The 72,089-nt window shown below is 51.0% G+C and overlaps 1 protein-coding gene and 1 pseudogene across 1 annotated transcript; both read right to left on the reverse strand.

Moving 5' to 3' along the window:
- Nucleotides 1-26,193: 26,193 nt before the first annotated feature.
- LOC109944641 (uncharacterized) lies at nt 26,194-27,131 on the reverse strand (annotated as a pseudogene).
- Nucleotides 27,132-36,927: 9,796 nt separating this feature from the next.
- Nucleotides 36,928-39,391, reverse strand: csu861 (GDSL esterase/lipase LTL1). The gene is made up of 3 exons (NM_001147823.1): nt 38,710-39,391; nt 37,541-37,793; nt 36,928-37,443 (listed from the first exon to the last, which is right to left on the reverse strand). Exons 1-3 carry the CDS (start codon nt 39,331-39,333, stop codon nt 37,211-37,213), a joined length of 1,110 nt encoding a protein of 369 aa, NP_001141295.1. The 5' UTR covers nt 39,334-39,391; the 3' UTR covers nt 36,928-37,210.
- Between the last annotated feature and the right edge of the window lie 32,698 nt (nt 39,392-72,089).

Raw genomic sequence — 72,089 nt, forward strand, 5'->3', positions numbered from 1 at the left:
GCAGACCATCGAGAGCAGACAGGGCTGGAGAAGGAACACCACTACTTTCCCCGCTGGCAATGTAGCGTCGGCTGTTCTTCCAAGTTAGAGGGATTTCATCCTCCTCTTCCTCATCCTCATCAACAACGCGGACAGTACACCCATTGGGGTCAGCTCTGGCCAGATCACACCCATTGGGTTCAATATCATCTAGGTCACACCCATTGGGTTCCACAGCAGTCGGGTACTCGGGTCACACCCATTGGGGTCAGCTTCAGAAAATGCAGGCACCGACACTTCCTCAGCAGCAAGAAAAGAAGGACCAGTATCCTGATCCAAGCTAGACACTCGATGAAGACGTCTCTTCTTCTTTTTCTTCCCCTCAGTAGGAGAAGTAGGCTGATTGGCTCAGCGAGAACGCTTCAGGCGAACACTGTCAAACTTATGAATATCCAAAGCTTTGCTAGCCTCTGGGATGGGCGCTACCACCAGTGTTTCAGCAGGGGCTGCATCAGAAGAATCTTCAGCTAACATATTCAGCATGACACTTATCTCTGCATCACTCGGATTCAAAGGCCCCTCAAAATGAACCTGCCTCTCGTCGTCAGGAATTTCTTCAAGTGAGGCAACCGAAGCACTAATTTCTTCGGGAGAGGGTCGCACTCTAAGGCCCAAACCGCTATCACTAGCAGGAGGATTTGACACAAAACTGGTAAAGGCCTTGGAAGGAGGCAGATTCTAGGCCGAATATGCGATAGGAGCGCCGATGTTCGACACCTTACCTCTGAGTATCATCTCGAGCCGACTCACTAAGTCCACAGCAGGAATTCTTCTGTTGATTACCCGAGTTGAATCAGCGAGGCCTCGATACAGATAGGCCGGATATGCTCTGTCTTTTAGCGGCTGAATATTCTTGAAAACAAAGTTAGCGACCACAGCTTCCATAGTCAGACCCCTTTCTTTCAACAATCCAACTTCAGCAAGCAGAGCCCCTGCCTCAGCCACCTCCTGGTCTGTGGGGGATTCGGTCCAGCTCGTAGTGCGAACATCTGGCTGCCTTCCTGACCGTGGGGGGAGAGAATTCCCATGATTCTCCACGATGAACCATTCTAGGCGCCATCCCTTGATGCTGTCCTTGAGTGGGATGTCGAGGTAGTCAGTCTTTCTCCCACAGCGCATCTCCAAACTCGCGCCCCCACCAGCTGGTGCTGCCCTCCAGCCATCCTAGGCCGACAGTGGTACAAATACTTCCAAAGGCCAAAGTGAGGCAAAACACCAAGGAAGGCTTCACATAAATGAACAAAAATGGAGACTTGCAGAATGGAATTGGGATTCAGATGGGTCAGATTCAAGTGATAGAAATCAAGGAGACCGCGGAAGAAAGGAGAAATGGGAAGAGCAAGACCGTGGATAAGAAAAGGAACGTAAATGACAGATTCGTGGGTGTCTTTTGTCGGAACAATGACCCCACGACAGATCCGCCAGGAACAGAGCTCCTTCGGAGGAAGAACTCCGATGGATACGAGATGAAGAAGGTCGGATTCAGAAACAACAGACATATGATTACTTGCGAAGGGCAACTGACTGTTGGGATCGATGGGGGGAATGAATGCGATAGACGAACTTGAAGCTTTCCGCTTGGGCGCCATCTCAACCATGCTGAGGAGCGGAGCGGAAGCAGTATTGCAGGAAAGCAGAGAAGGCCTGGATGCGGAAAAGCAAAAACTAGGGCACGGAATGCGGAGGCGTGCTACAGTGCAGTACATATGGGGTTTTCCGAGGCCAGATGCCAAATCTAAAAAGCGCCCAGTCATCACCCAGCTGATATTTCTAAAACGCTAGCGTGCCACGTCATCACCCGGCCGTTATTTCTGAAAGGGAAATGTGCCCTTGGGCCATTTCTAAGTATTTTGGTGATTGATTGCCAATACAAGTGCTTTTGTGTTAATCTATGCAAAGTGGTGGACAAAGTGCAAATCATGTCAAAAGGTATGTTTCTAGACTTAGCACATTGTTTTATGGACTAATGTATTGTGTCTAAGTGCTGGAAACAGGAAAAATCAAGTTAGAGAAGAGATGGCTTTGTTCAGCCAAAGTCTGCTCAGTCTGGGTGCACCGGACAGTGTCCGGTGCGCCAGACTGGCTCTGGCGAACTTGCTGCTCTCGGGAGTTCGACGGTGGTGTACAGCTATAATTCACCGGACTGTCCGGTGGTGCACCGGACTGTCCGGTGAGCCGTTCACAGGCGAGCTCGTCGCTCTCGGGAGATGATTAACGGCGTACGGCTAAAATTCACCGGACTGTCCGGTGGCGCACCGGACTATCCGGTGAGCCAACGGTTGATCGGGCCAACGGTCGGCCGCGTGATCTGCGCGGGACACTTGGCCGAGCCAACGGCTAGAAGGAAGCACCGGACTGTCCGGTGTGCATCGGACAGTGTCCGGTGCGCCAACGGCTCTCAAACCCCAACGGTCGGCTTCGCCAAATAAGGAAGGATATCTGCACCGGACAGTGTCCAGTGGTGCACCGGACTGTCCGGTGCGCCAGGCGACAGAAGGCAAGATCAGCCTTCCTGGAATGCTCTCAACGGCTCCTAGCTGCCTTGGGGCTATAAAAGGGACCCCTAGGCGCATGGAGGAATACATCAAGTATACTCAAAGCATTCCTAAGCACCAAGACTTCGATTCCACGCATTTGTTTCTTCGTGATAGCATCTAGAGCTCTAGTTGAGTTGTGAACTCGTCGGGTTTTGTTGCGAGCTCTTGTTGCGACTTGTGTGCGTGTTGACACTCTGATTTTTGTGTCTTTTGTGCGTTGCTCATCCCTCCCTTACTCCGTGCTTCTTTGTGAACTTCAAGTGTAAGGGCGAGAGGCTCCAAGTTGTGGAGATTCCTCGCAAACTGGATATAGTAAAGCAAGCAAAACACCGTGGTATTCAAGTGGGTCTTTGGACCGCTTGAGAGGGGTTGATTGCAACCCTCGTCCGTTGGGACGCCACAACGTGGAGTAGGCAAGCGTTGGTCTTGACCGAACCACGGGATAAACCACTGTGCCATCTCTGTGATTGATCTCTTGTGGTTATTGTGTTTTGTTGAGACTCCTCTCTAGCCACTTAGCGATTATTGTGCTAACGCTTAACCAAGTTTTTGTGGCTTAAGTTTCAAGTTTTACAGGATCACCTATTCACCCCCCCCTCTAGGTGCTCTCAATTGGTATCAGAGTCGTTCTCTTCACGAAGGGACTAATCGCCCGAAGAGATGAATCCTAAGGGGAAGGGAATTGTGATCAACGATAAGGAGAAGGAGTCCTTCGTCAACGAGCCGAAGGATGACAAGCCTACCAACTCGGGCTTGGGCCACAAATGCAAAGATGGGAAGAAGAAGAAGACAAGACGCATCAAGGAGATCGTCTACTACGACGACAGCGATGAGTCCACTTCTTCCCAAAAGGATGACTACGACTACGAGAAACAAAAGACGGTTAATTCGAACTTTTATTTCGATTACTCTCGTATTCCTCAGAGTTCAAATGCTCATTTGCTTTCCATCCCTCTTGGCAAACCTCCACACTTTGATGGGGAGGACTACGGATTTTGGAGTCACAAAATGCGTAGTCACTTGTTCTCTCTCCATCCAAGCATTTGGGAGATTGTTGAGAATGGGATGAAATTTGATAGCTCGGATAGTCCTATATTTATTAATGAACAGATTCATAAAAATGCACAAGCTACTACTGTGTTGTTAGCCTCTTTGTGCAGGGACGAGTACCATAAGGTGAGCGGCTTGGACAATGCCAAGCAGATCTAGGACAACCTCAAGATCTCTCATGAGGGGAATGACGTCACCTTGCTCACCAAGATGGAGTTGGTGGAGGGCGAGCTTGGAAGATTCGCGATGATAAGGGGCGAGGAGCCAACCCAAACATACAACCGGCTCAAGACCCTTATCAACAAAATAAGGAGCTATGGAAGCACGCGATGGATGGACCACGACGTTGTTCGCCTGATGCTAAGGTCCTTTATTGTACTTGATCCACATTTGGTGAACAATATTCATGAAAATCCTAGGTACACCAAGATGTCACCCGAAGAAGTCCTTGGGAAGTTCGTGAGCGGGCGAATGATGATCAAGGAGGCGAGATACGTGGACGACGCGTTGAACGGTCCAATCCATGAGCCTCAACCCATTGCTCTCAAGGCAACGAGGAGCAAGGAGGCGCTACCTAGCAAGGTGGCGCAAGTTGAGGCGGCCGAGCTCAATGATGAAGAGATGGCCCTCATCATCAAGCACTTCAAGACGGCGCTAAAGGGTCACAAGGGACAGCCAAGCAAGACCAAGACAAAGGGGAAGCGCTCATGCTTCAAATGTGGTAAGATTGGTCATTTTATTGCTAACTGTCCCGATAATGAAAGTGCCCAGGAAAAAGGGAACAAAAAGGAAAAGAAGAAGAATTACAAGAAGGCCAAGGGCGAGGCACATATCGGAAAGGAGTGGGATTCGGATTGCTCCTCCTCCGACTCCGACAATGAAGGACTCGCCGCCACCGCCTTCAACAAGTCATCCCTCTTCCCCAACGAGCGTCACACATGCCTCATGGCGAAGGAGAAGAAGGTATGTACTCGAGACAGTACTACTTATGATTCTTCTAGTGATGATGAGTCTAGTGATGAAGAAATAGATTACTCTAGTTTGTTCAAGGGATTGGATAGAACTAAAATAGATAAAATTAATGAATTGATTGATGCCTTGAATGAAAAAGATAGACTTTTAGAGAAACAAGAGGACCTTTTATATGAAGAGCATGATAAATTTGTTAGTACACAAAATTCACTTGCTTTAGAAGTTAAACGAAATGAAATGCTTTCTTGTGAACTATCTACTTGCCATGAGACAATTTATAGCTTAAGGAGAATTAACAATGATTTAAATGCTAAACTAGAAGTAGCAAATAAAACTAACTCTTGTATAGAACATGTTATGATTTGCACTAGGTGTAAAGATTTTGACATTGATGCTTGTAGTGAACACCTAGCTTGCATTTCTAAATTAAATGATGAATTGGCTAGTCTTAATGCCCAACTTAAGACTAGCAAGAGTGAATTTGACAAACTAAAATTTGCAAGGGATGCCTACACGATTGGTAGACACCCCTCAATTAAGGATGGTCTTGGCTTCAAGAGGGAAGTCAAGAACTTAACAAGCCATAAGGCTTCCATCTCCACCAAGGAGAAAGGGAAGGCCCCTATGGCTAGTAGTGTGCAAAAGAACCATGCTTTCATGTATCATGATAGGAGACAGTCTAGAAATGCTTATAGGAGTTGTAATGCTTATGATGCTTTTGATTCCCATGCCATGTTTGCTTCTAGTTCTTCCTATATGCATGGTAGAGATATGTCTAGGAGAAATGTTATTCATCATATGCCTAGGAGAAATGTTGTTAATGTTCCTAGGAAAGTTAATGAACCTTCTACAATATATCATGCTTGCAATGCTTCATTTGCCATTTATAGAAAGAATAAGAAGGTGATTGCTAGGAAGTTAGGGGCAAGATGCAAGGGAGACAAAACTTGCATTTGGGTCCCTAAGACAATTATGACTAACCTTGTAGGACCCAACAAGAGTTGGGTACCTAAGACCCAAGCCTAAATTTGCCTTGCAGGTTTATGCATCCGGGGATTCAAGCTGGATTATCGACAGCGGATGCACAAACCATATGACGGGGGAGAAGAAGATGTTCACCTCCTACGTCAAAAACAAGGATTCCCAAGATTCAATAATATTCGGTGATGGGAACCAATGCAAGGTAAAAGGGTTAGGTAAAATTGCTATTTCATCCGAGCACTCTATATCTAATGTGTTTTTAGTTGAGTCTCTTGGATATAATTTGTTATCTGTTAGTCAATTATGCAATATGGGATATAATTGTCTATTCACAAATGTAGATGTGTCTGTCTTTAGAAGGTGTGATGGTTCACTAGCTTTTAAGGGTGTACTAGACAGCAAACTTTATTTGGTTGATTTTGCAAAAGAAGAGGCCGGTCTAGATGCATGCTTAATTGCTAAGACCTGCATGGGCTGGCTGTGGCATCGCCGCTTAGCACATGTGGGGATGAAGAACCTCCACAAGCTTCTAAAGGGAGAACACATGATAAGTCTAACTAATGTGCATTTCGAAAAAGATAGACCTTGTGTAGCGTGTCAAGCAGGGAAACAGGTGGGAAGCTCTCATCACACCAAAAATGTGATGACCACATCAAGACCTTTGGAGATGCTTCATATGGACCTCTTCGGACCCGTCGCCTATCTAAGCATAGGAGGAAGTAAGTATGGTCTTGTTATAGTTGATGATTTTTCCCGCTTCACTTGGGTATTCTTTTTGCAGGACAAATCTGAAACCCAAGGGACCCTCAAGCGCTTCCTCAGGAGAGCTCAAAATGAGTTTGAGCTCAAGGTGAAGAAGATAAGGAGCGACAACGGGTCCGAGTTCAAGAACCTTCAAGTGGAGGAGTTCCTTGAGGAGGAGGGGATCAAGCACAAGTTCTCCGCTCCCTACACACCACAACAAAATGGTGTGGTAGAGAGGAAGAACAGGACGCTCATCGATATGGCGAGGACTATGCTTGGAGAGTTCAAGACCCCCGAGCGCTTTTGGTCGAAAGCCGTGAACACGGCTTGCCACGCCATCAACCGGGTCTACCTTCACCGCCTCCTCAAGAAGACTTCGTATGAGCTGCTAACTGGTAACAAACCCAATGTGTCTTATTTTCGTGTATTTGAGAGCAAGTGTTATATTCTTGTGAAGAAAGGTAGAACTTCTAAATTTGCTCCCAAAGCAGTAGAAGGGTTTTTATTAGGTTATGATTCAAATACAAAGGCGTATAGGGTCTTCAACAAATCATCAGGTTTGGTTGAAGTCTCTAGCGACGTTGTATTTGATGAGACTAATGGCTCTCCAAGAGAGCAAGTTGTTGATCTTGATGATGTAGATGAAGAAGACGTTCCAACGGCAGCAATACGCACCATGGCGATTGGAGATGTGCGGCCTCAGGAACAATTGGAGCAAGATCAACCATCTTCCTCAACAATGGTGCATCCCCCAACCCAAGATGACGAACAGGTACCTCAAGTGGAGGCGCATGATCAAGGGGGAGCACAGGATGTTCAAGTTGAAGAGGAAGAAGCACCTCAGGCACCTCCAACCCAAGTTCGAGCGACGATTCAAAGGGATCATCCCGTCGACCAAATATTGGGAGATATTAGCAAGGGAGTAACAACTCGTTCTAGATTAGTTAATTTTTGTGAGCATTACTCCTTTGTCTCTTCTATTGAGCCTTTCAGGGTAGAAGAGGCCTTGCTAGATCCGGACTGGGTGTTGGCCATGCAGGAAGAACTCAACAACTTCAAGCGTAATGAAGTTTGGACACTGGTGCCTCGTCCCAAGCAAAACGTTGTGGGAACCAAGTGGGTGTTCCGCAACAAACAGGACGAGCATGGGGTGGTGACGAGGAACAAGGCTCGACTTGTGGCAAAAGGTTATGCCCAAGTCGCAGGTTTGGACTTTGAGGAGACTTTCGCTCCTGTGGCTAGGCTAGAATCAATTCGTATTTTGCTAGCATATGCCGCTCACCATTCTTTCAGGTTGTTCCAAATGGATGTGAAGAGCGCTTTCCTCAACGGGCCAATCAAGGAGGAGGTGTATGTGGAGCAACCCCTGGCTTCGAGGATGAACGGTACCCCGACCACGTGTGTAAGCTCTCTAAGGCGCTCTATGGACTTAAGCAAGCCCCAAGATCATGGTATGAATGCCTTAGAGACTTTTTAATTGCTAATGCTTTCAAGGTTGGGAAATCCGATCCAACTCTTTTCACTAAGACTTGCGATGGCGATCTTTTTGTATGCCAAATTTATGTCGATGACATAATATTTGGTTCTACTAATCAAAAGTCTTGTGAAGAGTTTAGCAGGGTGATGACGCAGAAATTCGAGATGTCGATGATGGGCGAGTTGAACTACTTCCTTGGGTTTCAAGTGAAGCAACTCAAGGACGACACCTTCATCTCCCAAACGAAGTACATGCAAGACTTGCTAAAGCGGTTTGGGATGAAGGACGCCAAGCCCGCAAAGACGCCGATGGGAACTGACGGACACACCGACCTCAACAAAGGAGGTAAGTCCGTTGATCAAAAAGCATACCGGTCAATGATAGGTTATTTGCTTTATTTATGTGCTGGTAGACCGGATATTATGCTTAGCGTATGCATGTGTGCTAGATTTCAATCCGATCCAAGGGAGTGTCACTTAGTGGCCGTGAAGCGAATTCTTAGATATTTAGTCGCTACGCCTTGCTTCGGGATCTGGTATCCAAAGGGGTCTAACTTTGACTTAATTGGATATTCAGACTCCGACTATGCTGGATGTAAGGTCGATAGGAAGAGTACATCGGGGACGTGCCAATTCTTAGGAAGGTCCCTGGTGTCGTGGAACTCTAAGAAACAAACTTCCGTTGCCCTATCCACCGCTGAGGCCGAGTACGTTGCTGCAGGACAGTGTTGCACGGAACTACTTTGGATGAGGCAAACCCTCCGGGACTTTGGCTACAATCTGAGCAAAGTCTCACTCCTATGTGATAATGAGAGTGCTATCCGAATAGCGGAAAATCCTGTTGAGCATAGCCGCACAAAGCACATTGACATCCGACATCACTTTTTGAGAGACCACCAGCAAAAGGGAGATATCGAAGTGTTTCATGTTTGCACCGAGAACCAGCTAGCCGATATCTTTACCAAGCCTTTAGATGAGAAGACCTTTTGCAGGCTGCGTAGTGAGCTAAATATCCTAGATTCGCGGAACTTGGATTGATTTATAGCATACATGTATTTATGCCTTTGATCATGTTCCTTATGCATATTGTTGCTTACTGTGGTGCTCAAGTTGTATAATCACTCCCCGGACCTCACAAGTCCTTTTGCAAGTGATGCACATATTTAGGGGGAGTTGTGCTACAACTTGACCCTTTGAGACTAACCGTGTGCTTGAGTTTGCTTAATTTAGTCTCAAAGGAGGTTTGAAAGGGAAAAGGTGGACTTGGACCATGAAAGACTTCCACTGCACTCCGATGAGAGGGTAACTTATTCCAAGTTCATATCATGTACTCCTATTTGCCTTTGTATTCTTATGTGAAGATTTTGGTGAGGCAATGGGGTTAAAGGGCCAAGATTGATCCCGTTTTGGTGCTTGATGCCAAAGGGGGAGAAAATAAGGCCAAAGCAATGAATGGATCAGCTACCACTTGAGAAATTTTGAAAATAGTAGAATAGAGCTTTTGGTTTGTCAAAACTCTTTTATTGTCTCTTTTGTCAAAAGTTGGCCTTTTGTGGGGAGAAGTGTTGATTATGGGAAAAAGGGGGAGTTTTTGAAATCCTTGATCAATTTCTTTTGGAATACCTCTCTTTATGTCTCTACAAGAGAATTTGACTTAGAGATAGGAAATTGAGTTTGATTTGCAAAAACAAACCAAGTGGTGGCAAAGAGTGATCCATATATGCCAAAATTGAATCAAAACAATTTTGAGTTTTCATTTGCATTGATATTGCACTTGTTCTAGTTGCTTTATGTTGTGTTGGCATAAATCACCAAAAAGGGGGAGATTGAAAGGGAAATGTGCCCTTGGGCCATTTCTAAGTATTTTGGTGATTGATTGCCAATACAAGTGCTTTTGTGTTAATCTATGCAAAGTGGTGGACAAAGTGCAAATCATGTCAAAAGGTATGTTTCTAGACTTAGCACATTGTTTTATGGACTAATGTATTGTATCTAAGTGCTGGAAACAGGAAAAATCAAGTTAGAGAAGAGATGGCTTTGTTCAGCCAAAGTCTGCTCAGTCTGGGTGCACCGGACTGTCTGGTGCGCCAGACTGGCTCTGGCGAACTTGCTGCTCTCGGGAGTTCGACGGCAGTGTACGACTATAATTCACCGGAACATCCGGTGGTGCACCGGACTGTCCGGTGAGCCGTTCACAGGCGAACTCGTCGCTCTCGGGAGATGATTAACGGCGTACGGCTAAAATTCACCGGACTGTCCGATGGCGCACCGGACTGTCCGGTGAGCCAACGGTCGATCGGGCGATCTGCGCGGGACACGTGGCCGAGCCAACGGCTAGAAGGAAGCACCGGATTGTCCGGTGTGCACCGGACAGTGTCCGGTGCGCCAATGGCTCTCAAACCCCAACGGTCGGCTTCGCCAAATAAGGAAGGATATCCGCACCGGACAGTGTCCGGTGGTGCACCGGACTGTCCGGTGCGCCAGGCGATAGAAGGCAAGATCAGCCTTCCTGGAATGCTCTCAATGGCTCCTAGCTGCCTTGGGGCTATAAAAGGGACCCCTAGGCGCATGGAGGAATACATCAAGTATACTCAAAGCATTCCTAAGCACCAAGACTTCGATTCCACACATTTGTTTCTTCGTGATAGCATCTAGAGCTCTAGTTGAGTTGTGAACTCATCGGGTTTTGTTGCGAGCTCTTGTTGCGACTTGTGTGCGTGTTGACACTCTGATTTTTGTGTCTTGTGTGCGTTGCTCATCCCTCCCTTACTCCGTGCTTCTGTGTGAACTTCAAGTGTAAGGGAGAAGGCTCCAAGTTGTGGAGATTCCTCGCAAATGGGATATAGTAAAGCAAGCAAAACACCGTGGTATTCAAGTGGGTCTTTGGACCGCTTGAGAGGGGTTGATTGCAACCCTCGTCCGTTGGGACGCCACAACGTGGACTAGGCAAGCGTTGGTCTTGGCCGAACCACGGGATAAACCACTGTGCCATCTCTGTGATTGATCTCTTGTGGTTATTGTGTTTTGTTGAGACTCCTCTCTAGCCACTTAGCGATTATTGTGCTAACGCTTAACCAAGTTTTTGTGGCTTAAGTTTCAAGTTTTACAGGATCACCTATTCACCCCCCCCTCTAGGTGCTCTCAATTTCTAAAACGACTGGCATGCCACGTCATCACCCGGCCGTTATTTCTAAAGTGCAGGCGTGCCACATCATCACTCGGCCGTTATTTCCAAAGTGGCTGACGCGGTCTATTTTAACTCAGCGGTTATTTCTAAAAACGCTGACGTTACCAGACTCCACTCGACCACTGTTTCTAAAGCGGCCGGTGTGGCCCATTATCACTCGGTTGTTACCTCTAAAACGCCGACGATGCCATCGATTACTCGGCTGTTACCTCTAAAACGCCGACGTCGCCATCAGTCACTCGATTGTTATTCCTAAAGCGGTGACGTGGCTCCAAGGGATTCGACTGTTACCTCTAAAACACCGACATCACCAGTAACCGCTCGGTCGTTATTTCTAAAACATCGACGTGGCTGCTATCGCTCAGCCATTACTTCAAAAAGCGCCAACATCGCCAATAATAACTCGGCCGCTACCCACAAAGCACTGACGTCGCAAATAAAGCAGTCTGAAACGTGACCCGATAACTCCAAGTTTCTACTCAAGCGTTGCAGACAGAAAACATCATTGGCGGTAAATATAAAAACGATCGACGACTGACCAGAAGGCAAAATAATGCACACAGAAGTGGGGTGAAATCATTCTTCATAAGGGAAGCATTACTGAACTTACAAATCAACTCATTATGAGCTGATGCCTTCCCTACTACTACATTACATTTCACTAACTATACTACTAGCTACTACTACATTATTCCGCTAATACTACTTCTACTACTAATCTATACTAATAATTAAAACCAGTGGCATCTAGCCACTGGCCTTGTTGCTGCCCATGCTGAATGTTCTTGAAAACCAAGTCAGCGACCACAGCTTCCGCAGTCAGACCCCTTTTGTAATACCCAATTTCTATGCAAAATAATAATAATAATAGAGTTCATGTTTGTACATAATTGTGCCCCTCCTTTTTTACCATAAGCAAAGTAAATATAGAAATGCATGTCATGCTGATTTTCTTATGTGGTGCATCTTAATGGAAACTTATGTATTCAAATCCACTTAAATACAAAATTAAAGTAAGAAATTGGAAAGGATTATGAATTAGAAAGAAAATTCGAATTAAGTTAAATATTCCCTAACTATAGAAAGAAGAGTAAAAAATGTAAACAGTAGAACAATTTATTCACTTTAGGACTGTGTTTGGAATCTGAAGTTCAAAACATGAATTTAGATTTTGTTTGAATATTTGAAATTGGGAAAAAGGAAATAGAAAGAAGTGAACAGGAAATTACAAAAGAATAAAACAAAAGGGACTTTACCACGTCACTTGGGCTGAATGCTCACTGCAGGCCCAGCTAACTTCACCATCCAACCGAATCTGGTGCACGCGTGGGCCCACTCCTTTGTTTGGGCACCGACCAAGGGGCCCGCGATACTGTTGCTCTTCTCACCGAGCTCCCACGTCCGCCTCGCAACCACCTCCGTGACCTCCGACCGACCATGCAGGACCTACGCGGCGACCGTATCCCAAGCCGCAAAAGCGCAGCTCGCCAACGCCGTTCAATAGATCGCTACCTTCGCGGCGTCGGCAACAAACCCAGAGCAACCCCCCTTCCCAGAGCTAGTCAGGAGCCGCAACCACCGCTGCCTAGCTTCTCGCGTGCGCCGTGGCATGCGGTTGTTTCAACAACCAGGGCCTGGACTGACTACCTAGCCAGGGGGCTCTCCTCAAGTAGTGGACACGAGATCTTGCCCCTTCCTCACTCCCACCGCGCATTGCTAACACCGACCGCAAATCTAGTTGAGTGAGCACCGTCATGTGCAGCGGCCGTCTAGAAAAGAGTGTGCGAGCTCGGAGGGCCGGTGTGAGTGCGTCCTGGTGCCTCGACGCGCGTGGCGGCTGTGGTGTTCCCCGTACGGTGGGCGTTGTCCCCTGCAGCACCACGCTGGGCACCAGAACCTCGCCATCGATACTCGAAGAAGCACTGTCGCGCGGACATCTTCTCGGACCAGCCGTGTTCTTCCCCAAACGCCGGTAAGGACATGCCTCTGTAGTTCGCCATAGTCTGCGCAGGATTTATCCATGCTCCAATCGGTAACCGTGACTGTTGTCGCCTGCTCGCTGGGGGCGACGAATCAGTGGCCGTCGTTGGGCACGTCATGGCCAGGGCTTGTCGGGCATGCTCTCAGCTGGAGGTAGGAGATGGTACCTGGATCATTGGATCCTAGTTGGGCGATCGGGATTAGTGTTGAGGCGGAGATGGATTTCTTTGAATCTGAACCGTTAGTCTGGGAGCAGACGGATGGATTTGGCCCTGCGTTCCAACCCACGGATCTGCTATGGGCCATAGGATTCCGATCCAAGGATTCCTGTAGAATACCGGTTTATTTTATGTAAAATCAAATCTGGACGCTTGTTGTTTAATCGGGCGGCCGAGATTGGCCTGTACCCCTTCGCCGAGCTTGTTTTGTAAAAGAACCCCTGACATTATTGGTTATTAACCCGCAGTCCATCCTGTTGTTGACTGGGTCTTAGTACATTTTACGCCAGGGCCCCTACGCTCTTTACTAATTGTGCGCGCAATCCAGAGAGGGTGAAAACCAGAGAAATAGTATTGGAAATTGATTTTTTTAATACAAACATAATCCAAAAAACTTGTATAATTCATAATAAATTCATTTTAACTCCAAATTGAGTCATTCTAGAGACATTAATTTTGTTTTAATAATGTTTATCACTTGGTAAATTTGTTTAGCCATGAAACTTGAACTGAAATTATTCACATGAGTTATGTTATTCCAAGTATTTAATAACTTCGGAAATTCTCAACTTAATAACCGTAGATCCAAATTTAGTGGTTATTGTTCCTATGATCTCGTTACGCAGCGTAGAATAATATCATGTAGTCTGTTCTATTGTTTGGTGTGATGTTAATTTTTGCTATACTATGTATGTATTGTGTTGATGCGAATAGACGAGCAAGCTACTGGGGATCCTGAGGTTCAGCCGGTAGAGACTGCTGAGCAGGAGCTCGTTGAAGGCAAGTTGTGCCCTTGATCACTTCTTTTACCTATTCATGTTCTTATTAATCATAATGATCTGCATAGGTTAATTTTGATGGAACCCAATAGGTTACCCTAGATTTTGACTATCTTTATACCTTGTTTCACCACTGGTTCTACTACTAAACTTTTGGGTAGTACATGCTATTGCTTTATGTGGCTTTGGGTATAGAGATATTCATCACTCATTTTTATACTTGTTATTATATGTTCATTATTTTCTGTTCATGATAAGATCATTATGTTATTGGGAACATGGAGAACCACCCGGGAAAACAGTGCTACCACAAGGGTTTAATGGGACGCCCTTGGCTGATTAACTAGGAAAGCTAGTGGATGGCTACCTTACCCGAAAGGGGCAAGGGCAGTAGGGGAGTGGTCAGTGTAGGGAGGTCCTTGGGTTGATTTTGCTGCGATGGCGGTCAGGCGAGGGATTCCTGCACTGGAGCTTCCTATAAACTGTAGCGGGTAGTCTGAAGCTAGTGGAACTTTGTAAAGCCTCGTAGTGGTACCCTGCCTCGCTTTCTTGGTAGAGGTGTATGGGGTCTGATCAACTCCGTGGCAAATGGGTAACACGACTTGTGGGTAAAGATGCGCAACCTCTGCAGAGTGTAAAACTGGTATACTAGCCATGCTCACAGTCATAAGCGGCTCGGACACTCACATGATTAATTTATGGAACTTAAACTTAATTTGCCATTTCATTGCATTTGGGATTATTTTTATTATTACTTTTCTTTATTATTACTATGGTTTGGTATTTACTTACACTTAGTAACTGCTAATAAAATTTTGACCAACATATAAAAGCAATGCTCAGCTTCAACCTTTATCTTATTGATCAGCCTTACACTTCACATGAACTCCCACCTTTGGTGAGTTCATGCCACATTATTCCCCACAACATGTTGAGCGATGAACATGTGTGAGCTCACTCTTGCTGTCTCACACCCCCCCACAAGAGAAGAACAGGTGGTCGAAGAGGAGCCGCCTAACTCTGAGGCTTTCGACTTGATCTAGGTGGCGTCTCCCAGTCAGCTTTCTGGCGCCAAGGATAGATTTTAGTTCCTGCTTTATTCATCTTTTGTTTTTCTAAGTCTTCCGCTATGTAATAAATACTCTGAATTTGTTGTGACATTTATCTCTATACACTCTGTTATTATATATGTTGTCTTCTTTGGCGCATGTATGAGATGCACCCGGTTTTGTTCCTTAAAACCGGGTGTGACACCTTTCTTTCAACAATCCAACTTCAGCAAGCAGAGCCCCTGCCTCAGCCACCTCCTGGTCCGTGGGGGATTCGGTCCAGCTCGAAGTGTGAACATCTGGCTGCCTCCCTGACCGTGGGGGGAGAGAATTCCCATGATTCTCCACGATGAACCATTTTAGGCGCCATCCCTTGATGCTGTCCTTGAGTGGGATGTCGAGGTAGTCAGTCTTTCTCCCACGGCACATCTCTAAGCTCGTGCCCCCACCAGCTGGTGCTGCCCTCCGGCCATCCCAGGCCGACAGTGGTACAAATACTTCCAAAGGCCAAAGTGAGGCAAAACACCAAGGAAGGATTCACATAAATGAACAAAAACAGAGACTTGCAGAATGGAATTGGGATTCAGATGGGTCAGATTCAAGTGATAGAAATCAAGGAGACCGCGGAAGAAAGGAGAAATGGGAAGAGCAAGACTGTGGATAAGAAAAGGAACATAAATGACAGATTCGTGGGTGTCTTCTGTCGGAACAATGACCCCACGGCAGATCCGCCAGGAACAGAGCTCCTTCGGAGGAAGAACTCCGATGGATACGAGATGAAGAAGGTCGGATTCAGAGACAACAGACATATGGTTACCTGCGAAGGGCAACTGACTGTTGGGATCGATGGGGGGAATGACTGCGGCGGACGAACTTGAAGCTTTCCGCTTGGGCGCCATCTCAACCTTGCTGACGAGCGGAGCGGAAGCAGTATAGCAGGAAAACGGAGAAGGCCTGGATGCGGAAAAGCAAAAACTAGGGCACGGAATGCGGAGGTGTGCTACAGTGCAGTACATATGGGGTTTTCCCAAACCAGGCGCCACTTCCTAAACGTTGGCATGCCATGTCATCACCCGGCCATTATTTCTAAAACGCGGGCGTGCCACATCATCACTCGACCGTTATTTCCAAAGCGGCCGACGCGGTCCATTTTAACTCAGCGGTTATTTCTAAAAACGATGACGTTACCAGACTTCACCCCGCCGCTGTTTCCAAAGCGGCCGGCGTGGCCCGTTATCACTCGGTTGTTACCTCTAAAACGCCGACGTTGCCATCGATCACTCGACTGTTACCTCTAAAACACCGACATCGCCATCCGTCACTCGGTTGTTATTCCTAAAGCGGTGACGTGGCTCCAAGGGATTCAGCTGTTACCTCTAAAACGCCGACATCACCAGTAACCGCTCGGTCGTTATTTCTAAAACACCAATGTGGCCGCTATCGCTCAGCCATTACTTCAAGAAGCGCTAACATCGCCAATAATAACTCGGTCGCTACCACCAAAGCACTGACGTCGCAAATAAAGCAGTCTGAAGCGTGACCCGATGACTCCAAGTTGCTACTCAAGCGTTGCAGACAGAAAACATCATTGGCGGTAAATATAAAAACGATCGACGACTGACCAGAAGGCAAAATAATGCACACATAAGTGGAGCAAAATCATTCTTCATAAGGGAAGCACTACTGAACTTACAAATCAACTCATTATGAGCTGATGTCTTTCCTGCTACTAAATTACATTTCACTAACTATACTACTAGCTACTACTACATTATTCCGCTAATACTACTTCTACTACTAATCTATACTAATAATTAAAATCAGTGGCATCTAGCCACTGGCCTTGTTGCTGCCCCTGCTGCTGCCCTTGCTGTCGTCACCGCCGTCGCCGCTGCCACCCTTGCCGCCGCCGTCACCGTCGCCTTCGCCGCCGTCACCGCTGCCGTCACCGTCGCCTCCGTCGCCGTCGCCGCCATCGCCGTCGCTGCCGCCCTCCTCAGACGAGTCCGAGGAGTTCCCCTTGTCCGAGGAGTACTCCGACTCATCCGAGCCCTCGAGCCCGGCGCGCTCGACGGCCCGGATGTAGGTCCATACCTCCGCGACGATCCCCTGGGAGTCGTCTAAATCATCAGACGACGCCGGGGGAGAGGCAGGAGCCGAAGAGCCCTCGGACTCGGAGGAGAACTCCTCCTCCGAGTACTCCGAGTCGCCGAAGTCCTCCGAGGGAGGAGTCGGCTCGCGCTTGCGCTTGTCGCCAGAGTGATGTGAAGAACTACCACCTTTCTTGCTCTTGCCCATGGTGGAGGAAAAAGGAAAGAGAAGAGAGCGAACAACAAGCAGCAGTAAGAGATGTGAAAATGCCGGAGAAGCAAGAACACTATTTATAGAAGAAGAAGGCAACCGCTCACCTCCTACCACGGCCACTGAACAGTCGCAAAAATTCAATATGCAATTCAAACCGTCTAGAGACACGTCAGGCGGCTGACGTCGTTTCACGTAACACGACACCCATTGGGACTCCAGTCAACTGCGCGGGCGATATGATTACGTCCGCGGTCACATCAAGTTACTACTCAGAAGCAGTTTGCTAAACGCTCAGCGTACCAAGCCGTCCCTTGCCTACACCCATTGGGGGGACGCCTAGGAATTATCAGTATATTTTCAAAACTATCACATCCAAACAGTATATGCAATGAATACTTCAAGACAGAAGAAAGATATCAGCAAGGATCAAAGGAAAGCCAAATATAGCCGATGAGGTACAAGTCTAATCGACAGAAGCATCAAAGCGCGAAGTGACATGAAGACTAGTCAAAGGCCATCTATCGAACGTCCAATCAGTAGCAGATCAAATAAATTGCAAGACCCAGCAATATATGGGCAGATCGCATACTCGGCCTCAAAGACAAGAACGTATGCTAACCTCTAAAGCATAGTGATTAACATGTTGATCTCTAAAGACATTCGACAAAAGGAAAGGATGATTCCCGGAAAAAGGCATGAAATGAAGACCTTCGAGTGGATTATTTTCAAAAATCCACTCGAAGCTCGGGGGCTACACCCATTGGGTGCACCTTCGGTGCACCCAATAAATCATCATCCCCGAAGAAGCAAAATGCTGACCTCTAAAGCATAAGGCAAAATTAAGACAAGGCTGACCTCTGAAAAAGCACAAGTGGAAGATAAAAGTGATTTCTGATAATACTTGAAATGAAGACCTTCGAGTGGATTGTCTGCGAAAATCCACTCGAAGCTCGAGGGCTACACCCATTGGGTGCACCTTCGGTGCACCCAATGAAGTTCGAAGTTCTATAGTACAAAATGCTGACCTCCAAAGCATAAGCCTGAGATGGAACACCAAAACTCGAGGAATAATATCAGAAGAAGACAATAAAAAAATGTTTTTACCAGATCCCTCAGAGTTCAGAAGTAGTGACCTGGCAGGCTTATTTCCAAAGCATTCCTTGTTAAAATCAAGGACTACAAGCTGGACCTAGGATCTTTGGGTCGTTTACCTCAAAATCAACCCAAAGATCGGGGGCTTGTGGGGGACAGATATCCCCCGGGTCCACCAGAAGGATAAAAGACCTCATGAAAGGCCCAAGGGCCCCCATAATTTATAAGGTCATCCCCTCGTGGGCCTGGGGAGGAACGACCAGTGAAGCGGATTGACACAAGGCCGGATTGGCGCAAGCCCAGACGGCCCAACGAATTCGAGCAGTAATCACAACAGTGACCCGACCTTCCCGCGCGGGAGCCCCGTACGACGGAACCAAGCGAGGATGGGTCGGCTGAATTATAGGATGATAAACTCAGTTGGTTCACTATTTCTTAAGCATACGTTGTAATCATATCTGCATGTAACGCCCCACGGTCGAGTATGTAAGGCCTAGGGGGCACCCCTTCAGATCGATCCCTCGTGACTTAGCCACCAACACCGGCTCTCTACGTTTCCAACACTAGAGAACCTCCTTGTAACCCACTGCATAGAGTGCTCACGCCAGGACGTAGGGTGTTACGCATCTCAAAGCGTCCCAAACCTGTACAGAACTGTCCACAGTCTCTCGTGCATTTAGCACGAACCATCGAGCTACAGTCGATAACACCGTCCTACTCCAAAAAGCACCTTGATGGGCAACCCCGGGTGCGCGGTCGGACTCGAAACACCGACAGCTGGCGCGCCAGGTAGGGGGTGTGTCATCGATCCAAGCTAGCTCAATGGCCGTCACCTTCCAGCACAAGATCATCCTCCACCCCAGATCCACGTTCTGCTTCAGAACTATCTCATCTGTAGCGAATGAGGAGGGAACTCTGCATCGCATCGTGGATCCGCCGGGGAGAAAGTTTTCCTCAAAGATCTCCGAGAAAATCAGGGCAAAGCAGGGAAAAGTGCAACCTCCAGTGCTCCGAGAAAAGATCACTTTCAACAAGCTAGGAGCTGAGGGTCCGTCAGCCCGGAGAACTCCGTTGTCCACCTCTCCAACGGAAGAATGGACACGGATTACAAGGAAAAAGGAAGCAAATGAGGCAAAGGATCGTCAATCTGGTCTCTCTATGCCTCCGTCCTCAAAGGAGGGCAGAAAGAAGATCGCCATGACAACTGTTCCATTCTACCCCGACGTCCTCTTCATCGGGAGAGTAGAATCGCCCCCCATCTCCGACGACGAACCGACTGCACCTGGAGAGGAACCTCCTCAGCGGGAATCCCGCCGACAAAGGAACCGACGCCGAAATATCCGGCGACATCACGAGGCTAGAGAACGGGACCCAGCGCAACCCGTATCGCGAGACGAGGTCTCGGAGATGGGAGAAACTCTGGAAGAACGTGTCTTCAGGGAAAGAAGGAATTCTCGACGACGCGATCGTCGCCGGGCTCAAGAACAGGCCGAGCAGGAAACAAGGCAACGTCGGGAAAATCCACTCTTCGGACGCATCCTGAACCCCGATTTCGCCCGAGCTATGAACACGCCGAGTGAAGTCGTTGGAGTATTGGCTCGGATAGCTGATGGCCTCCCCTGGACTCCCGACGCCGAGGGCTATCGGCGGCTGTTCACTCAAGCAGCCAATCATCTTCTACCCCTCGCTCACCCGTCGAACGATCTACGACACGCCATCAACAGTCGGCGGGATGCACGAAGCTCCATCAACGCTTCACGCGAACGACGACATGAGAATGAGATCCATCGCCGAGAAGAGTACGACCGGGATCACGACATCCCAGCACGGAGTCAGGCTACCAGGACCGAGTCGGCCACGGCTTCAACTGGTGGCACCACCCGGGGACGGTCGAGGCACCACGACAACCGCTCCCCTCCCCGGGACAGACAACATCATCGACGACAGGAGGACATGTGTGGAGTATCGGCACTTACTCCGTGCCTTAGGGCCATTCAATGGCCCCCTAACTTCAAGGTGTCCAACGTCGACAAATATGAACCTAAGCAGGATCTGGGAGGCTGGCTGGCCGTCTACACCACCACTGCCCGAGCTGCTGGGGCGACTGAGGACGTAATGACCGCGTATTTGCCTATCGTCCTCGGACAAGACGCGCTGCAATGGCTGCGACACCTACCCCGACACTGCATCGACGACTGGAGCGACTTCAGTCGACGCTTCACCGCTAACTTTCAGTCTCTCTCCGACAAACCGGTGCAGCCATGGGACCTCAAATCCATCAAGCGCCGAGGGGACGAAACTCTTCGGTCATACCTCAAAAGGTTCCAGACCATGAGAAATCGTATCCCCGAGGTCGCAGAGGCAGCAGTGATCGAGGATTTCTATAGAGGATCCAATGACTCGGCCTTCGTCCGAACCATACTACAGAAGGCGCCGACTACCTCCGAGCAGCTGTTCCGGGAGGCTGACCTCTACATCACCGCCGACGAACGAGCTCAGGACCTCATCAGAGGAGCGAAGCCTGCGCCAGCGGCGCCGCGACGCGACACGAACCAGCAACCCGACAAGCGCTGGGAGAAGAGGCCTCGTGAAGAGGTCCACGCCACCGGACCGCCCGCCTCTCGCGCCCGAGGAGGACCTCACGGAGGCGAACGCACGCTGGACGACATCCTCGACGCCCAGTGCCCGTACCACAAGGACATGCGCCACACCCTCCGGAACTATAGGGATTTCAAGCACTCCGTTGGGCACGGCCGACCCTTCCAACCTCTACCTCCTCCCCCGCCGCGAGGAGGACCGGGAGAACCGCAACATCCCCAGCAGCAGGAGGAGGGAAGAGGAGGAGCCTTCCCACGCGTCGATAGAGAAGTCAACGTCATCTTCAACGGACACGGGTCACAAGAAAGCAAGAGACAACAAAAGCTCAACGATCGTCAGATATTGGTGGCAGCCACCGGTCCTCCCGCCCCATACCGATGGTCTGAGCACCCGATCACCTTCACCCGGGCAGATCAGTGGCTCAACTTCGATCACCTAGGCAAATACCCGCTCCTCGTCGATCCGGTGATCCAAGAGAGCAGGGTAAAGAAGGTACTAGTGGACGGGGGAAGCAGCATCAACGTCACCTTCCCTCGGACGCTCCAAGGCTTGGGAGTTCCCATCAAAGAGCTCCACGAGTCGGACACACCCTTCTTTGGCATCGTGCCGACTGAAGGAGAGTACCCGCTGGGCCACATCTACATGCCGGTCACCTTTGGAACTCCGGAAAACTACAGAACCGAGTTCCGGAGGTTCGAGGTGGCAAACTTTGACTGCGGATACAACGCCATCATCGGGAGACCCGGATTGGCGAAGTTCATGGCTATTCCACATTATACATACATGATATTGAAGATGCCAGGACCACAAGGGATCATAACTGTGCGCGCTGACTTCCAAGGCGCCGCAGAATGTTTCCGAGTGGCCATTCAGGTGGCCCTCACCTCCAAACCATCGGCGATTTCTTCTGCACAGGCGAACTCAAAGCCTGAGGAAGATCTCGCAGTACCCGCGAACGAAGCTCAAGCCGTGACCTCTATGCGGCCGACTGAAGAAACCAAAAGGATCAACCTCGGGTTCGTTGATGAACGCAAAACCACCATCATCAGCTCCAGCCTGGATGACAAATAGGAAGGCGCGCTCGTCCAGTTTCTGCAAGATAACCGAGACATATTCGCATGGCAACCTGCGGATATGTCGGGAGTCCCAAGAGAGCTGGCCGAGCACAAATTGAAGGTCTACCCCCAGGCGAGGCCAATACGACAAAAATTACGTCACTTTACGCCCGACAAGAGAGAAGCCATCCGTGCTGATCTGGCTCGCTTGGTCGCGGTCGGATTCATTAGAGAGGTGTTACATCTTGAGTGGTTAGCCAACCCTATTCTTGTACTAAAAAAGAATAAAGTGGATTGGCGCATGTGCGTTGACTATACAGATCTCAACAAACACTGTTCGAAGGATCCCTTCGGACTTCCTAGAATCGACCAGGTGGTGGACTCAACCGCCGGATGCTCTATGCTGTCTTTCTTGGATTGCTACTCTGGGTATCATCAAATTAGTTTGGCAAAAGAAGACGAGGAAAAAACAGCATTTATCTACCCGTTTGGAGCCTTCTGCTATACCTCCATGTCGTTCGGCCTCAAAAACGCTGGAGCAACTTATCAAAGGGCTATTCAGACATGCTTAGCCGATCACTGGGGCAAGCGTGTGGAAGCTTATGTGGATGACGTGGTGATCAAGACAGAGGATTTAGAAAATTTCATTGAAGATTTACAGCTGGTCTTCAACAGTCTACGACGATAAAGATGGAAGCTTAATCCCGAAAAGTGTGTTTTTGGAGTGCCAGCAGGAAAGTTGCTCGGGTTTATTGTCAGCCATCGAGGAATTGAAGCCAATCCAGAAAAGATCGAGGCTATCATGAGGATGGAAGCACCACGATCACAGAAGAAAGTTCAAAGACTCACCGGATGTATGGCAGCCCTAAGCAGATTCATATCAAGGCTGGGAGAAAAAGGCTTACCATTCTATAAGTTACTCAAGAAGGTGGACAAATTCTAGTGGACTTTAGAAGCACAGGAAGCTCTAGATGCGTTGAAAAAGTTCTTGACAACACCACCGGTGCTGAAACCGCCGCACCGAGCCACGCCGACTCAACCGGCTGAAGGTTTGCTATTATACATCTCTTGCACGACTCACGTGGTGAGCACTGCATTGGTAGTCGAGCGAGCAGAAGGGACATGCATACCCGGTACAACATCCCGTCTATTTCATCAGTGAAGTTCTGGGGTCCTCGAAGAAGAAATACCCTCAAGTCTAGAAGCTATTATATGCAGTACTTCTAACTGCACGCAAGCTCCGTCACTACTTCAACGACCACAAAGTTATAGTAGTCACTGGATTTCCGATAGGAGATATTCTTCACAATAAAGAAACTATCGGGAGAATAGCCAAGTGGGCCTACGAGCTGGGATCTCATGACATTGAATTTCGACCTCGCACTGCTATCAAAACTCAAGCACTGGTTGACTTCGTATCAGAGTGGACTGAGCAGCAGGTACCAGATAACCCGGAAACCACAGAAGTGTGGCAAATGTATTTTGACGGCTCATTGAAGCTGCAGGGAGCAGGTGCAGGGATCCTCTTTATTGCACCTAGAGGTGAACAACTCAAGTATGCTCTTCAATTGTTATTCCTGGCATCTAACAATGCAACCGAATACGAAGCTCTGATTCATGGACTGAACATTGTCATATCACTGAGCATCAAGAGACTGATGGTGTATGGAGATTCTCTGGTGGTCATAATTCAGATAAATAAAGAATGGGACTGCTCGAATGACTCCATGGGAAAATACTGCACTGCTATCCGGAAAATAGAAGACAAATTTGAAGGTTTGGAATTTCATCATGTGGAGAGAGACCGCAACGCGGTAGCTGATGCATTGTCTAAACTAGGATCCAGTCGGACTCAGGTCCCACATGGAGTTTTTGTCCAAGAAGTATCGCGCCCGAGCATTTCAATGGATCGGGTGGAAGAATGCAACGCTCTGAGCCAACCAGAGTCAAATTCTGATGACTGGAGGGAGCCGATCATCAAGTACATAAAAATGAGGAGGAACCAAACGACAAAAAATACGGCAGAACGGATTGCAAGACAGTCAGCTCATTATACTCTCATCGGAGAAACGCTATACAGAAGGGGCACATCAGGAGTCTTCATGAAATGCATTCTCTCAGCCACCGGAAAGCAACTGCTAGAAGAGGTTCATGCTGGGCAATGTGGGGTACATGCAGCCTCCAGGACCCTGGTTGGGAAGGTCTTCAGATCAGGTTTCTACTGGCCAACAGCAAAAAGTGATACAGCTGAATTAGTTCAGAGGTGCGAAGCCTGCCAGTATTTGTCAAAACAGCAGCATCTACCAGCACAGCAACTGCAAACCATACCTGTAACTTGGTCGTTCGCATGCTGGGGACTGGATATGATTGGGCCTTTCAAGAAAGCTCAAGGGGGATACACTCATGTACTGGTTGCTATCGACAAATTCACTAAATGATTAGAGTTCAAACCCATTGCTTCTCTAACTTCAACTAAGGCAGTGGAATTCATACAAGACATAATATTCAGGTTTGGAATACCAAATAGCATCATAACCGACCTAGGATCCAACTTCACGAGCTCAGAGTTCTTCAATTTCTGCGAGCAAAAGAGCATTCAGATCAAATATGCCTCGGTGGTGCACCCAAGAGCCAACGGGCAGGTAGAAAGAGCCAACAGGATGATATTGGAGGCGCTCAGAAAGAAAGTCTTCGACAAGAATGAAAAGTTCGCAGGAAAGTGGATCAAAGAGCTGTCGTACGTTGTTTGGAGCCTGAGAACTCAACCTAGACGAGCTCTGCATGGAAACACACCTTTCTTTATGGTCTATGGATCGGAAGCAGTGCTACCTGCCGATCTCAAGTTTGGAGCACCAAGGTTGATCTTTGAAAACATAGCAGAAGCTGAAGCTACTAGACTAGAGGATGTTGACGTACTCGAGGAAGAGCGACTGAACACAGTGATTCAATCAGCACGGTATCAGCAAACTCTGAGGCGCTATCACGATAAGGCCATACGGCATCGATCCTTCACAGTGGGAGATCTCGTCCTCCGCCGAATTCTAACGGGGGAGGGACGACACAAACTATCACTGCTATGGGAAGGACCATTCATAGTAGCAGAAGTCACTCGGCCGGGATCGTATCGTCTCACTCAAATGGATGGTACGGAAATTGGGAACTCATGGAACATAGAAAACCTCAGGAAGTTTTACCCCTAGCTATATCTCAAAAGCTATTGGGACGGCGATGTATTATGTAAACTGGGAAATATATCATCAATAAAAAGACTTCAAGAGCACTCAAATTGTTCACTATCAACCTGCATTCTTACTTAACTCGGGGTGACCACTATACCCTGCTAACGGAGCAATCGGCTTAAGTAAGCAATGACTTAAGGCGGTGCGACATGCTCATGCTTACTTAACTCGGGGTGACTACTATACCCTGCTAACGGAGCAATCGTCTTAAGTCGGCAATGACTTAAGGCGGTGCGACATGCTCACGCTTACTTAACTCGGGGTGACCACTATACCCTGCTAACGGAGCAATCGGCTTAAGTCGGCAATGACTTAAGGCGGTGTGACATGCTCACGCTTACTTAACTCGGGGTGACCACCATACCCTGCTAACGGAGCAATCGGCTTAAGTCGGCAATGACTTAAGGCGGTGCAACATGCTCACGCTTACTTAACTCGGGGTGACCACTATACCCTGCTAACAGAGCAATCGGCTTAAGTCGGCAGTGACTTAAGGCGGTGCGACATGCTCACGTCTACTTAACTTGGGGTGACCACTATACCCTACTAACAGAGCAATCGGTTTAAGTCGGCAATGGCTTAAGGCAGTGTGACATGCTCATGCTTACTTGACTCGGGGTGATCACTATACCCTAATAACGGAGCGATTGATTTAAGTTGGTAACGACTTAAATTGACACGGCACATTCGGCACGTTTGCGGTTATTCATCCCAGGGCGATCTCTATGCCCCACGAAAAAATTTCAAAACCATCATAATGCATTTACTTTTACGATTATAGATACCGTTGAATTCTAGCAACGGGAAAACAATAACAGCATTCAGTACTAAAAAGTATTTTCTAACGAAACATCCGAGCACACTAACCATATACTCAAAGCATTCAATGTTTTCTATTTGGAAATATTCTTCTCAGGGGCGACCGACGAAGAGGGACGACTCGAGGAATCAGGAGCTGCATTCACGTCCGCAACTATGTCGCCAGGAACAACCACGCCGGGTCTTCTCATCAGGATCCGCCCCGCACGGATGGCTTTGTCCATAGCTCTGTCGCGCTGAGCCCTCAGAGTAGCAGAAGCGTCTTTAGCGGCCTTGACAGCCAACCGAGCGGCCTCTAGCTCCTAGGCGACCGACTTCTTGGAAGCACATAGGTCCTTGATGACAGTATCCTTGCTCGACACCAATTGCCTGAGGCGAATCATATCATCCAGGGACTCTTGCAACTTGTAACGATGGTTATCCAAGTCTTCCTTGGTGAAACGATGGCTCCTCTCCAAGATGGTCAACGAGTTGCTGGCGTCATGATATAACTTGTCCAGGTTGTCGCGAGAAGTGGCAAGAGCACGCTTCTCCTCCTGCAGACAAGGGCCAGTTTCTCCAACGTCAAGCAAGCACTAGAAACATAACAGATAAGGGCAAGTGAAAGTTCAATTCTGTGGCCACCTTTTCAGAATCAAGCTAAGCATGGAGAGTGGAGATCAGCGTGTTAGCATCATTCAGAGAAGCAGAAACCCAGGCCAGTTCAGCCTGACCGTGAGAATACTTTTCTTCAAGATCCAACTATTGTCGGGCCAGTTTAGCCTGACCTTGGGAATACTTTTTTTCAAGATCAGAATATTGCCAGGCCATATCTGTCAAGAAAAAATCAAGCAAGGATGTCTAGCTATAAAGCAGATTAGTCAAATAGCTAAAGAAGAAATGAAGGGCACTAACCAGCATTTGCCATCTCCAAATCAGATACACGCCGCTAAAGCAGCACCGGATTCCAATGTGTTAGAGACAAAGCTCCTTTTGGGACAGAGGCACCCTGCAATTTCAGCTGGCCAGCCATCTCGTCCACTAATGCCTAACATTAAGAATAGATGAGTATAATAACAACAGTCTACCTGGAATAAAAGTCAGACCAGAAGAAACCAAATTACCTGGAGGTTGGAGAAGAACGAGGGAACTCCCAAGTCGTGGGAAATCAACTGACGACTCGTTGAAGGGTCACCAATCGGAACAACCCGCAATGCATCAGTAGGGACCAGGTCAGTATCATCAGCAGAAGGCAAAACTCTGTCATCAGGAGCGCTGGCCTCTAAGGCGACTTCTTGACCCGAAGCGTGAGTTGCTGCCATACAACCAGAATGCGGAGGAGAAGACCCTACGTGAACGTCCATGGAAGTGTGAGAGGGAGAACTGACTCGGATACCCTCGGGGGCTGGGTCATAGCTCGCGCTACCCATCCGAGCCGGGTCATCCACGGCAACACCCTCGGGGGCTGGGTAAACGCTAGTGCCATCCTTGAGGGCCAAGCTCTCCGTAACAGCCACCTCTAAGGCTGAAGGACCTTCACCCACTTCCATGGGAGCAGAACAATCCAGACTAGCCTCCTGACCCTTAAGACCGCGCTCTAAGGTCGATGAGGCACGGGACGCTGCTCGAGATAACTCCAGCCCGGCGTCAGGCACATCAGCACAAATATCCATCATTTCACCATCTGTCGGCTCCGACAACAGATCTTCTAGGACCATATCTTCAAGAGTCTGATCAAAGTTGGCCAGAGACAATTCTTGCAGACCAACGAGAGCAGACAGGGCTGGAGAAGGAACACCACTACTTTCCCCGCTGGCAATGTAGCGTCGGCTGTTCTTCCGAGTTAGAGGGATTTCATCCTCCTCTTCCTCATCCTCATCAACATCGCGGATAGTACACCCATTGGGGTCAGCTCTGGCCAGATCACACCCATTGGGTTCAATATCATCTAGGTCACACCCATTGGGTTCCATAGCAGTCGGGTCACACCCATTGGGGTCAGCTTCAGCAAATGCAGGCATCGGCACTTCCTCATCAGCAGGAACAGAAGGACCAGCATCCTGATCCAAGCTAGACACTCGACGAACACGTCTCTTCTTCTTTTTCTTCCCCTCAGCAGGAGAAGTAGGCTGATTGGCTCGGCGAGAACGCTTCGGGCGAACACTGTCAGACTTCTGAATATCCAAAGCTTCGCTAGCCTCTGGGATGGGCGCTACCACCAGTGTTTCAGCAGGGGCTGCATCAGAAGAATCTTCAGCTAACATATCCAGCATGGCACTTATCTCTGCATCACTCGGATTCAAAGGCACCTCAAAATGAACCTGCCTCTCGTCGTCAGGAATTTCTTCAAGTGAGGCAACCAAAGCACTAACTTCTTCGGGAGAGGGTCGCACTCTAAGGCCCAAACCGCTATCACCAGCAGGAGGATTTGACACAAAACTGGTAAAGGCCTTGGAAGGAGGCAGATTCTAGGCCGAATATGCGACAGGAGCGCCGATGTTCGACACCTTACCTCTGAGTATCATCTTGAACCGACTCACTAAGTCCATAGCAGGAATTCTTCTATTGATTACCTGAGTTGAATCAGCGAGGCCTCGATACAGATAGGTCGGATATGCTCTGTCTTTTAGCGGCTGAATATTCTTGAAAACAAAGTCAGCGACCACAGCTTCCACAGTCAGACCCCTTTCTTTCAACAATCCAACTTCAGCAAGCAGAGCCCCTGCCTCAGCCACCTCCTGGTCCGTGGGGGATTCGGTCCAGCTCGAAGTGCGAACATCTGGCTGCCTTCCTGACCGTGGGGGGAGAGAATTCCCATGATTCTCCATGATGAACCATTCTAGGCGCCATCCCTTGATGCTGTCCTTGAGTGGGATGTCGAGGTAGTCAGTCTTTCTCCCACAGCGCATCTCCAAGCTCGCGCCCCCCACCAGCTGGTGCTGCCCTCCGACCATCCCAGGCCGACAGTGGTACAAATACTTCTAAAGGCGAGGCAAAACACCAAGGAAGGCTTCACAAAAATGAACAAAAACGGAGACTTGCAGAATGGAATTGGGATTCAGATGGGTCAGATTCAAGTGATAGAAATCAAGGAGTCCGCGGAAGAAAGGAGAAATGGGAAAAGCAAGACCGCGGATAAGAAAAGGAACGTAAATGACGGATTCGTGGGTGTCTTCTGTCGGAACAATGACCCCACGGCAGATCCGCCAGGAACAGAGCTCCTTCGGAGGAAGAACTCCGATGGATACGAGATGAAGAAGGTCGGATTCAGAAACAACAAACATATGGTTACCTGCGAAGGGCAACTGACTGTTGGGATCGATGGGGGGAATGACTACGACAGACGAACTTGAAGCTTTCCGCTTGGGCACCATCTCAACCATGCTGACGAGCGGAGCAGAAGCAGTATTGCAGGAAAGCAGAGAAGGCCTGGATGCGGAAAAGCAAAAACTACGGCACGGAATGCGGAGGCGTGCTACAGTGCAGTACATATGGGGTTTTCTGAGGCCAGATGCCAAATCTAAAAAGCACCCAGTCATCACCCAGCTGTTATTTCTAAAACGCTGGCGTGCCACATCATCACCCGGCCGTTATTTCTAAAACGACTGGTGTGCCACATCATCACCCGACCGTTATTTCTAAAGTGCGGGCGTGCCACATCATCACTCGACCGTTATTTCCAAAGCGGTCGACGCGGTCTATTTTAACTCAGCGGTTATTACTAAAAACGCTGACGCTACCAGACTCCACTCGGCCATTGTTTCCAAAGCGGCCGATGTGGCCCGTTATCACTCGGCTGTTACCTCTAAATCGCCGACGATGCCATCGATCACTCGGCTGTTACCTCTAAAACGCCGACGTCGCCATCAGTCACTCGATTGTTATTCCTAAAGCGGTGACGTGGCTCCAAGGGATTCGGCTGTTACCTCTAAAACGCCGACATCACCAGTAACCACTCGGTCGTTATTTCTAAAACACCGACGTGGCCGCTATCGCTCAACCATTACTTCAAAAAGCGCCAACGTCGCCAATAATAATTCGGCCGCTACCACCAAAGCACTGACGTCACAAATAAAGCAGTCTAAAGTGTGACCCGATGACTCCAAGTTGCTACTCAAGCGTTGCAGACAGAAAACATCATTGGCGGTAAATATAAAAACGATCGACGACTGACCAGAAGGCAAAATAATGCACACAGAAGTAGGGTGAAATCATTCTTCATAAGGGAAGCATTACTGAACTTACAAATCAACTCATTATGAGTTGATGCCTTCCCTACTACTACATTACATTTCACTAACTATACTACTAGCTACTACTACATTATTCCGCTAATACTACTTCTACTACTAATCTATACTAATAATTAAAACCAGTGGCATCTAGCCACTAGCCTTGTTGCTGCCCCTGCTGCTGCTGCCGTCGCCACCGTCGTCGCTGCCACCCTTGCCGCCGCCGTCACCGTCGCCTTCGCCGCCGTCACCGCTGCCGTCACCATCGCCTCCATCGCCGTCGCCGTCACCGCCATCGCCGTCGCCGCCGCCCTCCTCGGACGAGTCTGAGGAGTTCCCCTCGTCCGAGGAGTACTCCGACTCATCTGAGCCCTTGAGCCCGGCGCGCTCGATGACTCGGATATAGGTCCATACCTCCACGGCGATCCCCTGGGAGTCGTCTGAATCATCAGACGACGCCGGGGGAGAGGCAGGAGCCGGAGAGCCCTCGGACTCGGAGGAGAACTCCTCCTCGAAGTACTCCGAGTCGCCGAAGTCCTCCGAGGGAGGAGTCCGCTCGCGCTCGCGCTTGTCACCAAAGTGATGCGAAGAACTACCACCTTTCTTGCTCTTGCCCATGGTGGAGGAAAAAGGAAAGAGAAGAGAGCAAACAACAAGCAGCAGTAAGAGATGTGAAAATGCCGGAGAAGCAAGAACACTATTTATAGAAGAAGAAGGCAACCGCTCACCTCCTACCACGGCCACTGAACAGTCGCAAAAATTCAATATGCAATTCAAACCGTCTAGAGACACGTCAGGCGGCTGACGCCGTTTCACGTAACACGACACCCATTGGGACTCCATTCAACTGCGCGGGCGATATGATTACGTCTGCGGTCACATCAATTTACTACTCAGAAGCAGTTTGCTAAACGCTCAGCGTACCAAGCCGTCCCTTGCCTACACCCATTGGGGGACGCCTAGGAATTATCAGTATATTTTCAAAACTGTCACATCCAAACAATATATGCAATGAATACTTCAAGACAGAAGAAAGATATCAGCAAGGATCAAAGGAAAGCCAAATATAGCCGATGAGGTACAAGTCTAATCGACAGAAGCATCAAAGCGCGAAGTGACATGAAGACTAGTCAAAGGCCATCTATCGAACGTCCAATCAGTAGCAGATCAAATAAATTGCAAGACCCAGCAATATATGGGCAGATCGCATACTCGGCCTCAAAGACAAGAACGTATGCTAACCTCTAAAGCATAGTGATTAACATGCTGATCTCTAAAGACATTCGACAAAAGGAAAGGATGATTCCCGGAAAAAGGCATGAAATGAAGACCTTCGAGTGGATTATTTTCAAAAATCCACTCGAAGCTCGGGGGCTACACCCAATAAATCATCATCCCCGAAGAAGCAAAATGCTGACCTCTAAAGCATAAGGCAAAATTAAGACAAGGCTGACCTCTGAAAAAGCACAAGTGGAAGATAAAAGTGATTTCTGATAATACTTGAAATGAAGACCTTCGAGTGGATTGTCTGTGAAAATCCACTCGAAGCTCGAGGGCTACACCCATTGGGTGCACCTTCGGTGCACCCAATGAAGTTCGAAGTTCTATAGTACAAAATGCTGACCTCCAAAGCATAAGCCTGAGATGGAACACCAAAACTCGAGGAATAATATCAGAAGAAGACAGTAAAAAAATGTTTTTACCAGATCACTCAGAGTTCAGAAGTAGTGACCTGGCAGGCTTATTTCCAAAGCATTCCTTGTTAAAATCAAGGACTACAAGCTGGACCTAGGATCTTTGGGCCGTTTACCTCAAAATCAACCCAAAGATCGGGGGCTTGTGGGGGACAGATATCCCCCGGGTCCACCAGAAGGATAAAAGACCTCATGAAAGGCCCAAGGGCCCCCATAATTTATAAGGTCATCCCCTCGTGGGCCTGGGGAGGAACGACCAGTGAAGCGGATTGACACAAGGCCGGATTGGCGCAAGCCCAGACAGCCCAACGAATTCGAGCAGTAATCACAACAGTGACCCGACCTTCCCGCGCGGGAGCCCCGTACGACGGAACCAAGCGAGGATGGGTCGGCTGAATTATAGGATGATAAACTCAGTTGGTTCACTATTTCTTAGGCATACGTTGTAATCATATCTACATGTAACGCCCCACGGTCGAGTATGTAAGGCCTAGGGGGCACCCCTTCAGATCGATCCCTCGTGACTTAGCCACCAACACCGGCTCTCTACGTTTCCAACACTAGAGAACCTCCTTGTAACCCACTGCATAGAGTGCTCACGCCAGGACGTAGGGTGTTACGCATCTCAAAGCGTCCCGAACCTGTACAGAACTGTCCACAGTCTCTCGTGCATTTAGCACGAACCATCGAGCTACAGTCGATAACACCGTCCTACTTCAAAAAGCACCTTGAGGGACAATCCCGGGTGCGCGGTCAGACTCGAAACACCGACAGGGGTCGTCCTCTTCCTCGAAACCCGCGGGTCTAGAGGTCGAGACGGCCGTCAGTAGGTCCCAAGTTGACCACATATGGTACCCCGGAAGGTCAGGATATGCCCTTGCGAAAGTGTTCGCCGATGTGGGGTCGATTGGTGGGTCGAAGCTGAATCTAAAGGGAACAGGATAGAAAACTGATGGTACCTCCTGATTGGTGGATGGCGGTGAAGTTGCATCGGAGATGGAATGTGTCGTTATCTCAGGTGCGAGACTAATGCTCGACAAGTCCCTCGCAAGGGTGCCGGCGTCATCAGTCCGCCTGGGGTTGGCACGTTGCTAGGAAGCGACACCCGTCGTTGTCCCAGGTGCGAGGATAACACTCGATATGTCCCCCGCAGGGGTGTCGGCGTCGTCGACTCGCTCTGGTCTGACAGCCGACGAGGTGCTGCCTCCTGCCTGGCCATGGTTGCCCCGTCTCCGCCTCCTCCGGCGAGGAGGGTGGCCGGGCAAACCCGGGTGTTCCTCTTCCGCCATGGAGATGTCATCGTCGTCGAATTCGCCTCCGCCGGGCGAGCCGACGACCGTCGTTGTTGTCGTGCTGCGGGGGGAGGAGTACCATGTTGTAGCTGCCGTCGAGGGACATGAACTCGAGACTCCCAAAGCGGAGCACCGTCCCAGGCTGAAGAGGCTGCTCAAGATTGTCCATCTGGAACCTCACGGGAAAGTGTTGTTTACACGCAGCGAACCCCCTACCTAGCGCGCCAACTGTCAGCGTTTCGGACCCGGGGGACCCTCAACCGAACCGACTAGTGAATTTTGTGCCGCGTGTCCCTGCCCAGATGGGTTGATGCAAGATGAAACACAAGAGGAGGGATGAGGCTTATATTATCTTGCACCGGGGTGCTTGCAGTAGGGGCTACAAGCTTCGCGAGAGAGGGAATGAGTCCCAGGTCTCTTGAGAAGTCTAGTGTTGCGGAGTGGAGTTCGATGTTTGAGTGAGTTCGTCTACATCGTCCTTGCCGCCTCCGCCTCCTCCGGGAAGGCCCTGGGCATCCCCTTTTATAGATACAAGGGGATGGTCCAGCTGTACATATGGGGGTGTAGCTATGTGATAACGTGGCCAGCGGAGAAGTGCTTGAGCCCTGTAGAAACGTAGCTAGCGGTGCGGCCCTGGGTCCTGATGACGTTTCTTTGCCTTCGTAGAGAGCTTGAGAACAATCGACGTCATGGACGCATGCAGGGAACCATCATTACCTGTTGCCGGAGTAATCTAGATGTGACACCGGTCTTGTTCCTTCGTAGCCTGAGGCGGCTAGCTAGAGGTAGGGTAATGATGTATCTCCTGTAGCGTAGTCGGTCCGAGGCCGAGGTCAGGCGAGGTGGTGACTTCTCCTGAGGCCGAGGCCGAGGTCGGGCGAGGCGGAGACCTTCTCCCGAGGCCGAGGCTGAGGCCGAGGCCTGGGGTCGGGCGAGGCGGAGCTCCCTGTTGCGCCCGAGGCTAAACTCGGGAGAGGCCGTGACTTACTGTTGTTAGTCTTACTCTTGTGGTTGGCACAGTAGTCGGAATGGGGTGAATAGTGTTGTTTTCCTGTCAGAACGATCAGTAAAGGGGCGAAGTGACTGCGGTCATTTCGACCTTGCCAACTGAGGCGCGCGTGTCAGGATAAGGTGTCAGGTGATCCTTGCATTAAATGCGCATGCGATACGGTCGGCGGTAAGGCGATTTGGCCGAGGTTGCTATACGACAAAGTTTGCCCGAGCTTAGCCTCGGGCGAGTCGGGGGTGCGCCCGCTGCCTGAGGAGGCCCTCGGGCGAGGCGTGAATCCGTCCGGGACTACTGTTCTTGCCCGAGGCCGGGCTCAGGCGAGACGAGATCGTGTCCCTTGGTAGATGAGGCTTTAACTTTGCGCTGTGCTTACCAGCCTTTACGGTCTGTTTTGAAGATATTTTTCTGCCATGCTTAGGAGTATTGGGGGTACCCCTAATTACAGTACCCGACAATGGGGAACCTAGTAGCACCTTGACGGTAGAATACAGAAAGAAAACTGGAGCTGTGTATGGTTCCTCTTCATTATTTTTGTAAGAAAGTAAACTACTATAGGAGATGGGATACATATATATAGACTCAAAACTCTATCTCTAATAGGCTGGCAACCTAATAGTGGTGTCGGCCCGTCTACGGATACACATAGGAACGCACACTGTCTAACATTCCCACTTAGTCGCAATGGAGGCACCGCACACGATGAGACTAGAGTAGAGACCGAAGGTAGGAGTCGACGGGTTGAAATCCCTCCACAGTCGCATCGTCATGATGGTGTTAATGTTGCGACTGGAGTAGAGAATGGTGTGCACTCCATGTAAATGATAGCCACTGGATGCTGAGGTAGTCGAAGGCGAGGTGCCAAGGTGGCACATGTCAGAAGACACACAGTAGTAGTCTGTTCTTCGGGAGGGCTCGATATTCGAGCGTCAACGGTCGGCAGGCGTGACACAACAAAAGAGCACCAGCAGATCAAGGACCTTCTTGTTTCTTCAATCGCTCGGTTGTCGAGGAGCCCCATCAGGAAAGCCAACGGCAGCGCATGTGTCTGCGTCAGTCAGGTTGGTCGCGCCCGCGGCACCGTAGAAGCGGTAATGACGGATCTGGTCGAGATGGCTACGGCAACAACAAATCCAGCCATGGAACACAGTGATCCAGCTAAAGGGATGACAGATCCAACCTGGAGGGTCGCAACAATGTGAATCCGACCGAAAAGGCCGTGCAGTGACGAATCCAATGAAAGTGACGATGAAAGGGGAAGGCGATGCGGCGGTTCCAGACAAGCAGGAGCCTGCGTTGGGCCTAGCACAAAGGGTTTGACGCCGACAACTCAAGAAACTTGGAGGACGGGGGACACTGTTGGGCGTCTCAGGCGAGGGCAAACAAACAGCAGCCTAAGCACCGAAGGCGCCTGCGGCCGGGCAGGGGGACGTTGGCGGCGCCACCGACCTAGATATGGCCGGCCAAAGGAGAGGTCGCGGCGAATGCAGCAGGGGAGGTCGTCGCAAACTCGTAGTTGAGGAGGAGGCCGGCACTGGGGAAGAGCACGTCGGCAACCCGGCCACCATGGGCGCTCGCCGGCTATGGGCACGCCGGCAGGGGCCGCTGTCAGGGGGCAGCGCTCCCAGTGCTGCAGGGGGGCAGCGGGAAGGGGAGGAGAGCCGGCGGAGGCGCGGTCAGAGGAGGGATCGGGGTCGGCTGCGCAGGGGAGACAGGGAAGCCGCACGGCCGCGCCGAAGGGGGAGACAGAGAAGGTGTGGTTAGTGACCCTTCCCCAGCACGGAATTACATGTGGCTTCTGTTATTGTCTTTTCTTTTTTAGGAGAAGAGTGGGAGAAATTAGCCAGAGAAGCTGGGTTCTGTGCAGCGAAGCTTTATGAGCTTGGTTGAGGGCTTGAGGCCTTGAGGGCTTACGGGGAACCTATTAGTAGCACTCGACGGTAGAATACAGAAAGAAAACTGGAGCTGTGTATGGTTCTTCTTCATCATTTTAGCTGATTGTATGCCCTTGTATAGTCTGCTGTTTGAGCCTGTGCTTCTGTAGTGCATCAACGTTTTGGCCATAATCAGATGGACCGAAACGTATACGCTGATGCGCGTGCCAGTGCAGATTAGACCGACATGTGGTCTAAAGAGCACTGCCGGTTCGTTTCAGTGTCTGAGAGCATGTGGGAAATTCCAGCCTTTCACGGTTTAATTTCACCGCATGGCTCGATCATTTGTACGGTTCTCCGTTTACTCGGTCCCCATGCCGACGGGTGAGATCTGTTCTACTGGGTGCCCATTACAGGACGTACGTATTTGTCAGCGTCGTCTTCATAGCTCGTACCTACTCGCTCCGCTGCCATGGCCCATGGTGCACCGCGCACACGCACATAACTGTGCCCAACGAATATACGCCGTTGGCAATGAATTCACGGTACATATAATTGTACCAAAAGTTCGGGATCACACTACAAAGTGCAACAAATTTAATTTCTTGAATTAATCGATCGGGCGGACTAGGTGGTAGTGCCAGTACTTGCTAATTTCTGAAGTTCCTATAGCTAGCCCCTGCCAGCCAAACAATCTGCTGGATCAAAGAAACTTGACATACAGCTGTATTATATTGAACCCATGCATCTCTAATAAAGGATTAATTTCTCACCATCAATTCACGTCAATCTAAACCACAAAAAAGAAGCTTCATGAACATAACCAATTACCAATGACACGAACTTATACTAGTAGTATTACGCATGCATGCAGTAGCTATGTGTGTCGTCGTAGTCGTAGTATAGCTGCCAGTGTCCGGACGCGGACGGATCAATGGCAGATTAGCAGCTAGCCAGCTGGGATTGAGATGGATGGATGGATGGATGGAGGTCGAGGCACGCCACGCGCAGGGCCTAGTTCCTGTTGTCCATGGCGAGGATGGTGCTGATGTTCATGGGGCTGATGTGGTCGGTGGATCCGTGCATGAACTGGCCGACGATGATCCGGTTGGCGCGCTCCGTGGGGTGGAACGCGTCCCAGTACGCGTACACGTCCCGGTTGGGGCACACGTTGGACGCCGGCGTGCATAGCCCGATCCCGTTGTAGGGGCCCTGCCCGCAGCACGCCACCTTGGACGTCACGAACCCTGCACAGGCAGGGTTTAGTTAGGGTCGTCTGAATATCATTTACAAACACGTACGTACAGCTAGCAGAAGAAACACAGCGCGCGCGTACGTACGTACCGTAGTCCTGCGGGTTGAACATGAAGTCGAAGCTGACCCGGTTGGTGTTGGCGGCGATGAAGACGTCGGCGCCGATGTCGGCGTTGAGCTCCGAGAGCATCTGCACCAGCTGCGGGTTGAAGAGGTCGGCCGCCTCCGTGAGGTCGCGCGCGCACTCGCCGTCGACGCTGTGCATGGCGAGCTCCGCCGGCACGCACCCGATCATCCCGGTGCCCGTCACCACCACGCGCCGGGCCCCGAGCTCGTACAGCCGCTGCGCTCGCCCGCCGTCCACACAGCACACGGTACAGTGTTCCGATTTGTCAGAGGGCACGTCGTCACAAATATATATACTACGGCCGCGAGCCCATCTGCTGCCCATGACGAAAAACATATATATGGTGCATGCATGCACGACACGACGAGGGACGACGACTGTTCTTGCAAGTTGGCGAATTGGCTGCCGAGTGGCCACAGTAATTGATGAATGACACCCAACCCAACCACCTAGCCTACGGGTACAACAGTAAATGTCACGTTCGTGTGTCGTTTCTGTTTCATCAGTGCATCGCTGTGACGTGGGCTGGGATTAAATTGTGGGCCATTTTTGTGGTGCTGGTTAAGGGAGTAGGCCAACGTTTTACATGCATTACTCGATCTTACTCTAAGAAGAGTGCATGCATGGTCATTAGTACTTCCAATTGTGTTTTGTGTACGTTCTTCGGATTTTTGACCCTAAACCCTAATAACTACTTTACTATATTAAGCTTCGTATAAATATATACTAGGTAGTACGGTAGTTGTTTGTTCTGCTGGACGGACAGCACTGGAATGAGAGTGAGTACTACCATGCGACACTGGGGGGCTGCAAATGCTTCCTAGGGAACATATATATCAGGCTGCTGCCACCCAAACTGGCTGATGCCTGAAACTCTGCAGGAACTGTCTTGCAGAAGTATGGAGCAATTAGTGTGGCCGTGATGGCCATGCCATGCCAGTTACTCGGAGCACATACTGCCCAAAATTACGCACTACCAAGAAGCATTCATCAGCTACATTGTTTTGCGTCGACCACCTCAGCTCTTCCCGGAATCCAACGCCAACAGTGGGCTAACTACCGACCCATATCTTCTTGTTGCTTCAAGTAATTAATGTCTTTTGTTTTGGAGAGGAATGATTAAATTATTTACCGTGAGGATCTTCCTGTACTCGGAGATGAGGTAGGGGACGTAGTCTTGGATGGCAAACTGGCGAGAGCGGACGGAGAAGGGCACCAGGTAGTAGTTGTTGACGAAGTCGTTGCCGCCGAGCGTGATGAGCACGAGCGCGTCGCTGACGGCCTGCCGCGCCGCGTCCTCGTCGCCGACGAACGCCGCCAGCCTCTGCTGGTACTCCTGGAAGTTGCGCAGCTGCTGCCCGATCCTGATGATGTTCACGAACTGTATGCCGGTGTCGTTGAGGATGCCGACGCCGGCGGACGCGAAGTTGGCGCCCACCAGGAGCTGGGCGCCGCGGAGGTCGGGGCTCAGGTACGGCAGCGCGGGCTGGGAGCCGAGGTGCTCGCTGATGATGTCGGGGATGTTCAGCCCGTTGGAGAACCGCCCCGTGGCCATGTGCGTGGGGAAGTCGATCCCGTAGGGCGGCGCGTCGGCGCGCGCCGTCGTCATCAGGTAGTTGTTGTTGCCGTTGTCCACGAGGGAGTCACCGAACACGAAGAAGGCGCGCGGCAGCGCCGCCGCGGACCCGGACCCGGACCCGAGGAGGAGCGCCACCACGGGGACGAGGAAGGTCGTAGTCACGAGCAGAGCGTCCATTGCGCGTGCTGCCGTGCTCGGACACTCACACTGATGAGACGAGATCGAGTAGTGAGGTCGAGAATTGATTGATTGATGGGCGCGATCGAGCGGGCGAGCTAGTACTGGCAGGTGGCGTGGCGCACGGGGACTGAAAGGTGGCGCGGCGGTGTCCCTCTTGTAGACGAAGAGAGATAGAGTAGGGAGAGAGAGAGAGCCCGAGCCCGGGCGCGAGTTAAAGACGGACGCGGGCCAGTTGGGTTGGGTTAGCAGCGGGCGGGGGGTAGGCAGGCGGAGCAATTGCATGCTGGGCATACAGGGACGGAACGCAAGCTAGGGTTGCGTCGCAGTCGGTGGGTTGGGTGGCAGCTAGACTGCGGCGCTTGGCTTTGGCGCGTAGACAGGCGTGGCGGCGGCGCCCGTGCCTGCCCGAGCGAGCGTACGTGACATGCATGGCTGACAATGGGGTAGGTTTGCCTCGGATCATGTGCCACTGCCACTGCTGGCGGCAGAGAAGGGTCGCTCGGGCATCAAAGCCGGCGCCATAGAAGGGAATAATCCCCCTTTCCCGGCCGGATGCGGACGGGACGGGTGTTCAGGGTTTTCCGAATTCAGACAGCGCGGGTCGCGTCCCTTATTTGTTGGGCATCAGTATCAACACACACACGGCCTGCTGGGTGCCTACAAGAAATGGTGCAGTTATCGCCTTAGATTTGTGCCATACACTGCTAGTAGTATACAGTAGATACAAAGGCCAACTGTGTGTTACTTACATTACAGAGATAAGAAAAAGAAGGACGATGTTGGAGGCACGGTTGGTGGGCAGGTAGGTCATCGTGAATCGGATGAAATCAAAAGGACGGACAGCACTATGCAAAAGCCCTCATCAAAACCTCAGTTAATACGCATTTATTCTCAGTCGACTGAGCAACAAGGATCCATATACTCCATAGTAGTATTTGCTTTATTTATAAACTACAAGTCATTAATTTCTATATTTTTTAAGAGTAAAAGTTGTTAGACTTTTAAGATTTTTTCGCTAGTAATACACATTCACCCTTGTGTCTTGCTTACGTTGCACAAATTAATTCGGTTGCATCTCATACGTACGTACGTTGCCAAACTTTAAACCGAGTGGTGACAGCCAACTAAATTCGTCCTGAACCTCCGTAATCGCGCAGCACCAGTACTGAGTACTGTACGTACATGCCAACACACAGTGAAGTTTCGATACTAGCTCCTCCGTGCACTAGTACGCGAGTGTATATTAATTAGTATATCAGGCACGCGCAAGCGAACGACCGTACCTAATTTGCTTAACCTACCGCTTCGAAGAACGAACGAAGCCACTCGCAAAGTCGCATCACGCGCACTGGACTGCACAAGACAGACTACATATATGCATGCATGCATGCATGCATGCATATATATATACAAGCTAAGGCTGAAGAACAGGAGCGGGCCCACATAGTAGCAAGGGTACCCATTATTGTTGGCAAAATAATAGATATACATATACATGTTAGATATATACACTCTTATTTCTTCGGTTTCTGGGGAAACTGAAATAATTGAATTTATGAGACTTTGGGAAGCCATCCATGAAGTCCATATAAATATTGAGGAAGTAGACAAAATCAGATGGCGCTGGACATCAGATGGCGAATACTCTACCAAGAGTTCTTACCTGGCTCAGTTCCACGGGAGTTTTGCCAAGCTCAAACTTTCTCCAGTTTGGAAGGCGAAGACGGAGCCTAAATGTCGATTCTTTGCATAGACCCTCCTCCATAAAAAATTTCTAACGGCCAATAATCTTCAGAAGCGAGGTTGGAATAATGATCCTATCTGCAAGCTTTGTAAGCGTGAATCGAAGACGGTGGGCCATCTAGTAAAAGATTGCATATTCACAAAATCGTGTTGGAGTTGGCTCAGCTCGTGGTGCAACCTCTCCTCTCTGCCAAAGTTGGACCAGTGCTAGTCGGTCTATGGATGGTGGAGGAAGTGCAGACTAAAAATAGAGAAAACTGCTCGCAAGGAATTCGATGGTCTCTGTATTTACTTTTGGTGGGAGATTTGAAAAGAAAGAAATCGAAGAATCTTTCATGGTCTTGAGAAGAGCGAGCGAGAAGTGACCAACTTCGTCAAAGAAGATTTCAACCCGCAAAGAGCTTCTAGTTAGTTTTAGCGTTTTGTTTGTGTGGTGTGCTGGGTTTTTAGTGGGCTGTTTTGCTAGTGCTTCTTTTCTTTTCTTTGCCCCCCTCTACCCTAGTGTTGTCTTTCCTTTCCAGTGTTTGTAAGTGTCCCTTTCTAATATATTTTTGGCCAGGGCAAAGCTCTTGACGTGTCCTTTTTTAAAAAAAATATTACAAAAAAACATAAAATATGCAGTTCTGTTCTCAAATTCGCATTCCATGTCTCGTTTTTTCATAAAGCATCAGGCTCATTGAACGAGCCAACCAGCACCTTGTCTTTCATGGCTTGGTGGGTGCCCTTCAGTTTGCCGCTTACTTCAAGGCTTCAAGGGCTCAACCTCTGGTGGCGGCACGCCAGCGTGGGTTTGCAGGAGTGGAGGCGCCACAAAGCCGGACTACCGTGTCGGGGGCGGGAGCGTGAAGCGAGTGAGCAACCGATGGCCTGACCTCGACGCCTGCTGTGCCGCTCGCCGAGGCTCAAGGGAAGGAGCTACTCGTCTGTGCATGCGAATCAATTATATATATCTAAAGGCTCTTTTAATAGACTTTAGGCCATCAATTATATATGACTAAGGCTACTAGGATAGATTTTAGACTATCAAAACATTTTTTGCTCTAGTAAAATTTCGAATTACCATTGTCCAAATCCTGGACCCGCCCAAACTGAAGAACACGTACGCCGAGGCTTTTTCAGGAACAGCCCCTACCTAGGTAGCCGCTCTTCGTACCCGCGTCTTTAATTCGGAGAGGTTGACAGGTAAACAGTAGTAGAAAGGGGGAAAAAAGCTTCTACTAACCCCCAGCTGAAAAGTAGAAAAGTTCTGCCGGCCGGGCGGCCTCCGTTTTGTGCCGCTACGTATTCCAGGCAGGCAGGGAGGGTACGCGTATTCCAGCCAGGGATTAGCCGGAAAATGCACGAGGCAGCCCCCCCTCGCGTACAGTACTCGCGTCTGCCGATCGGATCGGATCGGATGGATCAACCAACCCGCAGTTTTCATTTACTGCCGGGGGTACCCTACCCTACAGTGAGTGACTCCTCGCTTCGCTGCCTCTGCCTGCGAGCGACGCCAAAGCAGGCGCAGCAGCGCCATGTGAAGCCCATAAACCCAGTGGGGTAGAAAATTTTTAGGGCATGTTCGCTTAGACCAATCCAGAGGGGGATTGGAGGGGTTTAAATCCCCGTCTAGTCAAAAATGGCTAGGCAGGGATTTAAACCCCTCCAATCCCCCTCTGGATTGGTCTAAACGAACAAGCCCTTAATGAGCTCCTCCTCCACCCAGCCACCCTAGCTAGAGCGTCGGCCGCCTGCGACAGGCCACTGGGCTGCAGATAAAACCTTTGAACAAGTCATCACCGACGCCGGGCACTGCGCGCTCCGCGGTAAAACCAAGTCACCGACGCCGGGGACGGGCAGAGATCGGATTCGGTGCCGTGGTACGTACGTGTACGTACACCTAGACCTAGCGTTAGACCAACTCCAGCAGTCTGCCTCTCCGTATCCCTAAAACGCACGGCCAACACATTCTCTCTCCTCTCTGTATCCGTCTCCGTTTCCAGCAACACTCCCCATCCCACTCCGCATGCAGTCTATGACACCTGGGGCCCGCCAGCAGGCGCGCGCGCACGCAGAGAGCTGCGGAGAGGAGAGAGAAAGTGTGGAAATGGGGAGCGCAGGGACACGGCGTCCATTTTGCGGAGAGTGATGCGGAGCCTGCTGGAGCGCGCAATAGTGTTTCAGACCGTGCAAAATGCGGATGCGGAGTGGGATACGGAGTCTTGCTTGAGTTGGTCTTACCCCCACCCCGCCGATTGTACGAAGTTACAGTTTACAACCATGGCTCCTAGAAGCTGTCTTGCAGTAGCAGAACACAGTGCCTCGTTTCGAACGCTGGAGACCCGGAACAGCGAGCAAATAGCACATTGGAGGCATTGTCCGCGGGATTTCTTGGAAGCATTCTTTCGCATGAGAGCACCATGCAATCATGGTCACAGAACTACAACTTTGCCTGGAGCCTGGACGACTGACTGTGGCAGTGATTTCAGGCACACGCACTCGCGCGCCGTGTTTACCTGCGCTCGATGCATGAACGGCGAGCAGCAGTCTGGCCACCAGCGTCTCACACAAAAGTCCGACGACCAACTTATGTTCCTGTTTTGGTAGCCATCGACATAATCATATGTCCGACAGATCAACCTGACAGCCGTCAGAAGTGACTGGACATATGGAACGACATGTCCACGCCGTTTCATTCTATATGGAACGATGATGCATAGCCGCGTCCCTAGGGACCTCGAACATGTTAGAAGGTTCCTAGATGAACATGTTGACATGAGCCTAGAGGAAAGTGATGGAAACAAGTTCCTATTTTATCCGTTGGTTCCCACTAGTGTGAGTCATGTACAATTCCTTCCTACCAACATCTTTAGAAGTTTAGTGGAGACAGAGTTGTGTCTCACGAGGCACAACCTTTCACTGGAGCTACAGGGGAAGGTCTTTGTCGGGGACCATAATTAGGGGTACCCTCAAGACGCCTAATTCTCAGCTTGTAACCCCCATCAGCATAAAGCTGCAAAGGCCTGATGGGTACGATTAAGTCAGGGATCAGTCCACACGAGTGACTCGATCACGCTTCGCCCGAGCCTAGCCTCGGCCGAGGGCAGCCGACCTCAAGAGACTTCCGTCTCGCCCGAGGCCCCCCTTTCTAACGGCGGACACACATCCGGCTTGCCCGAGGCCCTAGCTTCGCTTAGAAGCAACCCTGACTAAATCGCTGTGCCGACTGACTAGGTTGCAGGAGCATTTAACGCAAAGGTGGCCTGACACCTTTATCCTGACACGCGCCTCCCCGGCAGAGCCGAAGTGACCGCTGTCACTCCACCGCTCCACTGACCAGTCTGACAGAAGAACAGCGCCGCCTGCGCCACTCCGACTACAGTGCCACTCGACAGAGTGAGTCTGACAGGCAGTCAGGCCCTGCCGAAGGCGCCATGGGAAACTCCGCTCCGCCCGACCCCAGGGCTCGGACTCGGGCTAAGACCCGGAAGACGGCGAACTCCGCTCCGCCCGACCCCAGGGCTCGGACTCGGGCTAAGACCCGGAAGACGGCGAACTCCGCTGCGCCCGACCCCAGGGCTCGGACTCTGGCTAAGACCCGGAAGACGACGAACTCCGCTCCGCCCGACCCCAGGGCTCGGACTCGGGCTAAGACCCGGAAGACGACGAACTCCGCTCCGCCCGACCCCCGGGGCTCGGACTCGGGCTAAGACCCGGAAGACGACGAAACTCCGCCTCGCCCGACCCCAGGGCTCGGACTCCGCCCTGGCCTCGGCCAAACGATCTCCGCCTCGCCCGACCCGGGGGCTCGGGCTCGGCCTCGGCAACGAAAGACAGACTTGACCTCGGCTTCGGAGGAGCCCCCACGTCGCCCTGCCTAGGGCACAGGCCCGCCACGTCAACAGGGAGCGCCATCATCATCCTACCCCGAGCCGACTTGGGTCACGAAGAACAAGACCAGCGTCCCATCTGGCTAGCTCCGCCGGATGGGCAATGATGGCGCTCCCCAAGCTCTGTGACGACGGCGGCTCTTAGCTCTCTTACGGCAGCAGGACGACGTCAGCAAGGACTCGACCGCTCCAACAGCTGTCCCTCCGCCAGGCTCCATCGCTCCTCCGACAGCCACGACATCACGCCAGCAAGGTGCCAAGACCTCTCCGGCTGCCACATTGGCATGTACCTAGGGCGCTAGCTCTCTCTCCGCTAGACACGTAGCACTCTGCTACACCCCCCATTGTACACCTGGATCCTCTCCTTACGACTATAAAAGGAAGGACCAGGGCCTTCTTAGAGAAGGTTGGCCGCGCGGGACCGAGGACGAGACAGGCGCTCTCTTGGGGCCGCTCGCTTCCCTCACCCGCGTGGACGCTTGTAACCCCCCTACTGCAAGCGCACCCGACCTGGGCGCGGGACGAACACGAAGGCCGCGGGACTTCCACCTCTCTCACGCCCATCTCCGGCCACCTCGCCTCTCCCCCCTTCGCGCTCGCCCACGCGCTCGACCCATCTGGGCTGGGGCACGCAGCACACTCACTCGTCGGCTTAGGGACCCCCCTGTCTCGAAACGCCGACAGTTGGCGCGCCAGGTAGGGGCAGCTGCGTGCTGACGAACAGCTTCCCGTCAAGCTCCAGATGGGCAGTCTCCAGCAACCTCTCCGGCCCGGGACGGTGCTCCGTTTCGGGAGCCTTGAGTTCATGTCCTTCGACGGCAGCTACGACATGATACTTCTTCCGCCGCCGCGCGACAACGACAATGGCGGCCGACAACCCGCCCGCCGGTGGCGGAATCGGCGACATCTTCCCCGCGTGGTGGAAGAACAACATCCGAGCTCGCTCCGTCCTCTCCCCCGCCAACGGAGGAGGAGGCGAGGCAACCAAGGCCAAGCGGGAGGCCGCGCTTCGTCGACTGTCGAGCGAATCGACGTCCCCAGCGCCCCGATGGAAGGCACGCCGGGCGTTGACCTCGCGTTCGAGACTGAGGCAGGCGTCGTCCCCCCGCGACACGCTGATCCCGAGCAAGAAGACGACGCCAGCGCGCTCGCGGAAAGCCTGCAGGACGTCGCCCTCGTACCTGAGACGACGGTGCAACCAGTCCCCGATGTGACTACGTCGCTCCTCGTCGACCAAAAGGTACCGACTAACTCCCATCTTACGTCATTTCGACTCGGCCTCAACCCGCCAAACGACCTCGCTTTGGCGGGCGCTCTCATCGAGGCGAGTGCAACCCCACTGGGGTTTCGTATGTGGTCGCCTTGGGACCGGTTGACGGACGTCTCAACCTACGGGCCCTCTGGGTCCGAGGAAGATGACGATCCCAGCATCTGTTGGGATTTCTCCGGACTTGGCAACCCCAGTGCCATGCGGGACTTCATGACCGCATGTGACTATTGCCTCTCCGACTGTTCCGACGGAAGCCGCAGCCTTGGCGACGAGAGCTGCGGCCCAAGCCGCGAATGTTTCCACATCGAGCTAGGGGATCCCTCCGAAGGCAACCATCTCGGCATGCCGGAGGATGGTGATCTTCCTAGGCCGGTGCCTCGCGCCGACATCCCACGGGAGCTAGCTGTGGTCCCCGCTCCGGCGGGGGGTTACGACCCACAACCCGAGCAAGTCCGCGAGGCGCAGGCCAGGCTCAACGAGGGAACAAGAGCGCTTGAGCCGATCCGTCGGGACGTCGGGCAGGTATGGGCGGGCCAACCCCCGGCCGGAGAAATACGTCACCTGCCCCAAGGTCTCCAGCACCGCGTCGCCAACGATGTTAGGGTCAGGCCGCCGCCCGCATCCAGCGGGGTTGGCCAGAACCTGGCAGCCGCAGCGATGCTCCTCCGCGCGATGCCGGAGCCATCAACCATCGAGGATCGGCGAATCCAGGGAGAGCTCAAGAATCTCCTGGAAGGCGCTGCGGCCCGACGGGCCGAGAGCACTGCCTCCCGAAGGCAGGGGTACCCCTCGGAACCTCATGCCGCGACTTCCCGATTCATGCGGGAAGCCTCGGTCTACACCGGGCGCACGCGTAACACCGCGCCTGCGGCCCCGGGCCACCTCGGCAACGAGCACCATCGACGCGACCGTCGGGCCCGCCTCGACGAAAGGGTGCGCCGAGGCTACCACCCCAGGCGTGGGGGGCGCTACGACAGCGGGGAGGATCGGAGTCCCTCGCCCGAACCACCCGGTCCGCAGGCCTTCAGTCGGGCCATCCGACGGGCGCCGTTCCCGACCCGGTTCCGACCCCCGACTACTATCACGAAGTACTCGGGGGAAACGAGACCGGAACTGTGGCTCGCGGACTACCGCCTTGCCTGCCAACTGGGTGGGACGGACGATGACAACCTCATCATCCGTAACCTCCCCCTGTTCCTCTCCGACACTGCTCGCGCCTGGTTGGAGCACCTGCCTCCGGGGCAGATCTCCAACTGGGACGACTTGGTCCAAGCCTTCGCCGGCAATTTCCAGGGCACATACGTGCGCCCCGGGAATTCCTGGGACCTTCGAAGCTGCCGGCAACAGCCGGGAGAGTCTCTCCGGGACTACATCCGGCGATTCTCGAAGCAGCGCACCGAGCTGCCCAACATCACCGACTCGGATGTCATCGGCGCGTTCCTCGCCGGCACCACTTGCCGCGACCTGGTGAGCAAGCTGGGTCGCAAGACCCCCACCAGGGTGAGCGAGCTGATGGACATCGCCACCAAGTTCGCCTCTGGCCAGGAGGCGGTCGAGGCTATCTTCCGAAGGGACAAGCAGCCCCAGGGCCGCCCATCGGAAGAGGCTCCCGAGGCGTCAGCTCCGCGCGGCGCCAAGAAGAAAGGCAAGAAGAAGTCGCAATCGAAACGCGACGCCGCTGACGCGAACCTTGTCGCCGCCGCCGAGTACAAGAACCCTCGGAAGCCCCCCGGAGGTGCAAACCTCTTCGACAAGATGCTCAAGGAATCGTGCCCCTACCATCAGGGGGCCCGTCAAGCACACCCTCGAGGAGTGCATCATGCTTCGGCGTCATTTCCACAGGGCCGGGCCACCCGCCGAGGGTGGCAGGGCCCGCGACGACGACAAGAACGAAGATCACCAAGCAGGAGAATTCCCTGAGGTCCGCGACTGCTTCATGATCTATGGAGGGCACGCGGCGAATGCCTCGGCTCGGCATCGCAAGCAAGAGCGCCGGGAGGTCTGCTCGGTGAAGGTGGCGGCGCCAGTCTACCTTGACTGGTCTGACAAGCCCATCACCTTCGACCGGGCCGACCACCCCGACCATGTGCCGAGCCCGGGGAAGTACCCGCTCGTCGTCGACCCTGTCGTCGGCAACGTCAGGCTCACCAAGGTCCTGATGGATGGGGGCAGCTGCCTCAACATCATCTACGCTGAGACCCTCAAGCTCCTGCGCGTCGATCTGTCCTCCGTCCGAGCAGGCGCTGCGCCCTTCCACGGGATCATCCCTGGGAAGCGCGTCCAGCCCCTCGGACGACTCGACCTCCCCGTCTGCTTCGGGACGCCCTCCAACTTCCGAAGGGAGACCCTGACATTCGAGGTGGTCGAGTTCCGAGGAACCTACCACGCCGTACTGGGGAGGCCATGCTACGCGAAGTTCATGGCCGTCCCCAACTACACCTACCTGAAGCTCAAGATGCCGGGCCCCAACGGGGTCATCACCGCCGGCCCCACGTACAAACACGCGTTCGAATGCGACGTGGAGTGCGTGGAGTACGCCGAGGCCCTCACCGAGTCCGAGGCCCTCATCGCCGACCTGGAGAACCTCTCCAAGGAGGTGCCAGACGTGAAGCGCCATGCCGGCAACTTCGAGCTAGCGGAGACGGTTAAGGCCGTCCCACTCGACTCCAGTGGCGACACCACCAAGCAGATCCGGATCGGTTCCGGGCTCGACCTCAAATAGGAAGCAGTGCTCGTCGACTTTCTCCGCGCAAACGCCGACGTCTTTGCGTGGAGTCCCTCGGACATGCCCGACATACCGAGGGATGTCACCGAGCACTCGCTGGATATCCAGGCCGGAGCCCGATCCGTCAGGCAGCCTCTGCGCCTCGGTCATCAAGGAAGGGTCGGCCTCGCCTCGGCAGAGCCCGACCCTCCCTCGGGGGCTAAAAAGGGGGAACCCCTCTGCGTCAAGATTGAGCATACTCCTCCGTGTCAAAAATTTTCAATCAAAAAAGGGGCCTCCTGCGTTCTCCCGGCTATGTCAGAAGCAGGGTCTCGAGGAGCGAACGCAGGTACATGCAAATGGCAAGGCCGACTGAGCCGAGGAACTCCCGTGCCTCCGGGTTAGGGATACCTCACTCATCACCTGCCACGAAGAATGGCCCAACTCGAGAAGCCACCCTATTATTGACAAGCTAGGACGAACATGCAGATGGAAAGAAAGGAGAGTACGACTTCATGCAAGAAAGACAAAGTGTTCAGGCCTCAGCAGCCGCGGTGAGACGCACATCCAACAAGAAATTGTTCAAACGAGAATTAGGCGTCGCCTTGGGAAGGAGCCGCGCCCTCAGCTCCATCCCCGCCGTCGGTGGGGTCCATCTCGGCCTCCGGCGACGTCGCAGGGGGAAGGATCTCCGCCTCAAAGGTGGTCGCCAGCACCGCGCTCGGACCCGCGGCGACCGCGTCAAGCCGCTGGACCTCCGCTAGGGCAGCATCGTCTTCGTCAGGAAGACAGTACCCCTCACTAACCCGCTCCAGGTCCACAACGTAGTGGGAAGCAAGCACGGCGAAGGCCCGCCTGACGCCGTGGTGTAACGCCTCGCGGACTCTGCCGCGCGCATGATCACCCAAGGCTCGAAGGTGGCTCTGAGGGGAGCTTCCTGAAGGGACGTCGCCGGAGCCGAGGACACGATAAAAGTCCGAGACGGCCTCGGACATGGCCGCGAGGTCCGCCTCCCTCTGCTCGGCAGCTCCGGCAAGCGCCTCGGCGAGCGCCTTGGCGGACTCGTCAAGGGCGGACTCAAGCTCTGCAAGCAACCAGGAGAAATACCTCAAGCACAAGCAAAGGAAACGGACAAGAACAAGAACCAGGGAGGACCAAGACGTACCTCCGGCTCGGGCACGATGCTCCGAGGCCGCGACCTGGGCCGCGGCTAAGTCAGCCGCGAGGGTCTCGGCTCGGCTTTCGGCCTCGGCAGCCCGGCCCTGAGATCGGTCCCGTTCTTCGACGACCTGGACGAGCTCCAATCGCTGCCGTTGCGCCTCCGCACGCGCTGCTGCCGCCTCGGCTCTCAGGTCGGCGCAGAGCAGCTGGAGGTCCGCCACCTTGGCATCCTGCTGAGAAAGGCGCGCGATAGCCCCGGCGAGCGAGGACCTCAGGGATCGCAGCGAGCCCCAGACATCAACCTCGAGGCGGATGAACGACGACTTGGCGGCGCTCCGGTCCGTCAGATCCTGGGGAAAGGAAACAGGGCGTCACGACGAGTGTCTCGCTCACAAAAGGAAAAAGGTATGCCTGAAACCGCTACCTGGAGGATTTTGGGGACGTCTCTGCAGAAAACCTCCAGCGACGACCAGAGCGACCCCACCGTTGCCTCTGCACACTCGCGGAGCTCACCCCAGGACTGGTCCTCCTGCTCATCATCGAGAACGAAGACAGGGTCCGAGGCCTCGCGGGTCCGGAATCGGAGCAACGGGCGCCGGGCCTCGGGGCTCCGCCGCACAGCGATGAGGCTGTCACCCGGCTGGACGGATCGCGCGTCCATGCCCACCTCTTCTGAGGTCTTGGGCGCCGACGCATCAGCCATCCCGACGCTGGCAGCAACTGGACGCCCTTCGACAGGGACGGCAGCAACCTCGGCGGTGGCAGGCGCCGGCATGACCGGCACAACAGGCGACCTCAGGGCCACGTGGGCGTCAGCCGCCTCCTCAACCACGATAGCCGCCTCGGCTGAAGAGCCGCCCTCGGGAGCCCGCTCCTCAGAGACCGGCGACGCCCGAGCCCCCTACGGTGAAGTACCCCACGAAAGGGTCGGCTGAATGGCGCTGGCCACACAGTCTGGCGCCGTCTTGAGGGCCTTCCGAGGTGCCAGGTCGGTCTGGCCATGACTTCGCTTGCTGGACATAAAAAAAAGAGGAGGAAAGAAAGATCACGACCGAGACATATGAATGGGAAGCCAAGACGAAGACATTCCGAGATACTCACCCGCTTCGGGCCATGATCCACCGCGCCTGGGGGGAGCCTTCCTGGATCCCGGCTCCCGAAACAGCCGTCGAGGTCCGCTTCGCCGGCACCTTCGGCACCACCCTTGCTTGGGGCGCCCGGGAAGCAGATTCCCCGGGCACGGCCGCGACGACTTGAGGGTCACCCCCATGCGCCGCCGACACGAGCGGCGACCCCTGGGGAACAGACGCCTTGGCCTGGACCTCCGGAGCTGCCTCAGCTCCTCCGGCTGAGGGGTCAGGTGACCTCTCGGTTTGCCCCCGTGCCTCGGGTCGGGAGCCCGACGCCCCGACTTCGGGGGCTGACGGAGTCGGCCCGCTCGGGGGCTGGCTCGACGGCTCCTGGCCACACCCCAAGCCGGGGCTGAGGCCGAGACGGGCGGCCATGTCATCCTCTTCATCATCATCATCGTCATCATCGTCGTCAGGCGTCTCCGGCGACGGCTCCCTCGGGAGTCCGTCCCTGTCCTGCTGGCGACGGCGCTTCTCCAAGGCGTCCTGAGCCCGCCTCCGCTCGCGGGCCCGGGCCTTCTCCGCGTCCTTCTTTTTCTTCTTCTCCTCCGCGGCGACCCGCCGCGCTGCACGGTCCACCGCGTCCTCCGGGACCCGTGGCTGGGAGGGTTTGTGCCACCCCACATCCTAAAAGGAGGGGAGAAAGGAACCCGATCATAAGGACCCGGAGTGACCCGATATACGAAGAAGGAAGGAGCGAACACTCGCCAAAGTTACACACCCCTGGTCGGGGCGCATCCGAAGCTGGGAGTATGCGTGGGGGTCCGGCTTCCCCATCGCAGCCGACACCCGCCATTGAAGGGCGTTGAAGGGGAGAGGATCAGGGGACATTCGCGAGCCCTCCCAGTCAGCTTCCGGGGTCATCTCCCAGAGCGGCAGCCGCCGCTCCGCCAATGGAAGCACCCTCCGACGGTGGATAGCGGCGATCACTCCCGCAGCGGTAAGTCCCCCCTCCCGCAACTCCTTCAGGGCCTGGAGAAGGGGTTCGAGATTCTTCTGCCTCTCGTGCGGGGTCCCGTGGCGCCAGGCGTCGGTGGCAGCAGTAACTACTCGCTGGGAGAACGGTGGGAGCAACTCACCGTCATTCCGGAGGTAGAACCACCGGCGCTGCCACCCCTTGTTCGAAGACGCAAGAATGGCAGGAATGTACTGCAACGCCTGCGACTGCCTCAACAAGAGAATGCAGCCGCCGGCCCACACCGCTGCTCGGATCCTCCTCTCCGCCGTCGACAAGGCGAAAGGCTCGACGAGGAAGAGATGAGTCCACAAATCCCAATGAGGGGCGACCCCCAAGTACCCTTCGCATACCGCTACGAAGATAGCGGCCTGCGAGATGGAGTTGGGGGAGAGGTTGTGCAACTCCACCCCGTAGTGGAACAGGATGGCCCGCATAAAGCGGCCCGTCGGCACACCAAATCCCCGCTCATGGAAGGAGACTAAGCTCACGGCGTACCCCGGCGGTGGGGACGGAGCGGCTCCGCCCACGGGAGGAATCCACTCTGGCCGCTGCTTGTCGGTGAGGGGGCGGAGCAAACCCTCGCCAACCAGCTCCTCCAGATCACTCGCCGTCACCATGGAGAAAGGCCACGGATCGCGCGGGGGGATTATGGTCACTCGATCCGCCATCACCAAAATGGAGGAGACGGCGGCGCGGGGGGCAGGGAGGGCGGTTTTCTTCTTCTTCTCCGACTAGAGTTTCCCGGGTTGCGAAAACCTAAAGGGAAAAGAAGGGAGCAGAGCAAAGAACCGTCACCAGACCCGCTCTCGAGTATATGAAGGCCGGGGCGAAACCGTTTCCAGCACACCGCCCGGACCGGACGCGGGATTCAAAAAAGCGCGAAGCGAAACAGCCGTTCCTCGAACGGCTCGCGCACGCGTAACGGCCGCCCCGCCAACCGCTCGCCCCGTCGCATTAACTCCGCGGCGGGACAGGCGGCGCCTCTGGCAGGAAAAGCGGACGACGCTTCGCCTTCGCCGTAATAACCGCGTCAAAAAGAGGTACGCCACGTCGTTCGATTTCGTATCCTTTTCCTTTTTTCCTCTTTTTCTATCTCTTGCAACAGGGACCGGGAAAGGGGGATACCCCGAAAAGGATCCTTCTCCGCGAAGGAACCGGGCTCCGAGCCCCCCTACTGATCAGAGGTTCGAAGACTGGCCCTCCGAAGGGTTCAACAGTCGCCTCAGATCGCGTGGGCCCGACACCCACTACTGGTCAGGGGTTCGAAGGCCAGCCCGCCGAAGGGTTCCATGGCCGCCTCAGGCTACTCGGGCTCCGCGCCCATTACTGATCAGGGGTTCGAAGGCTGGCCCCCGAAGGGTTCACAGTCGCCTCAGACACTGAGCGAGGGATGACCAGGGGTACGTTCGATACATAACCGAGGCTCGGGCTGCGCTCCCGAGGTACCCTAGGACATTTCCGAGACCAGCGGGAACGATCTTGTAACGGAATCCCATCGGAGGGAGGCATCGAGCCCTCGGACCCCGTCGCCAGGGGACCGGGTCCGGCAAATCACCCGCAGGTACTTTTGGGCGTGCCTCTGGGCCCCTAGCCGACCCCCAACGAACGGGGCACGGACGTCCACTCAGATTACCCGCTTGCAGCTCACCGGAGACACCATGTTCGGTGCCCGTCGAGGGTAACATGGCGCTCTCCCCCCCTCCTCCTTGCGGAAAGGCGACGTAGGGGCGTATGTAAAAAAGCCGAGTCTGTCCCTGATCGTCCTCTCGCCCTGTGCAGAGGCTCGGAGGCTGCTCTCGCAAACCCGGCTCCGGCCAAACCGTTGACAGCGTCAACATACCAGCCCGAGAGCTTGGGCCCCGACCGTGCACCCGGGCTACGGCCAGTTCGCATGAGGGAACGACCAGACCAGCCGAAGCATTACGCAAGGCATTAAGACCTCGAAGGAGTGTAACCACTCCTCCGAGGCCTCGGGGGCTACACCCGGCGGGTGCGTTCGCGCGCACCCACCGGAACGAAATGCAACCGAGAAAGGCTGGTCCCCTTGCAAAAAAGTGCGACGGAAGCCTCCAAGCGAGTGCTATCACTCCCTTCGAGGCTCGGGGGCTACTGTCGGGGACCATAATTAGGGGTACCCTCAAGACGCCTAATTCTCAGCTGGTAACCCCCATCAGCATAAAGCTACAAAGGCCTGATGGGTACGATTAAGTCAGGGATCAGTCCACACGAGTGACTCGATCACGCTTCGCCCGAGCCTAGCCTCGGCCGAGGGCAGCCGACCTCAAGAGACTTCCGTCTCGCCCGAGGCCCCCCTTTCTAACGGCGGACACACATCCGGCTTGCCCGAGGCCCTAGCTTCGCTTAGAAGCAACCCTGACTAAATCGCTGTGCCGACTGACTAGGTTGCAGGAGCATTTAACGCAAAGGTGGCCTGACACCTTTATCCTGACACGCGCCTCCCCGGCAGAGCCGAAGTGACCGCTGTCACTCCACCGCTCCACTGACCAGTCTGACAGAAGAACAGCGCCGCCTGCGCCACTCCGACTACAGTGCCACTCGACAGAGTGAGTCTGACAGGCAGTCAGGCCCAGCCGAAGTGAGAGCACCTAGAGGGGGGGGTGAATAGGTGATCCTGTAAAATCTTAACTTATAGCCACAAAACTTGTTAGAGGTTAGCACAATAGTTGCCAAGTGGCTAAGGAGGAGATCTTGCACAAAATGACAATCACAGAGAAGACACAGAGATTTATCCCGTGGTTCGGCCAAGTACAAAACTTGCCTACTTCCACATTGTGGCGTCCCAACGGACGAGGATTGCAATCAACCCCTCTCAAGCGGTCCAAAGACCCACTTGAATACCACGGTATTTTTGCCTTGCTTGTCTTTATCCCACTTGCGAGGAATCTCCACAGATTGGAGTCTCTCGCCCTTACACTTAAGATTCACAAAAAGCACGGAGTAAGGGAGGGAAGCAACACACACAAATCCACAGCGAAATGCGCACACACACGGCCAAGAATCGAGCTCAAAGACTATCTCACAGTTTCTCACAAGAACAGAGCTCGAATCACTTAGAATCACAAACGGATGCGCAAAGACTGAGTGTGGATGATCAAGAATGCTCAAGAGTTGCTTGGTTCTCTCCTCCATGCGCCTAGGGGTCCCTTTTATAGCCCCAAGGCAGCTAGGAGCCGTTGAGAGCACATCTGGAAGGCTATCCTTGCCTTCTGTTGTCGGGCGCACCGGACAGTCCGGTGCACACCGGACACTGTCCGGTGCCCGATTTGTTTCCATAAAAAGCTCATCCGACCGTTGCTTTCTGATGCAGATCTGCGCACAGTTGGCGCACCGGACATGTCCGGTGCACACCGGACAGTCCGGTGTATCTTTCCGACCGTTGGCTCGGCCACGTGTCGCGCGCCGATCGCGCGGCCGACCGTTGGCCTGGCCGACCGTTGGCTCACCGGACAGTCCGGTGCACACCGGACAGTCCGGTGAATTTTAGCCGAAGTCGCCGGAGAAAAACCCGAGAGCGGCTGGTTTGCTCCACGCTGGTCTGGCGCACCGGACACTGTCCGGTGCACACCGGACAGTCCGGTGCCCCAGCCCGAAACAGCCTTTCGCTGTACACAGCCACTCTCCACTTCTTTTCTTCTTCTTCCTGTTTCTAACACTTAGACAAGATATTAGTACACAAAACCAATGTACTAAGGCTTAGAAGCATACCTTTACTTGTGATTTGCAACTTGTCCATCCATGGGCATAGATTCACATTTAAGCACTTTGTGTTTGCACTCAATCACCAAAATACTTAGAAATGGCCCAAGGGCACATTTCCCTTTCAATCTCCCCCTTTTTGGTGATTTATGCCAACACAACATAAAGCAACTAGAACAAGTGCAAAATCACTTCAAATGGAACTCAAATTTGAGTTTTATTCAATTTTGGCATATATGGATCATCCTTTGGCACCACTTGGTTTGTTTTTGCAAATCAAACTCAAATCTCTATCTCTAAGTCAAACACACATGTTGAAGCATAAAGAGAGTCATTCCAAAGAAATTTGACCACGGATTTCAAAAACTCCCCCTTTTTCCCATAATCAACATTTCTCCCCACAAGAAGCCAACTTTTGACAAAAGAGACAATACAAGAGTTTTGACAAACCAAAAGCTCGATTATACTTTTTCAAAATTTCTCAAGTGGTAGCTGATCCATTTATTGCTTTGGCCTTTATTTTCTCCCCCTTTGGCATCAAGCACCAAAACGGGATCAATCTTGGCCCTTTAACCCCATTGCCTCACCAAAATCTTCAATTAAGAGTATAAAGGCAATAAGATCATAGAGATGAACTTGGAATAAATTACCCTCTCATCGGAGTGCAGTGGAAGTCTTGCATGGACCAAGTTCGCCTTTCCCCTTTCAATTCACCTTCGAGACTAAATCAAGCAAACTCAAGCAAATGGTTAGTCTCAAAGGGTCAAGTTGTAACACATCTCCCCCTAAACATGTGCATCACTTTGCAACGGACTTGTGAGGTCCAGGGAGTGTTTGTACAACTTGAGCACCACAATAAGCAACAAAATGCAGAATGAACATGATCAAAGGCATAAACACATGTATGCTACAGTTCAATCCAGGTTCCGCGAATCTAAGACATTTAGCTCACTACGCAGCCTGCAAAAGGTCTTCTCATCTAGAGGCTTGGTAAAGATATCGGCTAGCTGGTTCTCGGTGCTAACATGAAACACTTCGATATCCCCCTTTTGTTGGTGGTCTCTCAGAAAGTGATGCCGGATGTCTATGTGCTTTGTGCGGCTGTGTTCAACAGGATTTTCCGCCATGCGGATAGCACTCTCATTATCACATAGGAGTGGGACTTTGCTCAGATTGTAGCCAAAGTCCCGGAGGGTTTGCCTCATCCAAAGTAGTTGCGCGCAACACTGTCCTGCGGCAACATACTCGGCCTCAGCGGTGGATAGGGCAACGGAAGTTTGTTTCTTAGAATTCCATGACACCAGGGACCTTCCTAAGAACTGGCACGTCCCCGATGTACTCTTCCTATCGACCTTACATCCAGCATAGTCGGAGTCTGAGTATCCAACTAAGTCAAAGGTAGACCCCTTTGGATACCAGAGCCCGAAGCAAGGCGTAGCAACCAAATATCTAAGAATTCGCTTCACCGCCACTAAGTGACATTCCTTAGGATCGGATTGAAATCTAGCACACATGCATACGCTAAGCATAATATCCGGTCTACTAGCACATAAATAAAGCAAAGAACCTATCATGGACCGGTATGCTTTTTGATCAACGGACTTACCTCCTTTGTTGAGGTCAATGTGTCCGTCGGTTCCCATCGGAGTCTTTGCGGGCTTGGCGTCCTTCATCCCAAACCGCTTCAGCAGATCTTGCGTGTACTTTGTTTGAGAGATGAAGGTGCCGTCCTTGAGTTGCTTCACTTGGAACCCAAGGAAGTAGTTCAACTCGCCCATCATCGACATCTCGAATTTCTGCGTCATCACCCTGCTAAACTCTTCACAAGACTTTTGGTTAGTAGAACCAAATATTATGTCATCGACATAAATTTGGCACACAAACAAATCACCATCACATGTCTTTGTAAAAAGAGTTGGATCGGCTTTCCCAACCTTGAAAGCATTAACAATTAGAAAGTATCTAAGGCATTCATACCATGCTCTTGGGGCTTGCTTAAGTCCATAGAGCGCCTTAGAGAGCTTACACACGTGGTCGGGGTATCGTTCATCCTCGAAGCCAAGGGGTTGCTCCACGTACACCTCCTCCTTGATTGGCCCATTGAGGAAAGCGCTCTTCACATCCATTTGGTACAACCTGAAAGAATGGTGAGCGGCATATGCTAGCAAGATACGAATGGACTCTAGCCTAGCCACAGGAGCGAAAGTCTCCTCAAAGTCCAAACCTGCGACTTGGGCATAACCTTTTGCCACAAGTCGAGCCTTGTTCCTCGTCACCACCCCGTGCTCGTCCTGTTTGTTGCGGAACACCCACTTGGTTCCCACAACATTTTGCTTCGGACGAGGCACCAGTGTCCAAACTTCATTGCGCTTGAAGTTGTTGAGTTCCTCTTGCATGGCCAACACCCAGTCCGGATCTAGCAAGGCCTCCTCTACCCTGAAAGGCTCAATAGAAGAGACAAAGGAGTAATGCTCACAAAAATTAACCAATCGAGACCGAGTAGTTACTCCCTTGCTAATGTCACCCAGAATTTGGTCGACGGGATGATCCCTTTGAATCATCGCTCGAACTTGGGTTGGAGGTGCCGGTTGCGCTTCTTCCTCCATCACTTGATCATCTTGTGCTCCCCCTTGATCAATCGCCTCCACTTGAGGTACCTGTACGTCACCTTCGGTTGGGGAATGCACCATAGTTGAGGAAGAAGGTTGATCTCGTTCATCTTGTTCCTGTGGCCGCACTTCTCCAATCGCCATGGTTCGTATAGCGTCCGTCGGAACATCTTCTTCATCTACATCATCACAATCAACAACTTGCTCTCTTGGAGAGCCATTAGTCTCATCAAATACAACGTCGCTAGAGACTTCAACCAAACCCGATGATTTGTTGAAGACTCTATACGCCTTTGTATTTGAGTCATAACCTAACAAAAACCCTTCTACAGCTTTGGGAGCAAACTTAGAATTTCTACCCTTCTTCACTAGAATGTAGCACTTGCTCCCAAATACACGAAAGTAAGATACATTGGGTTTGTTACCGGTTAGTAGCTCATACGAAGTCTTCTTGAGGAGGCGATGAAGATAGACCCTGTTGATGGCGTGGCAAGCCGTGTTCACGGCTTCCGACCAGAAACACTCGGGGGTCTTGAATTCTCCAAGCATTGTCCTTGCCATATCGATTAGCGTCCTGTTCTTCCTCTCTACCACACCATTTTGCTGTGGTGTGTAGGGAGCGGAGAACTCGTGCTTGATCCCTTCCTCCTCAAGGAACTCCTCCACTTGAAGGTTCTTGAACTCGGACCCGTTGTCGCTCCTCATCTTTTTCACCTTGAGCTCAAACTCATTTTGAGCTCTCCTGAGGAAGCGCTTGAGGGTTCCTTGGGTTTCAGACTTATCCTGCAAAAAGAATACCCAAGTGAAGCGGGAAAAGTCATCAACAATAACTAAACCATACTTACTCCCTCCTATGCTCAGATAGGCGACGGGTCCGAAGAGGTCCATATGCAGCAGCTCCAGGGGTTTTGAAGTGGTCATCACGTTCTTGCTGTGATGCGCTCCTCCCACTTGTTTACCTGCTTGACAAGCTGCACAAGGTCTATCTTTTTCGAAATGCACGTTAGTCAAACCTATCACGTGTTCTCCCTTTAGAAGCTTGTGAAGGTTCTTCATCCCCACATGTGCTAAGCGGCGATGCCACAGCCAGCCCATGCTAGTCTTAGCTATTAAGCATGCATCTAGACCGGCCTCTTCTTTTGCAAAATCAACTAAATAAAGTTTGTCGTCTAATACACCCTTAAAAGCTAGTGAACCATCACTTCTTCTAAAGACAGACACATCTACATTTGTAAATAGACAGTTATATCCCATATGACATAATTGACTAACAGATAGTAAATTATATCCAAGACTCTCTACTAAAAATACATTAGAGATAGAATGCTCATTAGAAATTGCAATTTTACCTAATCCTTTTACCTTGCCTTGATTCCCATCACCGAATATAATTGAATCTTGGGAATCCTTATTCTTGACGTAGGAAGTGAACATCTTCTTCTCCCCCGTCATATGGTTTGTGCATCCGCTGTCGATAATCCAGCTTGAACCCCCGGATGCATAAACCTGCAAGGCAAATTTAGGCTTGGGACTTAGGTACCCAACTCATGTTGGGTCCTACAAGGTTAGTGCAAATATCCTTAGGGACCCAAATGCAAGTTTTGTCTCCCTTGCATTTTGCCCCTAACTTCCTAGCAACAATTTTCTTATCCTTTCTACAAATAACAAAGGAAGCATTTAAAGCACAATAAATTGTAGAAGGTTCATTCACTACTTTCCTAGGAGCATGAATAACATTCTTTCTAGGCATAGCATTTTTCCTAGACATATTTCTACCATGCATAAAGGAAGAACTATGAGCATCAAAATCATCATAAGCATTATAACCCCTATAAGCACTTCTATCATGATACAAAAAAGCATGGTTCTTTTTAGTGCTACTAGCCATAGGAGCCTTCCCTTTCTCCTTGGCGGAGATAGGAGCCTTATGGCTTGTCAAGTTCTTGACTTCTCTCTTGAAGCCAAGCCCATCCTTAATTGAGGGGTGTCTACCAACCGTGTAGGCATCCCTAGCAAATTTTAGTTTATCAAAATTACTCTTGCTAGTCTTAAGTTGAGCATTAAGACTAGCTAATTCATCATTCAATTTTGAAATAGAAACTAAGTGTTCGCTACAAGCATTAATATCAATATCCTTACACCTAGTGCAAATTTCAACATATTCAACACAAGAGTTGGATTTATTTGCTTCTACTAGTTTAGCATTTAAATCATCGTTTATGCTCTTTAAGTTAGAAATAGAATCATGGCATGTTGACACTTCACAAGCAAGCATTTCATTTCTCTTAATTTCTAATGCAAGGGATTTTTGAGCCTCTACAAACTTATCATGTTCTTCATATAACAAATCCTCTTGCTTTTCTAAAAGTATATTCTTTTCATTCAAGGCATCAATTAATTCATTAATTTTGTCTATCTTAGATCTATCTAAGCCCTTGAACAAACATGAATAATCTACTTCATCCTCATCACTAGATTCGTCCTCACTTGAAGAAGCATAGGTAGAGTTGCGAGTACATACCTTCTTCTCCCTTGCCATAAGGCATGTGTGACGCTCGTTTGGGAAGAGGGTTGATTTGTTGAAGGCGGTGGCGGCGAGTCCTTCATTGTCGGAGTCGGAAGAGGAGCAATCCGAGTCCCACTCCTTGCCTAGATGCGCCTCGCCCTTTGCCTTCTTGTAATGCTTCTTCTTTTCCCTCTTGTTTCCCTTTTCCTGGTCACTGTCATTATCGGGGCAGTTAGCAATAAAATGACCAATCTTACCGCACTTGAAGCATGAGCGCTTCCCCTTTGTCTCGGTCTTGCTCGGCTGCCCCTTGTGACCTTTCAGCACCGTCTTGAAGCGTTTGATGATGAGAGCCATCTCTTCATCATTGAGCCCGGTCGCCTCAACTTGCGCCACCTTGCTAGGTAGCGACTCCTTGCTCCTTGTTGCCTTTAGAGCAATGGGTTGAGGCTCGTGGAGTGGACCGTTCAACGCGTCGTCGACGTATCTTGCCTCCTTGATCATCATTCGCCCGCTCACGAATTTTCCAAGTACTTCCTCGGGCGTCATCATCGTGTACCTGGGATTTTCACGAATATTGTTCACGAGATGAGGATCAAGAACGGTAAAGGACCTGAGCATTAGGCGGACGACGTCGTGATCCGTCCAACTGAAAGGGAAATGTGCCTTTGGGCCATTTCTAAGTATTTTGGTGATTGAGTGTCAACACAAGTGCTTAAATGTAAATCAATGCCCATGGTTGAACAAAGTGCAAATCTAGAGCAAAGGTATGTTTCTAAGTCTTAGTACATTGGTTTTGTGTACTAATATATTTGTCTAAGTGTTAGAAACAGATATGAGAAAAGTAAAGAAGTGGAGAGTGGCTGTGTACAGCCAAAGGCTGTTTCGGGCTGGGGCACCGGACAGTGTCCGGTGCGCCAGACCAGCGTGAAGCAAACCAGCCGCTCTCGGGTTTTTTCTCCGGCGACTTCGGCTAAAATTCACCGGACTGTCCGGTGTGCACCGGACTGTCCGGTGAGCCAACGGTCGGCCGCGCGATCGGCGCGCGACACGTGGCCGAGCCAACGGTCGAGAAGGGGCACCGGACTGTCCGGTGTGCACCGGACATGTCCGGTGCGCCAACGGTGCGCTGATCTGACTCAGACATCAACGGTCGGATGCGCTGTTTATGGAAACAAATCGGGCACCGGACAGTGTCCGGTGTGCACCGGACTGTCCGGTGCGCCACGAGACAGAAGGCAAAGATGGCCTTCCAGATTTGTTCCCAACGGCTCCTAGCTGCCTTGGGGCTATAAAAGGGACCCCTTGGTGCATGGAGGAGAACACCAAGCATTCCTACAACTCTTCTAAGCACCAAGACATCAATCTCACGCATTCGTTTCATTGTGATAGCATATAGAGCTCTTGTGGAGTTGTGAACTCTTTGTGTTGCATTGCGAGCTCTTGTTGCGACTTGTGTGCGTGTTGTTGCTCTGATTTTCGAGTCTTGTGTGCGTTGCTCATTCCCACCTTACTCCGTATTTCTTTGTGAACTCAATTGTAAGGGCGAGAGACTCCAAGTTGTGGAGATTCCTCGCAAACGGGAAAAGATCAAAGGAAAGAAAAACACCGTGGTATTCAAGTTGATCATTGGATCACTTGAGAGGAGTTGAGTGCAACTCTCGTCCGTTGGGACGCCACAACGTGGAGTAGGCAAGTTTTGTACTTGGCCGAACCACGGGATAACCACCGTGTCAACTCTGTGATTGCTTTCTTGTGGTTATCGTGTTTTGAGTTCTCTCTAGCCACTTGGCAATTACTGTGCTAACGCTTAATCTAAGTTTTGTGGCTATAAGTTTAAGTTTTTACAGGATCACCTATTCACCCCCCCCTCTAGGTTCTCTCAATTGGTATCAGAGCCGTTCTCTTCAAGAAAGGGACTAACCGCCCGAAGAGATGGATCCTAAGGGGAAGGGAATTGTGATCAATGACAAGGAGAAGGAGTCTTTCGTCAACGAGCCAAGGGATGACAAGTCCAATAACTCGGGCTCGGGCCACAAGCGAAAAGATGGGAAGAAGAAGAAGACAAGACGCATCAAGGAGATCGTCTACTATGACAGCGATGAGTCCTCTTCTTCCCAAAAGGACGACGACAACGACTACAGGAAGACGGTCAATTCGAACTTTTCATTTGATTATTCTCGTATTCCACATAGTTCGAATTCGCATTTGCTTTCCATTCCTCTTGGTAAACCTCCACACTTTGATGGGGAGGACTACGGATTTTGGAGTCACAAAATGCGTAGTCATTTATTCTCTCTCCATCCAAGCATATGGGAGATTGTAGAGAATGGAATGAAATTTGATAGCTCGGATAGCCCTATGTTTATCAATGAACAAATTCATAAAAATGCACAAGCCACTACTGTTCTCTTAGCATCTTTGTGCAGGGAAGAGTACAATAAGGTGAGCGGCTTGGACAATGCCAAGCAGATATGGGACACCCTCAAGATCTCTCACGAGGGGAACGACATCACCATGCTCACCAAGATGGAGTTGGTGGAGGGCGAGCTTGGACGATTCGCCATGATAAGGGGAGAAGAGCCAACTCAAACTTACAACCGGCTCAAGACCCTTATCAACAAGATAAGGAGCTACGGAAGCACGCGTTGGACGGATCACGACGTCGTCCGCCTAATGCTCAGGTCATTTACCGTTCTTGATCCTCATCTCGTGAACAATATTCGTGAGAATCCCAGGTACACGATGATGACGCCCGAAGAAGTACTTGGAAAATTCGTGAGCGGGCGGATGATGATCAAGGAGGCAAGATACGTCGACGACGCGTTGAACGGTCCACTCCACGAATCTCAACCCATTGCTCTAAAGGCAACAAGGAGCAAGGAGTCGCTACCTAGCAAGGTGGCGCAAGTTGAGGCGGCCGGGCTCAATGATGAAGAGATGGCTCTTATCATCAAAAGATTCAAGACGGTGCTGAAGGGTCACAAGGGGCAGCCAAGCAAGACCAAGACGAAGGGAAAGCGCTCATGCTTCAAGTGCGGTAAGATTGGTCATTTTATCGCTAACTGCCCCGATAATGATAGTGATCAGGAAAAGGGAAACAAGAGGGAAAAGAAGAAGCATTACAAGAAGGCAAAGGGCGAGGCGCATCTAGGCAAGGAGTGGGACTCGGATTGCTCCTCTTCCGACTCCGACAATGAAGGACTCGCCGCCACCGCCTTCAACAAATCAACCCTCTTCCCCAACGAGCGTCACACATGCCTTATGGCAAAGGAGAAGAAGGTATGTACTCGCAACTCTACCTATGCTTCTTCAAGTGAGGACGAATCTAGTGATGAGGATGAAGTAGATTATTCATGTTTGTTCAAGGGCTTAGATAGATCTAAGATAGACAAAATTAATAAATTAATTGATGCCTTGAATGAAAAGAATATACTTTTAGAAAAGCAAGAGGATTTGTTGTATGAAGAACATGATAAGTTTGTAGAGGCTCAAAAATCCCTTGCATTAGAAATTAAGAGGAATGAAATGCTTGCCTGTGAAGTGTCAACATGTCATGATTCTATTTCTAACTTAAAGAACATAAACGATGATTTAAATGCTAAACTAGTAAAAGCACAAAAATCCAACTCTTGTGTTGAACATGTTGAAATTTGCACTAGGTGTAAGGATGTTGATATTAATGCCTGTAGTGAACACTTAGTCTCCATTTCAAAATTGAGTGATGAAGTGGCTAGTCTTAATGCTCAACTTAAGACTAGCAAAAGTGATTTTGAAAAACTAAAATTTGCTAGGGATGCCTACACGGTTGGTAGACACCCCTCAATTAAGGATGGACTTGGCTTCAAGAGGGAAGCCAAGAACTTAACAAGCCATAAGGCTCCCATTCCCGCCAAGGAGAAAGGGAAGGCCCCTATGGCTACTAGTGCTAAAAGGAACCATGCCTTTTTGTATCATGATAAAAGACAAACTAGAAATAGAAGTTATGATGCTTTTGATTCATATGTTTATGATTCTCATGCCATGTTTGCTCCTAGTTCTTCTTATGTGTATGATAGAAATGTTACTAGGAGAAATGTTGTTCCTAAAAGAGATGTTGCAAATGTTCATAGAAAAGTAGTGAATGAACCCTCTACAATTTATTGTGCTTTGAATGCTTCATTTGCAATTTGTAGAAAGGATAGAAAAGTAATTGCTAGGAAGTTAGGGGCAAAATCCAAAGGTGATAAAACTTGCATTTGGGTCCCTAAGGAAATTGTGACTAACCTTGTAGGACCCAACAAGAGTTGGGTACCTAAGTCCCAAGCCTAAATTTGCCTTGCAGGTTTATGCATCCGGGGGTTCAAGCTGGATTATTGATAGCGGATGCACAAACCATATGACGGGGGAGAAGAAGATGTTCACTTCCTACGTCAAGAATAAGGATTCCCAAGATTCAATTATATTCGGTGATGGGAATCAAGGCAAGGTAAAAGGGTTAGGTAAAATTGCGATTTCTAATGAGCACTCCATATCTAATGTGTTTTTAGTTGAGTCTCTTGGATATAATCTGCTATCTGTGAGTCAATTATGCAATATGGGATATAACTGTCTATTTACAAATGTAGATGTGTCTGTCTTTAGAAGAAGTGATGGTTCACTAGCTTTTAAGGGTGTATTAGACGGCAAACTTTATTTAGTTGATTTTTCAAAAGAAGAGGCCGGTCTAGATGCATGCTTAATAGCTAAGACTAGCATGGGCTGGCTGTGGCATCACCGCTTAGCACATGTGGGGATGAAGAACCTTCACAAGCTTCTAAAGGGAGAACACGTGATAGGTTTGACTAACGTGCATTTCGAAAAAGATAGACCTTGTGCAGCTTGTCAAGCAGGTAAACAAGTGGGAGGAGCACATCACAGCAAGAACGTGATGACCACTTCAAGACCCCTGGAGCTGCTGCATATGGACCTCTTCGGACCTGTCGCCTATCTGAGCATAGGAGGGAGTAAGTATGGTTTAGTTATTGTTGATGATTTTTCCCGCTTCACTTGGGTGTTCTTTTTGCAGGATAAGTCTGAAACCCAAGGGACCCTCAAGCGCTTCCTCAGGAGAGCTCAAAATGAGTTCGAGCTCAAGGTGAAGAAGATAAGGAGCGACAACGGGTCCGAATTCAAGAACCTTCAAGTGGAGGAATTCCTTGAGGAGGAAGGGATCAAGCACGAGTTCTCCGCTCCCTACACACCACAGCAAAACGGTGTGGTAGAGAGGAAGAACAGGACGCTAATCGACATGGCGAGGACTATGCTTGGAGAGTTCAAGACCCCCGAGCGTTTTTGGTCGGAAGCCGTGAACACGGCTTGCCACGCCATCAACAGGGTCTACCTTCACCGCCTCCTCAAGAAGACGTCGTATGAACTTCTAACCGGTAACAAACCCAATGTATCGTACTTTCGTGTATTTGGGAGCAAGTGCTACATTCTAGTGAAGAAGGGTAGAAATTCTAAGTTTGCTCCCAAAACAGTAGAAGGGTTTTTGTTAGGTTATGACTCAAATACAAAGGCGTATAGAGTCTTCAACAAATCATCGGGTTTGGTTGAAGTCTCTAGCGACGTTGTATTTGATGAGACTAATGGCTCTCCAAGAGAGCAAGTTGTTGATTGTGATGATGCAGATGAAGAAGACGTTCCAACGGCCGCCATACGCACCATGGCGATTGGAGAAGTGCGGCCACAGGAACAAGATGAGCAAGATCAACCCTCTTCCTCAATTATGGTGCATCCCCCGACTCAAGACGATGAACAGGTTCATCAAAAGGAGGCGTGTGATCAAGGGGGAGCACAAGATGATCACGTGATGGAGGAAGAAGCGCAACCGGCACCTCCAACCCAAGTTCGAGCGACGATCCAAAGGGATCATCCCGTTGACCAAATTCTGGGTGACATTAGCAAGGGAGTAACTACTCGGTCTCGATTAGTTAATTTTTGTGAACATTACTCTTTTGTCTCCACTATTGAGCCTTTCAGGGTAGAAGAGGCCTTGCTAGATCCGGACTGGGTGTTGGCCATGCAAGAGGAGCTAAACAACTTTAAGCGCAATGAAGTTTGGACACTGGTGCCTCGTCCCAAGCAAAATGTTGTGGGAACCAAGTGGGTGTTCCGCAACAAACAGGACGAGCACGGGGTGGTGACGAGAAACAAGGCTCGACTTGTGGCAAAAGGTTATGCCCAAGTCGCAGGTTTGGACTTTGAGGAGACTTTCGCTCCTGTGGCTAGGCTAGAGTCCATTCGTATCTTGCTAGCATATGCCGCTCACCATTCTTTCAGGTTGTACCAAATGGATGTGAAGAGCGCCTTTCTCAACGGGCCAATCAAGGAGGAAGTGTACGTGGAGCAACCCCCTGGCTTCGAGGATGAACGGTACCCCGACCATGTGTGTAAGCTCTCTAAGGCGCTCTATGGACTTAAGCAAGCCCCAAGAGCATGGTATGAATGCCTTAGAGACTTTTTACTTGCTAATGCTTTCAAGGTTGGGAAAGCCGATCCAACTCTTTTTACAAAGACATGTGATGGTGATTTGTTTGTGTGCCAAATTTATGTCGATGACATAATATTTGGTTCTACTAACCAAAAGTCTTGTGAAGAGTTTAGCAGGGTGATGACGCAGAAATTCGAGATGTCGATGATGGGCGAGTTGAACTACTTCCTTGGGTTCCAAGTGAAGCAACTCAAGGACGGCACCTTCATCTCCCAAACGAAGTACACACAAGATCTACTAAAGCGGTTTGGGATGAAGGACGCCAAGCCCGCAAAGACTCCGATGGGGACCGACGGACACACCGACCTCAACAAAGGAGGTAAGTCCGTTGATCAAAAAGCATACCGGTCAATAATAGGTTCTTTGCTTTACTTATGTGCTAGTAGACCGGATATCATGCTTAGCGTATGCATGTGTGCTAGATTTCAATCCGATCCTAAGGAGTGTCACTTAGTGGCGGTGAAGCGAATTCTTAGATATTTGGTTGCTACGCCTTGCTTCGGGCTCTGGTATCCAAAGGGGTCTACCTTTGACTTAGTTGGATACTCAGACTCCGACTATGCTGGATGTAAGGTCGATAGGAAGAGTACATCGGGGACGTGCCAATTCTTAGGAAGGTCCCTGGTGTCATGGAACTCTAAGAAACAAACATCCGTTGCCCTATCCACCGCTGAGGTCGAGTACGTTGCCGCAGGTCAGTGTTGTGCGCAACTACTTTGGATGAGGCAAACCCTCCGGGACTTTGGCTACAATCTGAGTAAAGTCCCACTCCTATGTGACAATGAGAGTGCTATCCGCATGGCGGAGAATCCTGTTGAGCACAGCCGCACAAAGCACATAGACATCCGGCATCACTTTTTGAGAGACCACCAGCAAAAGGGAGATATCGAAGTGTTTCATGTTAGCACCGAGAACCAGCTAGCCGATATCTTCACTAAGCCTCTAGATGAGAAGACCTTTTGCAGGTTGCGTAGTGAGCTAAATGTCATAGATTCGCGGAACCTGGATTGAATTGTAGCATACATGTACTTATGCTTTTGATCATGTTCCTTTTTGCATTTTGTTGCTTAATATGGTGCTCAAGTTGTACAAACACTCCCTGGACCTCACAAGTCCGTTGCAAAGTGATGCACATGTTTAGGGGGAGATGTGTTACAACTTGACCCTTTGAGACTAACCATGTGCTTGAGTTTGATAATTTAGTCTCGAAGGAGGATTGAAAGGGATAAGGTGGACTTGGACCATGAAAGACTTCCACTGCACTCCGATGAGAGGGTAACTTATTCCAAGTTCATCTTTAGACTCTTATTGCCTTTGTATTCTTACTGAAGATTTTGGTGAGGCAATGGGGTTAAAGGGCCAAGATTGATCCCGTTTTGGTGCTTGATGCCAAAGGGGGAGAAAATAAAGGCCAAAGCGATAAATGGATCAGCTACCACTTGAGAGATTTTGAAAATAGTAGAATAGAGTTTTTGTTTTGTCAAAAGCTTTTATTGTCTCTTATTGTCTCTATTGTCAAAAGTTGGTTTCTTGTGGGGAGAAGTGTTGATTATGGGAAATAGGGGGAGAGTAGAATAGAGTTTTTGTTTTGTCAAAAGCTTTTATTGTCTCTTATTGTCTCTATTGTCAAAAGTTGGTTTCTTGTGGGGAGAAGTGTTGATTATGGGAAATAGGGGGAGTTTTTGAAATCTTTGATCAATCTCTTTTAGAATGACTCTCTTTATGCCTCAACATGTGTGTTTGACATAGAAATAGAGATTTGAGTTTGATTTGCAAAAACAAACCAAGTGGTGGCAAAGGATGATCCATATATGCCAAAATTGAATCAAAACCAATTTGAGTTTTTATTTGAAGTGATTTTGCACTTGTTCTATCTACTTTATGTTGTGTTGGCATAAATCACCAAAAAGGGGGAGATTGAAAGGGAAATGTGCCTTTGGGCCATTTCTAAGTATTTTGGTGATTGAGTGTCAACACAAGTGCTTAAATGTAAATCAATGCCCATGGTTGAACAAAGTGCAAATCTAGAGCAAAGGTATGTTTCTAAGTCTTAGTACATTGGTTTTGTGTACTAATATATTTGTCTAAGTGTTAGAAACAGATATGAGAAAAGTAAAGAAGTGGAGAGTGGCTGTGTACAGCCAAAGGCTGTTTCGGGCTGGGGCACCGGACTGTCCGGTGTGCACCGGACAGTGTCCGGTGCGCCAGACCAGCGTGAAGCAAACCAGCCGCTCTCGGGTTTTTTCTCCGGTGACTTCGGCTAAAATTCACCGGACTGTCCGGTGTGCACCGGACTGTCCGGTGAGCCAACGGTCGGCCGCGCGATCGGCGCGCGACACGTGGCCGAGCCAACGGTCGAGAAGGGGCACCGGACTGTCCGGTGTGCACCGGACATGTCCGGTGCGCCAACGGTGCGCTGATCTGACTCAGACAGCAACGGTCGGATGCGCTGTTTATGGAAACAAATCGGGCACCGGACAGTGTCCGGTGTGCACCGGACTGTCCTGTGCGCCACGAGACAGAAGGCAAAGATGGCCTTCCAGATTTGTTCCCAACGGCTCCTAGCTGCCTTGGGGCTATAAAAGGGACCCCTTGGCGCATGGAGGAGAACACCAAGCATTCCTACAACTCTTCTAAGCACCAAGACATCAATCTCACGCATTCGTTTCATTGTGATAGCATATAGAGCTCTTGTGGAGTTGTGAACTCTTTGTGTTGCATTGCGAGCTCTTGTTGCGACTTGTGTGCGTGTTGTTGCTCTGATTTTCGAGTCTTGTGTGCGTTGCTCATTCCCACCTTACTCCGTATTTCTTTGTGAACTCAATTGTAAGGGCGAGAGACTCCAAGTTGTGGAGATTCCTCGCAAACGGGAAAAGATCAAAGGAAAGAAAAACACCGTGGTATTCAAGTTGATCATTGGATCACTTGAGAGGAGTTGAGTGCAACTCTCGTCCGTTGGGACGCCACAACGTGGAGTAGGCAAGTTTTGTACTTGGCCGAACCACGGGATAACCACCGTGTCAACTCTGTGATTGCTTTCTTGTGGTTATCGTGTTTTGAGTTCTCTCTAGCCACTTGGCAATTACTGTGCTAACGCTTAATCTAAGTTTTGTGGCTATAAGTTTAAGTTTTTACAGGATCACCTATTCACCCCCCCTCTAGGTTCTCTCACCAACGCGTGCTTCCGTAGCTCCTTATTTTGTTGATAAGGGTCTTGAGCCGGTTGTAAGTTTGAGTTGGCTCCTCTCCCCTTATCATGGCGAATCGTCCAAGCTCGCCCTCCACCAACTCCATTTTGGTGAGCAAGGTAGCGTCATTTCCCTCATGAGAGATCTTGAGGGTATCCCAGATTTGCTTGCGTTATCCAAGCCACTCACTTTGTTATATTCATCCCTGCACAATGAAGCTAGAAGAACAGTAGTAGCTTGTGCATTCTTATGGATTTGCTCATTAATGAATATAGGATTATCCGAACTATTAAAGTGCATTCCACTATCTACAATCTCCCATATACTAGGATGGAGAGAAAATAGGTGACTACGCATTTTGTGGCTCCAAAATCCGTAGTCCTCCCCATCAAAGTGTGGGGGCTTGCCGAGTGGAATGGAAAGCAAATGTGAATTTGAACTTTGCGGAATACGAGAGTAGTCAAAGGAAAAGTTAGAATTAACCGGTTTCCTTTGCTCGTAGTCGTTGTGGTCGTCGTCCTTTTGGGAAGAGGAAGATTCGTCGCTGTCGTCGTAGTAGACGATCTCCTTGATGCGCCTTGTCTTCTTCTTCTTCCCTTCCCTCCGTCTATGGCCCGAGCCGGAGTCGGTAGGCTTGTCTTCTTTGGGCTCGTTGACGAAGGATTCCTTCTCCTTGTCGTTGATCATGATTCCCTTCCCCTTAGGATCCATCTCTTCGGGCGGTTAGTCCCTTTCTTGAAGAGAACGGCTCCGATACCAATTGAGAGCACCTAGAGGGGGGGTGAATAGGTGATCCTGTAAAATCTTAACTTATAGCCACAAAACTTGTTAGAGGTTAGCACAATAGTTGCCAAGTGGCTAAGGAGGAGATCTTGCACAAAATGACAATCACAGAGAAGACACAGAGATTTATCCCGTGGTTCGGCCAAGTACAAAACTTGCCTACTTCCACATTGTGGCGTCCCAACGGACGAGGATTGCAATCAACCCCTCTCAAGCGGTCCAAAGACCCACTTGAATACCACGGTATTTTTGCCTTGCTTGTCTTTATCCCACTTGCGAGGAATCTCCACAGATTGGAGTCTCTCGCCCTTACACTTAAGATTCACAAAAAGCACGGAGTAAGGGAGGGAAGCAACACACACAAATCCACAGCGAAATGCGCACACACACGGCCAAGAATCGAGCTCAAAGACTATCTCACAGTTTCTCACAAGAACAGAGCTCGAATCACTTAGAATCACAAACGGATGCGCAAAGACTGAGTGTGGATGATCAAGAATGCTCAAGAGTTGCTTGGTTCTCTCCTCCATGCGCCTAGGGGTCCCTTTTATAGCCCCAAGGCAGCTAGGAGCCGTTGAGAGCACATCTGGAAGGCTATCCT

This window comes from Zea mays, chromosome 2 (assembly GCF_902167145.1).
Source record: "Zea mays cultivar B73 chromosome 2, Zm-B73-REFERENCE-NAM-5.0, whole genome shotgun sequence".
Taxonomy (NCBI): Eukaryota; Viridiplantae; Streptophyta; class Magnoliopsida; order Poales; family Poaceae; genus Zea; species Zea mays.

Excerpts from the sequence above, each read along its gene's own strand:
- csu861 (NM_001147823.1), bottom strand. The coding sequence starts at position 39,333 with ATGGACGCTCTGCTCGTGACTACGACCTTCCTCGTCCCCGTGGTGGCG. Across the intron at positions 37,794-38,709 it reads AGTACAGGAAGATCCTCACG|CGGCTGTACGAGCTCGGGGC; the intron begins GTAAATAATTTA and ends GGGCGAGCGCAG. Across the intron at positions 37,444-37,540 it reads GTTCAACCCGCAGGACTACG|GGTTCGTGACGTCCAAGGTG; the intron begins GTACGTACGTAC and ends CTGCCTGTGCAG.